The 71,429-nt window shown below is 40.1% G+C and overlaps 1 protein-coding gene across 1 annotated transcript; it reads right to left on the bottom strand.

Annotated features, from left to right (window-relative positions):
- Positions 1 to 34,236: 34,236 nt before the first annotated feature.
- Positions 34,237 to 44,013, bottom strand: LOC147624119 (small ribosomal subunit protein bS20c-like). The gene is made up of 3 exons (XM_086820781.1): positions 43,784 to 44,013; positions 43,520 to 43,701; positions 34,237 to 34,789 (listed from the first exon to the last, which is right to left on the bottom strand). Exons 1-3 carry the CDS (start codon positions 43,923 to 43,925, stop codon positions 34,559 to 34,561), a joined length of 555 nt encoding a protein of 184 aa, XP_086676907.1. The 5' UTR covers positions 43,926 to 44,013; the 3' UTR covers positions 34,237 to 34,558.
- Between the last annotated feature and the right edge of the window lie 27,416 nt (positions 44,014 to 71,429).

The raw sequence follows: 71,429 nt of genomic DNA, 5'->3' as shown, positions 1-71,429 counted from the left end.
CCCAAAACAAGTATCACTTGTTGGTACTTCTCCATAGTGTAATAAATGCAACTTCCCTTGTGGGTGTGCTAGCCCATTGTTAGCATACTCTCCTTATTGTCACACCAAGGATATTCCATGACCATGGGAGTGAAGGTAGAGCTCTCTTTTGCCTGGATGGAGGCCAAAAGAGAATAGTATTCACAATGGTTTTCTCTCACAAGAGGGTAAAGAAGAAGCTCAAGAGATATACCAAAAAGTAGATTGAAAAGAAAATTCCCAGAGTAATGCGATTTTTCCAAATTCCCTAATATGGTCTTATTTGGAATAGGTATGAGGATGCATTAGATTATTTTGGGAAATGAATTTGAGAAACACTTATATATGTTCTGATAAATCTTCAATGTAGTTTTGGGAATGTATAGAAGCGTCAAAGCTACCCTTGATGTAATTTTGCTATTTTGATATTGGGTACCGGTCTAATAAGAACCCTTGCTTCTAAATGTGTATGCTTTTCTTTATATTCAATAAAATCATGTGGACTTTTGGAATTTACATTAATGAATGGAAAATAACTATATTTGAAACATAAATGACTTAAGGATAATGAATTGATTTGTACATATAAGGAGACTCTATTGCCATGGGAGTGAAGGTAGAACGTGTGGGAGTGGAGCCACACATTCAAAAATCCAGGAGAAAAAGAAGACATGGTTATGTGAATTTTGTACACACCCTTGGATGTGATAGAAGATCAAGGGCAAGGAAAGAAAGAAGGTGAAAAACCAAGGAAAGAAAGAAGGTAAAAAACCACAAGTGGATTTGTAGGAAACCACCCTCTTCAAGCAAATGTAGTTTTCATCGATTCTCAACCTCTTCTTGATCCGTCAGTATGGATGAATTCTACAATTGAAGGGAGCTTACCTTTTGGATTGCTAAACCACTGAGGAGCATGGCAGATTTCTATAATGGAAGGTTCATAATTTTTTCTTACCCTTTCTCCAAATTTTAAAAAAAAAGCCCTGCAGAGTTGGTGGTTTTTTTTTTTGAAGAGCTAAGAAATTTTTTTCCACTATATATATTTCCAATTAAATTTTTTTTTCTTCTCCTCACCTCTCCTCTCCAATTCGGCAAGTGCAAGCGATGGTCTTTGTTTCCTCTTCATTCGCTATGTCGTGTTGAATTTGCTTTTGAGTTGGCCGTTGAGCGCAGATGGGCAGTGAATTTTTTTAACAATCTTTAATAAGCTTAAAACAAGCTTAATATAATTGAAGCTTATATATATATATATATATATATATATATATATATATATATATATATATTTTACAGACAACAACTTTTGCTGCCGCCTTAGTAGCCGCTTATCCAATTTCTTCTCTCTTCTCCGCGACGTCAGTGAGAAACAGCCGGAATTCTCCCTCGTGCATGATGGTCTGCCGAGCTATCCTTCATGCGTACTCTATAGGCCATCGACCGGCTTGGTGAAGCTTTTGCAAAGCTTAGTATTAAAAGCTTGAATCGTTATTTTTTAATAAAGCTTAATGGAGAAGCTTATATACAAGCTTAATTTCAAAAGCCCTTTGAGGGTTTCAAAGAAGAAAAGGGGGTACAATTCAAAGGAAAAAAAGAATCAGAATTTTCATCATATTCGTTTGGAAGCCTCTTGCAACAAGGATTTTGGGCATTATCTATCTCTCAGCAAATTTTTTGAGAAGATTTTTCGAAGCGGTTTTGAACAGGCTTCTTTTTGAATTGTCGACATCACGACATTATTGAGTTATATTTAGACACATTATTGAGTTATATTTAGACAGAGCAAATGCAAACCAAAGTTATGGAAAGAATTCTAGAAGCTAATCAAGAAGAATTTCTTACCTTTATCATATAAGAGTAAAGCCAGACAGCAATGGGATATTTTAGACAACTCGAAAAGGAGAATATATCAACATATGTTGATAGATTTTGGCAAACCTTATTACAACTTCAAGCTATAGAGAAGGTGCGTGAAAAAGAGAAAAGGAGTCAGTTTATAGCAGGTTTAAAGCCAGTTATTAGAGGAGAAGTGAACATGTTTCATCCTTGTTCTCTTAGCAATGTCATCTCTCTAGCAACAAACTGCAAGAAGAAAAATGGATTTCCGAGGGACACTACAATGATAGATTCTCATATTCCTCAGTTTTCTCGATCTAAACATTTTGAGAAGTTTTAGCACAAAGATAAAGCAAAGAAGCACAATGGTTCACAAGTGAATGGGCATAAAACTGAAGCTGCAAAGAAGACCAACAATGGAGATCGAAAACCTCGTGCGACTACATGCTACAAGTGCGCATATGAGTGTCCAAAGAAGACAAAGAATCAAGTTGCAGTTGTGAACGTGGTTGAAGACGAAGACAAAGGCAAACACCCTAACAAGAGGGTACTCCCAATCATGATTTTTACCACTAGAGAGGTAAGCCTAAAACTCATACTCATGCATTATTTAATTATTAAACAAAAAAGAGTCTTTAGGTGACTTTCTTGCCAAGCAAGAGGGAAAAAACTATAGTTAAAATTCAATATATATTGGTCAAGATAGTTTAATTATTGATATGTACTTTCTATATGTGGAAGAAAATACATATGAGACCGTTCACTATCAGGACTTGAGTGAACTAACAATGATGCACATATGTTTTTCGACTGATCATTGAACAATGATGCACATATGTTTTTCGACTGATCATTGAACAATATATGTAACTTATTGTTATTTCACATTCAACCTCTAAACTTTAACACCTCCTTCAAAACACTTTCTTCAAATTATTTTCTTTTATATTTCAAATAAGGTTAACCAGGTGTCTGTGAAAGATACTTGTGTTGATGTATGTGAAAGATACTTATAATAGTGTATGTAAAGGATACTCTTTTGATATCCGTGTGACGGATAATCTAAGTGATACTTATCTGTGAGACGGATAAAACAATCTACTGTTAAGAGGGATTCTATCTGTGAACAGATATTATATCCTGACTCTCTTCACTTGCTAATTAAATATGCAATTGAGGTTACTTGCAAACCCAAGTGAGAAGGATGTCATAGTAATTATTTTATTATTGGGTGACCTAATAAGTGAAAAGAATATCTTAGGTGACCCAAGTGTGATCAAAGAATTAATTAGTTGTGAGTGAACCCAACCAACGGTGACGTGTGATGCATGTAAGAAATGTGTGAGTTTGATTATGAGTGAATCCGATCAACTCTTTTGAATTAATTTTTGATGATGGTGACCCTAGTTAGTTGTGAGTGAATCCAACCAGTTGTTGTGACACGTGTGAAATGCGTGGTATACTTTATGAATATGTGTGACGCGTATGAAAACATTGTGAGTGAATCCAATGTAGGAGTTTGATTGTGAGTGAATCCGATCAACCCTAAGATACGTGTGATGCGTATAAAGGTTCTCTAAGTTTGATTGTGAGTGAATTCGATCAACTCTAAGGCACGTGCGATGCGTGAGAAGACATTGGGAGTGAATCCAATGCGTTTGATCACTCGTGTGCGTTGATAGTTACAATCGAGGACAGTTGTTTTCTCAAACAGAAGAACTATCATGGGAGTGAGATTTTTTAGAATATTTTATCATGGGAGTAAATCCAAATAATTATGTGTAATGCATGGCAATTTGTTAGAATTATTTTTGTGAGCGATTCCAAAGTAATTATGATCTAACATTGTGGACTATGTTGAGTATAAATCATGAGTTCGAAACAACCAAGGTGGAGATTGGACGAGATTATCTAGCCGAGCATATGTGTGCTAAATATTTGATTTTGTATGATTTGGCCCATTGTACATATGTTGGGCAAGGTTTATTTTTTATGAGATACTTTAAAAGCATTTGACTATGGTTCAATTTTGTAAAAGCCCAATTTTGAAAAGCTATACTATTTATGGCTCTAAGGGTTAAATTTATGATAATATGATTTAAGTGCCGCGTGTGGGAGTGGAGCCACACACATTGGGGGGGAGATTGCACCCAATCTTGTGTTCTTTAATTTTTATGCTTTTGTTTTATGCTATGGTGATGATGGTTTATTTCTTCTATTATTCAATTTACGAAATATTTAATCTCCACGTACCATGGTGCTGTAATAGATTCTCTCTCACAAGAGGGTAAAGAAGAAGCTCAAGCAAAGCAGAGACCTACATTCAATGCTATCTAAGCAAGCAAACCATCAAGCTATACAAAGATTTAACCAAACACTAGCAAGCAAGAGAGAGTCATGAAGAGGGAGAACTCATTTATTTTTTTATATAGAATGAATGTGTTAATGATTTGTATTCTATTTGAGAATAAAGTGTTAATCATTATCGAAAATGACAAATGACTAGCTTTCACACTAGGCCACATAAAACTTAAAGAACTTAAAAAAGTTCCATGACCATTAGTTCTAGTAGTCGTTAAGCAAGTACACGAAGTTTGTGACTTCCGTATTTGGCACAAGCTTGGTAAGGCTACTTCATAGATTCCAACACCACCTTACAAGTAATGGGCTTCCATTAATATATATGGGTTATACACACGAGGAGTAGAGATGGCAAAGCACCTTACAAAAGGACAGGCACGCAAAACCATATTAACCGGCAAGGTGGTTAACATACCCCCCTTCCTAATGGTGACCATATCCTCATGTCACCAAGCTCGAATGGTGAAATGCTACTGGTTCCGGAGAGATGTGGATGGTCAAAGATGTAGTTAGTGAAGAGAAAAAACCATGTGCTTTGGGGCCTATTATAGCGATAGAGTTTGGTTGGCCCTTGAGTTATGAAACATCTTGAAGTTGAATGTGGTGTAATAATGCTTGATGTGAGGCCTCGTCTCTGAGAGTTATGCTATATTTAGATCCAAAGAGTAGGCTTGCGTCCATGTAAAAATTGTGTTGTTTTTCAAAGGTTGAGGCCCCTAAATCTTTTGGGCACTACTATGAAAGGTGTGCATGTTAACTAGAGACTTGACCTAAGGTGATTAGTTAGCTATGAAGAGTGTGTAGCTTTATGGGGTGGGCTACCATACCTCAAAAATGCTAGATGGTGTTGGCAATAAGGTGGTTTCCATCTAATGTGGGCCTACAAGTATTAGCTATAGTCTATGGAATGTGTCATGTGTACCATTTGGAACCCACTTTGCATACATGATCAATTGCAATTGAAGTAGCTAAAGCAATTAGCTCCCACATGGCTATGCAAAGCATGGAGAACTGAGAAGGGGGTTTCACAATCGAAACTCACCAAATTGAGCATATTTGTAAGAGGTGTACCCTCCTCATATAAAAATAATAATTTCGAAGAAATGAAACAAGCAGCTCTTAAGCATCTCTATGAGTACAAGTTTTTATTTTGTAACCTAATTATGCTTGAGTCAAGCTTGATTAAGTCATTACTATTATGTTGTTAATTAGGCTACACCTACCATGGATTAGTGTTCTTAATTAAGGTTAAGCACACCATAGCTATGCATGCTTTGAGGATTCATGTTCAATCTTTTGTCATCGTATCAGAGCCACTCCTCTCCTCATGATCTTCTCCACTAGCTTAGTTTTAGTCCTCTCTAATCTTTTTTAGGTTTTTAGTGTAAATCAAGCTCATTAAGCTAATCATCCCCAAGCTTATCCACACACCCCTTTATGGACCAAATTTGAAGAGCCCCATTCTCCCTATCCTTACAACCATTGCCCAAACCACTCGAGGGGAATATAAATCACTTCAAGGCATCGCACTTCACCAGAGGGATCAAAGAACTTTGCTGCCCCGTTCAGCCAAATTTGGTGCATTTTTGCAACCTGGTTATTCGAGCCATTTGTCATGTGTGTGTCGAATTGAGGCAAGCCCCTTTAGGGTTGCCTTAGCAATGTCATGACCTACTCCTAGCCAAAGTTTCAACACATTTCATCGCCCGATCGTGGCATGAGGAGACAAAACATAGTTGCCTAATCATTCCCTAATTGGCTACGTTTTGAGCAAATTGAGCTGGAGTCTTTGCTTGTGCTACTAGTTCTCATTAAGGGCAACACCCTCATGCAAAAAGCTACATCCATGTTCTCTCCCCATGCTCAATATAATCCTTTAAAATTAGTTGGTACTAATAATCACTATTTATAACACTAATCATTGTAAATAAGAGGGTCAGTAGTAGAAATTTGTTTAATTGAAGGTCAAAATTAAACTTCTTGGGTTGCATTAGTCCTAATTGAGCATAAAATCACGTCATTTGTCACTTGGGCTAGCACTCGACAATTTGAGCACTTAAAAAAATATCAAATTTGTAAGCAATTAGACACTGTCGAGAGTCAAACTCCAATAAGACCTTTGTAATGGTATCGAGCACTATCACGAATGTTGAGAAGTTCAATGGGGAAGGCTCCACACTTGGGCTACATAGATGAAGTACCTTCTAATGCATAAGAAATTGTGGAAAATCATTAAGGAAAATGTGACGGATCAACCAATTGAAGGGTGGGTTGAAAAAGATGAGCAATCATTATCACTTATTGGTTTACACCTAGGCCCTAGTCTTATTCATCACATTTACTCTAAGGAACACGAAAAGGATGCATGGGATACATTGAATCTCGTGTTTGGAGCTAAGGCAAAGAACCAGGAAATTCAGATAAAGATTGAATTCTATGGTTCACAAATGAACTTTAATGAGACTTTGGCTCAATTTGTCAGTAAAATGAAAAGCATCATGACTCATTTAGACGGCATAGATGCTAAGATTGGAGATAAAGATGCAGTTGTAATACTCATAAAAATCATGCCAGAAGAATATGCTGCACTAGTTACCACTCTAAAGAATTTACCTGAACCAACATTCGAGGTGTATTTCATCATTACTTGAAGAAGAGAAGCGGTTAAAGAATGGCATACAAAGGACATCAAGGGAACAAGATTTCTACACCAATAAGTTTATAAAAGAATGCTACCACTGCAAAAGGAAAGGGCACTTTAAAAGTGAATGTAGGCTCAAACACAATCCTAAATGTGGACACTGCAACAAGTGAATGTAGGCTCAAACACAATCCTAAATGTGGACACTGCAACAAGCTCGGCACAAGGAAGAAGAATGCAGATTGAAGAACTAGGAGACAAACTACATGGAGGCTTCATCAAGCAAAGAGAAGATCTCTAACAAGCATCTCTTCTAAACCAAAGCTATATTGACAAGCCTCACCACCTTAAACCATGATATTAAAAAGTCACTGATGAGTAGACCTAGTCCTTTGTATTGTGTTTTCTTATCACAACTGACCACCTGAGAGTAGCAATTTATGCACCTAGGGGGATAATTACATCGTATATTACCACACTTGACCACCTTAAGTAGCATGTTGCACTAAGGGGAAGTGATGGATATTTTGTAATTTACATCCAACCACCTTGCAATAGCCTATACATCATGGCACCAAGGGGGGGTGTTAAAATTTGCGTCGAGGATAAGGTATGAGTAGAGGACTAGGATCAGGAGCATGCAACCACATCGCACTTGGACATTATCCCACATGAGCATATTTGTAAGGGTTGTACCCTCCTCATATAAAAAGGGTTATTTCCAAGCAATGAAACAAGAATCTCTCAAGCCTTATGAGTTTCCATCTTGTAAGCTAATTGTGATTGAGTTGAGCTTGATTAAGTTATTATTGAGTCGAGCTTGATTAAGTTATTAGGATCATCATTATGTTATTAATTAGGCTACATCCACCATAAGATTAGGGTTCTTTCATAATAATTAGGGTTAAGCACACCATGGCTATGCATGCTTGAGGATTCATGTTCAATCTTTTGTCACAAACAAGTTGTAAAGTACACGTTGCATGTTGTTCACCAAAATGAGAATATTCTTATGCCTTGTAGGAAGAGAAGTTGCAATGGTTGACCTTGGGGCTTGCCTCTAGCAATCATGGTGACAAACCCCTCTTGTGGTAAAGCTAGGAATATCACCTTACACACCAATGGTGCCTTTCCAAAGTGGGTGAAGAGCTAGGAAGGAAGGATCTATGGAAGAGCTCACCTTAACCTCAATGAAAAAAGCTTAGGTGCCTACAAGATGGTAGAGATGAAGGAGAAGCTATCTAATGGGAGTGTGTGAGAGAGGGGGAGAGAGCATACAACAAGTAATACATCAAGCAAATACCATACAATCCAGTTGCATAACTAAACAAAGAGAAAGAAAACTATCAACATAAGAGCTTTAACTAGACTCAAATTTGAAAATGGAATTGCATCCTTTTCTCACTAATGAAAATTTGTTACATACAAGTTCCATATTTACAATGGCCTGCCCATAAAACGTCTAGGTGGGCCAAAAAGCTATTGAAGCTAATATCCAGGCTATGTATATAGCCAAAAAAAGTAAGTTAGCCAACATATTACACATGTGTAAGCTCATGAAGCACTTAGTATGGTTACAAAGGATGATTACCAAAATGGCACAACCATACGTATCCAATGTGGTTAACATGCCCCCCTCTCTAGGATAGATTCCATCCTCAAAATCAGAGAGAGCTAAAGTTGGATGTCATAGTGGACTCATTGGGCGATAAACTTGTATTTTTTGTGGTTCCCATCAATAGAAGATTGTCTAATGGAGCCTAGAGCCACATCTCGAACATATCTTCAAAGTTGATGATGCGATGAGCAGGAACCACCGAACTCTTTAGTAGTACCCTATTCAAGGCAATTGATTACCTTAGCCTATCCCAAAACAAGTATCATTTGGTAATTCTCCATAGAGCAATAAATGCAAATTCCCTTGTGGGTGCGCTAGCCCATTGGTAGCATACTCTCATTGTTGTCACATCGAGGAGACTCCATGGCCATGGGAGTGAAGGTAGAGCTCTCTTTTCCTGGATGGAGGTCAAAAGAGAATAGTATTCACAATGGTTTTCTCTCACAAGAGGGTAAAGAGAAGAAGCCCACGTAACAGAGGAGACTCTATGGCCATGGGAGTGAAGGTAGAACTCTCCTATGCCTAGATGAGGCCAAAAGAGAATAGCCTTTGTAGTGATTCTCTCTCACAAGAGGATAAAGGAGAAGCTTAAGCAAGGGAGAGACCTACATTCAATGCTATCTAAGCAAGAAAACCATCAAGCTATACAAAGATTTAACCAAACAAATGACTTATATACAAATGACTAGCTTTTACACTAGGCCAAATAAAAATTAAAGAACTTAAAAGGTCCATGACCAAACAAATGACTTATATACAAATGACTAGCTTTTACACTAGGCCAAATAAAAATTAAAGAACTTAAAAAAGGTCCATGACCACATATATGTAAACAAAGTTTGTGACTTCCCTTTTTGGCACTACCACTTCATAGATTCCAACACCACCTTACAAGGAATGGGCTTCCATTAATATATACAGGTTAAACACGTGAGGAGTAAGATGGCAAAGCACCTTATAGAAGGACAGGTAGGCGACACAATCTTAATTGGCCGAGTAGGTTGTATGTGGTGTAAAGTGAGTGTATAAAATGCTTGATGTGAGGCCCCAAAGGGATTGTGAGTTGTTCAGGCCCATACAAAGAAAGAGGGCCCTGTAGCTTTGCTTTGAAATTTCATGCGCCAAGACCACCTTCATTTTATTGACAATGATGACCAATGGTGGTCCATATTGTTTGGTGTGGAAAGGTATGATTCCCATATCTCATGGTGGTAGTAAAGATTGGGTTGATTTGTTTGCATGTTACACCTTTGGTAGTGAGGTTTTTGTTGTGATGGTGAAGATAGTCTCACCAATTGTTCCAATTTTTAATTGCCACAAAATTTGCCCAACTATATGGTCCAATCATTTGATTGTCTTCCTGTAGATGTAAGAACACTTATGCTAGGTCATCTATTGCATATAAATACCCTAGCCCATAATTGCACAATCATTTATAATCGGAGTGACTCAAATAACTTAGAATTGTGCCATCACTGACTCAGAGTTATGCCATCATCGTTTTTTGACCTAACGCCATCTCACCGACCTCCTAACCCTTCTACTTTTCCCAACTCAGGTATTTCATAGCTCTTCTTAATTAGAAGTCTACATAGCACTCCTTGCAGTCGATTGTCTGCTTGTCAAAAGTGGTGTCGCATGACTCGTGTCCAGCGGTGCAGTAGGCTTCTTATAGGTTATAGATGCGTAGAGAGGCAACTTGCCCTCTGATGTAGGACTATGTGGTTCAGTTTATGCCTAGTAAGGGGAGGAGCTTGCACGATTTTTTGTTGGCCTTATAGAATTGCCTAGTTATTGTGCATAGTGCAATAAAGGGATTGCTGGAAAGCAAGTGCAATTGCATTAGAGAGAAAGGGGAACATTACATTACATTATGTGGATTGAATGCTTGGTAGTGATTGAGTACTTGCAAGTAAATTTTTTGTCTATACAACAAAGGTTTGGATGGATTTAGCCAGTAGGGTGGTTTGCCAATTGCATGCCTTGGCAAATTATGCAGTCATTGCTTTGTAGGTGTATCAAACAAGATTGCATTGTATCGTGATTAAGGGTTACAAACCCCCTGGAAGCTAAAATTGCTTCATAGACACTATGGCCTTAGGATCCAACCCACACCCCAACAAAGAGAAAAAGAAGGCCGAGGAACCCAATTCAAAACCCTATACCATCATGGATATCAGTGAGACCAAAGAAAGCTTACAAAAGGCCATGGGGGCAGCATCCTTAGATTGCACGAAACACTCACCTCCATTGCGCTAGCTTGATTATGGTCATGCTCATGGTCCCCCAATCTATGCTCAATCATGTCTATCCCCTTCCAACTATCATCTCTTTTGCCATTGTACCTACATGTATAACATAAAACCTACCTTTCACATGGGGTAAGAATTGATGTGGAACTTGAGCTTTAACGTCCCTTTACATTCATTTTTATAAAGGACCGAGACTGTTTGTACTAGAGCTTGAGTTGGATCAAGGTCAGGTTTTCCTAATGAGATCCAAGTCTCATTAATGACATTAAGTTTCTTCTTGCTCCTATATATAATAAAGGAAGTTTGGCTATGTTTTGTTTGTTCACAAGAAAGTCCAGGCAAAGCCTTGCAAGTTTGACCTCTTCATCCTTGTGATCATTCTAGATTTCAACCATGGATAGGTATAATACCTCTCCTTTGCTTTTCTTTTTTTGCCTGAGCTTTAGCTTCCCTTTGGGCTTGTCTTTTCATCTCTGCCTCCTATTTTCTCTTTTCTTTAGCCTTGTAAATGACTTGAAGTTGTTCATAGGATAGTATTTTCTAAGTTTACCCCCATTGAGGAATCCTTCCATCTAGACTCCATATCAAGGGTTTCTAGGCATGTTACCCCACAACGGATGAGTCCATGGCTCTTTTATATGGATCTGCTAGTTGATCTTGATGATCTTCAACGGAGATTCCATCTTGATTTTTATAAGTGATTATATTTGCCGGGTACTATGAGCTAGAAACTATTGAAAAGGCCCCTGAGTGGACAGGTGGTGAGCGTTCTGGTTGCCAATGCCATAGATAGTCCGATGAAGGAATGATTGGAAATTAAGATTCAACCGGATATTTTGGAAGATTGTGATCAGTGATACAATGGTTTCATTAAAGGATTGTTTTAAGAAAGGCAATTTCGTATTGGGTGTGTAAGTGGTGTGACTAGTTTTATGTTTGCATGAACATCCAGCTAGGGGACCTGGGAACTCTTTTCCCTGGTACTCGGGACAAAACCTAACCAAATTCCTAATTGGATCCCATCACTAAAGTGGTTGGGCGGTTGGCTAACCCATGGGACTGGATGGGGTTAGGTTGGACTGATGGATCCGTAATTCGAGACTCAATTTCTGTTTAGTTCGATAGATGAAGTAAATCCCAGACAAAAATTGTTCTATGGAAAAGAATCAAGCGTTGGTCTCTATGATCCAAGTACAGTCTTTTTTCCTAATCTGACTATGGGACTTACGGGTTCGGTCAGATGAGCTCAGTTAGTTAAGGCTTTTGACTACATTAGGAAAAAGTTATCCTAGTGGAATCGCCCGTGCTTTCCGGGCAAAGAAAATTTTTCCGGGTTCGGTTTCGGAAAAACCGATGGATTAGTCTCTTGTCTGGATATCCGTGGTGGGCGAGGCCCCGAGTGTGGGACCCTACCCCGCACAACACAAGAAGTGCTACTTCCGCTGCTAGCACCCCTGAAATTGTTGCGCGGTGGGGATAGGAATCTCACACACCATGTGATGTCAAAGCACACCACTATCAATGTGATTAGCTTTCTAATTTCCATGTATTATTAGTATCTACCAATTCAGTATTAAGGCTATCAAGAGTGACAAACTGTTAAAATCCTAAGATCTCTCTAGATAATTGTTATGCATAAACATTCATAAATCAAGCATAAACTCAACCACCCGACCACTCCTGAGCCCAAGGAATGCACATATGAAATATAATGAAATACATCATACCTGTACCTTGATGTCCCATAACATCAAGAGGTATAACTCCAATCCAATAGCATGTAGCTATAGTGTGAAATGGTAGGTGAGTTGATATGGACCTCTACACAAGAGACCATAGCCTAAGCCTCCAAGTCCCCAAGCCTCTAAGCCTCCCTTGAGTGTGCCCCATGCCCCTATTATATAGGAGGGCCCTCAAGTGACTCTTGACTTTTCATTTACCATGTGTGACCCTTGAATGCCTGACCCTAACCTTAACCCTTAAGGTTAGTCCTAACCCATGCTCCACTAGAGCTTGTTCCCATGCTCCCATGCTCACAAGCCTAATGTGGATTAGCCTCCTAGTATATGAATACATAATGTGCATATAACATAGCACACATAATGTACATATAACATACTTTTCCTCTCTCAAACATTGCACTCTTGCAATAAAAGGAAGAAGAACTACGCTGAACAATCTCAACCGACTCCCAAGTCGAATCCTCTATTTCTCTATGATTCCACCTAATTTTAACCTTAGGGATTAGTCAGCTACAAAGTTTTCTTTCCCTGAATTCAAGTACCTTATTAAGATCATGTGGAACATAATTCTTCAACTTTAACGAGTTCTTGAGGAGTCACTGTGTTATTCTCACCTCCGAGTTTTCCTTTCAATCTATTGATATGAAAGATTGGATGAACTCTAACATGTGGAGATAGTTTCAGTTCATACGCAACCGTGCCAATCCGATGTATAAATCGAAATTGACCACAATATCTAGGAGATAAATTCGAGCATTTTTTTTGACAAAATCTTTAGGAACTTTTAAATAAACCAACGCTCCTGGTTCAAAAGACCGAGATGAGCGTCCCCTATCAGTATAAAATCGTGCCCTATCTTGAGCACTCCTGATAGAATCCCGAGCTTCGGTCAACATTTCCTGCATATCACGCAAGAAATCCCTCGATGCATCAAGCTCGATGTTCTTAAGACCGACATCAATAGGTGCCTTGGGTTGATACCCATACATAAATATGCACGGACTAAAACCAATAGCTGTATATTTTAAACTGTTATAGGCAAATTCCATCAGTGGAAGATATTTGTTTCAAATTGATGATTTTCTAGAGACATATGCATAATTTCTATACTCTACGATCTGATTCATACCCTCTGTTTGCCCATCAGACTGCGGATGATCAGAGCAATTCACATTTCTTTTGATCTTTTGGATAATATCATGTGCTTTGAAGGTAGCATCTACCTTCGTTTTTTGCACATGATTTTGGAGTATATTGTTTGTACTCTTGTACATATTCCAACTCGGATACCTAGTTGCTTATGTATCTAGGTGAGTTATTTTTTTACCCTAACTTTATTGTTTATTGGATAGTTATCATTAGAAAGACGCTAATAATTCAAAATTCTTTTCTAATGATGTACTCAGAAAGAGTTATTCCTTGATGTAGTCTCAGGAATATAGAGACAGATTTTAGTATGTGAAAGTCTAGGATAAGGCCATGTTATTCCTTTTATACATGATTTTATTCATTTTTCCTAGACGGCATACTAGGGAGTTTTCAAATTGTTAAGGTATGTATGGGTGGTATCATGGTGGTATGGGACGCTAGTGATCCTTTACATATATTATCTAATAGGGCTCAAGATTTTTGCTTTGCTTACATCACTTAGCATGTTGACCTCAACATTCAAAGACAATCTCATTTTCTAAATTCACTAGAAGTTATAGTGTGGGCATTCTCTAGATAAACTTCTTTTATCTATAGCCTGCATGGTTTGATGAGGAAAATCTTGTCGGCATATTCACTTGTTGAAATCTCTTTCTTTAGAGTTCAAACAAGTTTATCTTGTTGTGTTCAGATAAGAAAATTTGGATTCTTCCTTTGTTGACATTTCTTTCTCTAGTTCCATACTTTAGGTGATTTATATAGTCAACCTGATTGTTTAAGGATGGACATATGTGACTCATCGAGATACTGACGACTCTCTATATTGATATGGGTAACTTGGGACGTCGATTATTCCATATGCAGATGTAAGACAAATTTAGGAATTTTGAGAATTATTCGAGTCCCATTTCTTATAGGATTGGTTGGAAACTCGGTATTTTTGTGTAGTTTGAGCTAACATCTATTTGTTGGTGCACTCTTTGTGCCATTAGATTATTTCTTGACACAACTATTTGGCGTATTTGTTTGTAGTTGTATAGATACATACGTCAATGCAACAATATTGGAAGGACAAGGGAAACATGACACTAAACTTAATTGAGATTATACAACACCTGTTAAATACTATCTCCACTTTGAGACATTGAAGTAAAAACGTGGGCTTTATTTAATTTGCCAAAAGAATTCTAAATATCACTTAAAAAAAACCTTAGAAGTGAGAGATCTCTAAAGGGTGTGGTGTTAGAAACAACAAAACAAAAAGTAAATCTCAATGACAGTACAATGTGCTAAGTTTATGATTGATCCACAGATAAAAACCCATCTTAGACACTATATCAAGATTATAAATTATGATATATATGCTCAAATTTGAGGGACATTGAAGTAAAAACATGGGATAATAATGCCAAAGAACACTTGGAAAAGGAACCTTAGAATTGAGGGATCTCCAAAGAGTGTGGTGTTTAAAAACACCAGAAGCAATCAAATTTCAATGAGATTGTTACATTCAAGTTTACATCTTAAGTAAAGCACCATTGAGTTCAAGTATCAATACTCTTCTTTGTTTCCTTATTGTATCTGGGGGTGGTGGAACTCTTTTGCTTCTAGGTACATGAGTCACCAATGATTGGTGCCACCTCAATAGTAAGTTTTCTGTACACTTAAAATCAAAGCTATAAAATGTATGGTTAATGGACATTCAAAATTTTAAATAAATATATTATGTGCCAACAACAACATAAATTCATCCATGATATGGATGGTCTTAAACCTTCATAGACAAATGCTCCAATACCTCAGAAGTTCAACCAAAACAATAAAAGAGCGAGTATATTGTCAATGCTAAATTTCATCAAATTTATTGATTTTCACTGTTGAGATAATTGAGTCTATCCAAATTAAATTATAATATTCATAGCCTTACACCTTGACAAGGCAATATCTTCAATAAAAAACAAACACATCCTCATTGCAATATTCATTGCAAATATTGACAAAAGAGATAATTAAATGATAGTAAGTTTGGAGGGGGCCTAGATCCAAGTTGTGCACTCATATGACAGGGATACACCAGCATATAGAGACAAGGCTCAAGCTCAAGTTCAAGCCTTTAGGCCAAGTTTTATGTATATAGGAGAGGCTCGAACTTAAGCTGAAGCCTAGATCCAAGTTGTACCGTCATATGCTAGGGATATGCTAGCATAGATAGGGAACGCTCCAACTCAAGTTGGAGCCTTAAGGCCAAGTTCCATGTAAAGTTAAGCATGGAGAATGAGCCTTAACACATAAGTTCCATGTAGGGGAGATTCAATCTGAAGTTCAAGCCTTAAGGCTGGTGTACACTAGCATCGAGAGCAAAGGCTCCAACTTAAGTTCGAGCCTTAAGGTCGGGGTACACTAGCATGGAGAACGAAGGCTCAATTTGAAGTTCGAGCCTTAAGGCCGAGGTGCACTAGCATGGACAGCAAAGGCTTAAACTCAATTTCGAGCCTTAAGACCGGGGTGCACTAGCATGAAGAGCAAAGGCTCAAACTCAAGTTCGAGCCTTAAGGCCGGGGTGCACTAGCATGGACAGCAAAGGCTCAAACTCAAGATTGAGCCTTAAGGCCGGGGTGCACTAGCATGGAGAGCAAAGGCTCAATCTGAAGTTCGAGCATTAAGGCCGGGGTGCACTAGCATGGAGAGCAAAGGCTCAATTTGAAGTTCGAGCATTAAGGCCGGGGTGCACTAGCATGGTGGGGAGCAAAGGAGCAAAGGCTCAAACTCAAGTTCGAGTCTTAAGGCCGGGGTGCACTAGCATGGAGAGCAAAGGCTCAAACTCAAGTTCGAGCCTTAAGGCCGGGGTGCACTAACATGGAGAACAAAGACTTAATCTAGGTCGAGCCTTAAGGCCGGGGTACACTAGCATGGAGAACGAAGGCTCAATGTGAAGTTCGAGCCTTAAGGCCGGGGTGCACTAGCATGGAGAGCAAAGGCTCAAACTCAAGTTCGAGCCTTAAGGCCGGGGTGCACTAGCATGGAGAACGAAGGCTCAATCTGAAGTTCGAGCATGAAGGCCGGGGTGCACTAGCATGGAGAGCAAAGGCTCAAAATGAAGTTCGAGCCTTAAGGCCGCGGTGCACTAGCATGGAGAGCAAAGGCTCAAACTCAAGTTCGAGCCTTAAGGCCAGGGTGCACTAACATGGAGAACAAAGACTCAATCTAGGTCGAGCCTTAAGGCCGGGGTACACTAGCATGGAGCACGAAGGCCCAATCTGAAGTTCAAGCCTTAAGACTGGGGTGCACTAGCATGGAGAGCAAAGGAGCAAAGGCTCAAACTCAAGTTCGAGCCTTAATGCCGGGGTAGCATGGAGAGAAAAGGCTCAAACTCAAGTTCGAGCCTTAAGGCCGGGGTGCACTAACATGGAGAGCAAAGGCTCAAACTCAAGTTCGAGCCTTAAGGCCGGGGTGCACTAACATGGAGAACAAAGAATCAATCTAGGTCGAGCCTTAAGGCCGGGGTACACTAGCATGGAGAACGAAGGCTCAATCTGAAGTTCGAGCCTTAAGGCCGGGGTGCACTAGCATGGAGAGTAAAGGCTCAAACTCAAGTTCGAGCCTTAAGGCCGGGGTGCACTAACATGGAGAACAAAGACTCAATCTAGGTCGAGCCTTAAGGCCGGGGTACACTAGCATGGAGAACGAAGACTCAATCTGAAGTTTAAGCCTTAAGATTGGGGTGTACTAGCATGGAGAGCAAAGGCTCAAACTCAATTTCGAGCCTTAAGACCGGGGTGCACTAGCATGGAGAGCAAAGGCTCAAACTCAAGTTCGAGCCTTAAGGCCGGGGTGCACTAGCATGGAGAGCAAAGGCCCAAACTCAAGTTTGAGCCTTAAGGTCAGGGTGCACTAGCATGGAGAACGAAGGCTCAATCTGAAATTCAAGCCTTAAGGCCGGGGTGCACTAGCATGGAGAGCAAAGCAGCAAAGGCTCAAACTCAAGTTCGAGCCTTAACGTCGGGGTGCACTAGCATGGAGAGCAAAGGCTCAAACTCAAGTTCGAGCCTTAAGACCAGGGTGCACTAACATGGAGAGCAAAGGCTCAAACTCAAGTTCGAGCCTTAAGGCCGGGGTGCACTAACATGGAGAACAAAGACTCAATCTAGGTCGAGCCTTAAGGCCGGGGTACACTAGCATGGAGAACGAAGGCTCAATGTGAAGTTCGAGCCTTAAGGCCGGGGTGCACTAGCATGGAGAGCAAAGGCTCAAACTCAAGTTTGAGCCTTAAGGCCGGGGTGCACTAACATGGAGAACAAAGACTCAATCTAGGTCGAGCCTTAAGGCCGGGGTACAGTAGCATGGAGAACGAAGGCTCAATCTGAAGTTCGAGCCTTATGATGACTGGGGTGCACTAGCATGGAGAGCAAAGGCTCAAACTCAATTTCGAGCCTTAAGACCGGGGTGCACTAGCATGGAGAGCAAAGGCTCAAACTCAAGTTCGAGCCTTAAGGCCGGGGTGCACTAGCATGGAGAGCAAAGGCTCAAACTCAAGTTTGAGGCTTAAGGCCGGGGTGCACTAGCATGGAGAACGAAGGCTCAATCTGAAGTTCAAGCCTTAAGGCCGGGGTGCACTAGCATGGAGAGCAAAGGAGCAAAGGCTCAAACTAAATTTCGAGCCTTAACGCCGGGGTGCACTAGCATGGAGAGCAAAGGCTCAAACTAAAGTTCGAGCCTTAAGGCCGGGGTGCACTAACATGGAGAACAAAGACTCAATCTAGGTCGAGCCTTAAGGCCGGGGTACACTAGCATGGAGAACGAAGGCTCAATGTGAAGTTCGAGCCTTAAGGCCGGGGTGCACTAGCATGGAGAGCAAAGGCTCAAACTCAAGTTCGAGCCTTAAGGCCGGGGTGCACTAACATGGAGAACAAAGACTCAATCTAGGTCGAGCCTTAAGGCCGGGGTACACTAGCATGGAGAAGGAAGGCTCAATCTGAAGTTCGAGCCTTAAGACTGGGGTGCACTAGCATGGAGAGCAAAGGCTCAAACTCAATTTCGAGCCTTAAGACCGGGGTGCACTAGCATGGAGAGCAAAGGCTCAAACTCAAGTTCGAGCCTTAAGGCCGGGGTGCACAAGCATGGAGAACGAAGGCTCAATCTGAAGTTCGAGCCTTAAGACCGGGGTGCACTAGCATGGAGAGCAAAGGAGCAAAGGCTCAAACTCAAGTTCGAGCCTTAACGCCGGGGTGCACTAGCATGGAGAGCAAAGGCTCAAACTCAAGTTCGAGCCTTAAGACCGGGGTGCACTAACATGGAGAACAAAGACTCAATCTAGGTCGAGCCTTAAGGCCGGGGTACACTAGCATGGAGAATGAAGGCTCAATCTGAAGTTCGAGCCTTAAGGCCGAGGTGCACTAGCATGGAGTGCAAACAATCTACGATGAGCAACGATTGACAAATGGCACACTTAGCGTACAATCAAGTAAGCGTTTATATTGATATAGACAATCAATTAAAGAAGGACTTACTTGTTGCGTAAAGTATTCAATTAGATAAGGGAACACACGAAACGTAGATAGGTGCACGAAAGTCTCCGATGTCGCACAGATGTGACGGATGCTTGAAGTCTCCGATGGCATGTGGGCATGATGGTTTTGTAGGAAACAGAGGTCGAAACCAACGCAGGGCTGAGCGAGTACTTCAGAGATAGGAAACACAGATGATTACGCGGGCGCCGAGTGGGGGGGAATTTGAAATCCAAATTTGAATTTGGTGAAAATTTGAAATTCAAATTTCAAATGGAGAGGGGCAAAATTGGGGCACGAGCGCCGAGCAGGGAAAATTTTGAAATTCAAATTTGAATTTAGTGGAACAAATGGAGAGGGGGAAAATTTGAAATTCAAATTGCAAATGGGGGGGCAGGGCACTGGTGATGGCGAGAGGAAGGGGGGCGGTTTGCGAGAGGGGGGCTGGCATGGCGATTTGCAAGGGGGGGGGCTGGCATGGGAGACGAGAGGGAGAGGGGAAAATTTGAAATTCAAATTTCAAATGGGGGGGGCGGGGCGCTGGTGATGGCAAGCAGAGCATTAAGGATGCAGATGCAGAGACACATGTAGAAACAAATGTGGATACAGAGGGAAATTGTTCTTCACATATGCAGTCAGTCTTTCATATGGAAGCGCTAAAGGAGAGAAACGCATATTGCAAGCAGAGCATTAAGAATGCAGATGCAGAGACATGTAGAAACAAATGTGGATACAGAGGGAAATTGTTCTTCACGTATGCAGTCAGTCTTTCATACTAACACACATGTGCAGGATAGGGGCAATGTCAATGCCTCAAGTTTAATGCCATCAAATTCAAGGACATTTTTCAAGAGATTGCCAAGGATGTTGTTGTTGCAACTTGACAATTGTGGTTCTGAAAATAAGAATCGTTATGTATTTGCCACCCTTTAAGTATGTTAAGGAAAATGAGAAGGTTGTGGAGGGCTTAAAAAACATGTCAATTGGTGGAAAGAGCACTTGCAAGAGAAAGGAGACCAAAGTGATTATGCTAAGTGGATCAATCCAGCCCTTGCTTATTGGGAGAGTCTTATGCTAAACATGCAGACCCCTAGTGCAAGGGAAGACATTGGATTTCATGACTTTTGGCCAAGGAGTGTATGCAAAAAAGCTGAGCCTCTTAACCTTCAAGTGGAGGATGATGTAGATGAAAGGTTTGATGTAAATGAGGACCATTATTGTGGTCCAATGCGCAACAGACCTGTTGAAGAGTTCAACTCGACTCTTGATGTGTCTAAAGGAGATTTTGTGCTTGTACAACCTTGTGATGCAAATTACCCAATATGGTTGGGAGTGACAACAAGTGATGTTGATCAAAACAACAACTCGATAAACTACCTACAAGTTCAGATACAATATTGGGCACCAATTTCAAAGAAGAAGAATGCAAGTGATGTGGAGATTTATAAGGATTGCTGGAACAAGTATTGGCGAGAGAACAGAAATGATCCTCAGCGCTGGGAAGACACTAGCTGCATCATTTGGGCATGGAAGCCCAAGGGTGGACGACTTCCAGAGAAAATCAAGATTCCAAAGGCTATAATACTCAAGGCCAAACAGAATCAATTGAATCAACATGAAAGTGAGGCACCATCACACGTCAGTGCAGTTGAGCAAGAATGATTTGTTAGCACATGGGCAACTAGCTTCGTAATCTTTTAGCAATGTTGTATGAAGCTACCAAACTCATAGTTCAATCATTATTCAGATTGTAAGGCTTTCTTAAGCTTTTAAATTTATAGTTCACCCATTGTTCAAGAATTCTGATTCAATATAGATGGTGATCTTTTTAATTCTATCACCTAGTCTTTCTTACAACTTAAAGTTACATTGAATATCCTTTCTTTGTTAAAGTTTCTGTGTTTGATGGTCAACTGGAGGCTATGTGATATAAATAAACTTAATTCTTGGTGTGCATGTGTGTGTGTGTGTGTGTGTGCAGGCAAATTTACATCCCACCAACATTCATATATACTTGTTACAAATGTACAATAGTACATAACTCATATCGCATTATTCAAATGCTTGTTGAGAACATCCAATAATAAATCTTGCATATCGCACAGTAAACATTGTATTGGATCTAACAAAGAATTGTCCCAAAATTGTGCATATTTCCCAAAATTCCTAAATTTGAGTTATGTGGATATGTCGGGGCGCCGATGAATCCTCGGTTTCTGCTGTTATAATGCCATGTTTTCCTACTTTATTCTGAATGGTTTACAACTAACGAGGAAGTTAACATACCATCTAATGGGGTCAGTAATCATGCCAAAAGAAGCATTAAAATTGGTGGCCAACTTCATCAATCCGGAGTATATGAACGTAGTGTCATTCAAACAAAACTCCAAAGTAAGTAAGTGAAACACATGTGTGTAACTCTTGTTAAAAAATCCCTAGATACAAGTGATCTAGGCAAAACCTAATGAGTCCATATATAAAACTTCGAAAACATCCAATAAAATCCACCAAAACAAATAGATCAACTAACCCATGATAGAACTTGTCGTCTTAGGCTTAAGAGCACATACCACACTTAAATAACTGCAAAATAAATTATCATGGAAAAGTATCAAAGGTGAAACACACTTTGAATGCAAATTATAGCCATCAAAAGAAATTAAGGAACATGTCCAAAAAAATGGCTAAACAATGATAAAAAATCATGAAAACATCGTTTAGAATTAATCCAAACAAAAATAACTACTAATTCGAGATACAATCGTATTAATAATATGCGAATAACTCGCATCTATCTAATGTCAGCACGAGAAAATGCACTTCAACATTAAATAACCCTTAAAAATATTGAATTCTCGAGAAAAAAAATTATCATGATTTTTTTCTAATTTTTTCTAATTTTCTAGGACCTCAAAATATAATAATTTTGAATTCCACCAAACCTATCTTATGGCATTCCAAACCTATAATTTTCTAGAAAATTTTCAACAAATAAATTTACTAAAATATCATTGATATTTTAAGAAATATCAATTTCTAGGATTTCTAAAAATAAGTTCTAAAAAATTCCTAATTTTTTCTAAGAATCCCATCGTTCACGAAATTTTCAATTTCGCCCGACAATTCTCAAATCCAATGAAAATTTATAATTTTAATGGATTTTTAAAATTTTTGGGTTAAAAAATAAAATTTAAAGGAATTTGAATGGTCACGGGTGCCCGAATGGACACACCACATGCCAAACACCAATCCCACATTTTTTCGAAATTTAAAATAATCTTTGTTTAATTTTCTACTAATTTTTAGGAATTTTTTAAAATTTTTAATTTACCCCCAACGCATTTGGAATACGAACGGTCAAAAAATTTCAGAATCCCAACAGTTTTCCCGGAATACAGAAAGCCAAACGTTTCGAAAAAATAAAAAGACAAAAAAAATCAGAACGTGAAAGGTCAAAAGTTTCCGGAATACGGAAGGTCAAAAGATTTTCCAGAATTCGGAAAGCCAAAAGGTTTCGGAGGAAACAGAAAGCCAAAGGTTTTCCACAAGATGAAAAGCCAAAAAATTTTAAGAAAAAAAATTCAAAAATTTCCAGAGATTTTTTCCTCAAATCCCATAATTTCTCATAATTTTCATGCTTTTTTCAAGCTTTTTTTAAATATTTTCAAAAGTTTTTTAAAATAAAAAACTCATTTAAAAAATAAAAAAATTATATTAATAAGCTTTACTATAAAGCTTATATAAAAATTTTATGGGGGGTGGCAATTTTTTTCACCGCCTGCTGCTGCAGCGAAACCCCCCCCTCGGTCTGCGCACAAAGAATGAGAGAGAGAGAGAGTTAGAAACTCCCTCTCTTTTCTCCTCTCTTTCCTCTCCTTCTTCTCCCTTCCATTCTCTCTCCTCCCATCTCTTCTCTCTCTATTAACAGAGAGGTTAACCTTAATTACTCCTTTGATTAAGGTTTTTAATTAAACTTTTATTTAATCATGATTAATATTAATCATAATTAATATTAATTATGATTAATATTTAATATTAAAAAAATCCCTTTTAAGATACATTTACACGAGAAAATCAGAATTGAGAAGCGGAGAGGATCCCACACACATGGGAGAGCATTTCATGTAGCAACATGCTGTCCCCTACTACTGCATTTGAGCAGAAAATTGACAAAAATTTGATCGCATACCCACCCGCAAAAATGTTAAAAAAAATACATTTTAATCATAAAAATGCTCAAAAAATTCCTAAAATTTTAGAAAAAAATTCCTAAAAATTCTAGAAATTTAGGGAATCCATTCTACCAAAAATATCCACAATAAACTATGTGGTATTTTGGTTTAAAAAAATCTATTAATGCTTATTTTAAACCATAAAAAATAGAAAAAAATAGCATTAAACTCACGAAATTCTCCCACAAAGTCGATTCGTCCATTGAATAGTAGTAACACGCGTTCCATATCGACGATCCACGTGCAAATCATCAACACAAATCAACAAAATAATATTTTTATTAGTAAATATTAAAATTTACTTCAAAAAAAATCAACAACAATTAACTAGAGATTGCTCTGATATCACTGTTAAAACCCTAAGATCTCTCTAGATAATTGTTATGCATAAACTTGCATAAATCAAGCATAAACTCAACCACCCGGCCACCCCTGAGCCCCCAAGGGATACACACATGAAGTATAATGAAATACATCATACCTCTACCTTGATGTCCCATACCATCAAGAGGTATAACTCCAATCCAATAGCATGCAGCTATAGTGTGAAATGGTAGGTGAGTAGATATGGACCTCTACACAAGAGACCATAGCCTAAGCCTCCAAGCCCCCAAGCCTCCAAGCCTCCCTTGAGTGTGTCCCATGTCCCTATTATATAGGAGGGCCCTCAAGTGACTCTTGACTTTCCATTTCCCATGTGTGACCCTTGAATGCCTAACCCTAATCTTAACCCTTAAGGTTAGTCCTAACCCATGCTCTACTAGAGCTTGTTCCCATGCTCCCATGCTCACAAGCCTAATGTGGGTTAGCCTCCTAGTATATGCACACATAATATGCATATAACATAGCACACATAATGTACATATAACACAAACGTAACAGCTTTGTTCTCCATACTCTCATATTGTGAACGATTTCCATTCTACATATCACACGCTTTGCAATCTTTGGACTAATAACCCATTTTATGATAAATAATGGCATTTAAAATTACCTCTTTGTATATAGCATCTTCCATGTGAGCCTTCTCTTTGGCTGTGGACTCCTCTCACCGGGCTGATTTCTCCACGATTGTCCTCCATTGCTTCCATAGGATGAAGATGGATTGTTGGTGCTCAACTATTGGGCTTGATTTTTTGAAGGATAAGAAGAGTTCTACCTCTCCATCTATTTGTGACATGAATGCTTGCTCTCATTTTGCCTTCCTCTCTTGGATTTTATGCATTAGGTTCTATGCTCTTCTAATAATAAGATAGTTTGAAGCTCATCAACTATGCTTTTTGAACAACCTTTCAAGACTATTGACACACAAGTTCTCTTAAGTTAATTGTTTTGTATATGGCTACAAAAGAAGTTGATTATGCAAGACTCTCCATCTCAATATGTATACATGACCATTTGCACTCACCAACCTAGAGCTTTGTTGAATTATGCAAGACTCTCGATCGCAATATGTATACATGACCATTTGCATTGACCAACCTAGTGCTTTGTTGAATTTGTTTTCAGATAAAGAGTATCTTAGATGTGTTTCTTGATTCATATGTGCTTCAGAAGTACTCCCAAACATATGTGCTTCTTGATCCATATTTGCTTCCTGATAGAGATTATCTTAGATGTGCTTTTGATTCAGATGTGCTTCTTAAGTAATCCCAAACATCTCTTAGTGTATTCAAGTCACCCAATTGGCTCAAAATTATATTCACCCTAGTGAGATGCAATGAATATTTTTGCTTCCTTTCCCACTTACCTGAATTCAGTCACATGCCTTCTTTCTCTACCTTGTGACCATGATTTCTTCCATTTCACCTGCCATAGTTTCTCACATGCCATAGTTGCTTCCATTTATTTTGGAACTAGATTCAAGTTGTATGTTTGGAAGATAAATTTTTTTTGCACATTGTATCCAAAGTCTTGATTTCATTGGTAGTAGAGGGTCTCTGCAAGAAAGAAAGTAGATAGTGAAGGGGATACGAATGTGTTTCAGGACCACCAATCTGCCAGCTAGATTTTGTTGACATCCTTTCCATCTGTCAAACTTTTGTTGAACCTTTCTGAGCACCCATTGTCATCTTTGGTGGATTGAGACTCCAAATCCCATCGGGATTCCAAGAATTCTGAAGATAGAACCTTATGGGATAATATTGCATCCATGTTCTAGCAGCCAAGTAGGGGGCTCTTTGAGAAGAGTTTTGATACTAGTCTTGCTGTGGTTAGTGGTGGTAGATCTGGACACAAGGTAGAAGGTGGAGAGGCAAATCCAAAAAGGATAAATTTTTAAGGAGTTAATTTCTTTTTATTTTTGGGGGTAGGCTTACCTTTGACCAGGGGTTGCTTTTCTAAATCCAATGGGGTGTCACTGCTTACACCCACCTTCTTGGATAGCCTCCTCTTGGTAGGGTGCAAGGGTTCCCCTTTTGATGTGGGGGTGATTTGACTAGGAGCAAGGTCCTTAGGAGGTGGAAGGGCTTCTCCTAGCAAAGATTCCTCTACTCCTTGAGTGGGGATTTTATCTCCTCTGTCATCTCTCTGGGAGTCCATTTCATCTACTTCTCTTTCTAGATCTAAATCACCACCGGATTTATTGGAGAATTGTGTGCCTTGAACAAAATCTCCATCTTGGGATTCCTCTTTGTCAACCTTCCTCTAGTTGAGTAGGGCTAGAGATTTCTTCAAGGAGGGGGGGAAATCTATCAAGGTTCGAAATGATTTGGTTGAACAGTGGGGGCTTTCCTGTTGCATCTTCTTCTATGGGCTTGTTGAAAACCATCCTTCTCGAGATACTAGGGGATCTCAGTAGATTCATTTTTAAGGGTTTATCCATTTCTTATCGAACAATTTCTAATGAAGTGCCCCTGGAAGCATGCATTGGGTAGGTTCTTATAGATAATAGGTTGTTGGATAGACATGTTGAAGCCCAAGTAAATCTCCATGACCGTGGGAAGTTCCTTGCTGATGTCAAATTCAAGAAGAAACTGGGGATTTCATCTAGGATTTACGTCAATTTTGGGTCTTTAGCGGAGGAGCTTCCCTAGGGGTTCCACTATAAGTTTAATTAGCGGGATAGAGATGGAGGGGAAGGTCAGGGATTTCGACCCATAAAGGGCTCTTTGAGGGCTTTGGCCCATGTGGAGAAAAATCTAAGGACCACCCAAAGATTGAAAGGGGGGAGTTCTTGATCATCCATTGTCGAGCTCCTAGAGCATTGAGGGCCATGCCTTCGTCATGAAAGAAAAAACAGGAGAAGTTATACAAAGATGTGAGAACATGTGAATATGAAGCGAGAGCAAATAGATATCACACAAGAGAGAGTAGACAGCCAAGAGAGATCCAACACTTGAGCCAGAAACTGAAAGTATTGAATAAATATGAAGGCACAATGGCCATGTTTATATACATCTCATGGGTGGAGAGCAGTCGGCCACCACAGTAGCAAAAGGCACACGACTGTATCAAAAGTGATAAATGCCTAAAAATAAGCTATAAAATAGTGAAAAAATATGGGAAAATTTCCTAATGACATCAGATAATAATCTCACCAACATGCTAGTGACATAAGTACCAAAGATATCACTCAGGCGGGTCATCAATGTTCACAACACTAGTTTGGATAAAGGGGGCATAAGATGGAGTAAAAGAGAGCTAGAGATGACATGTCCAACACCTCCTCTTGGCTCCAGCACGGGGTCCAACTCCCATACGGATAAGAAGCTGATCAATAGTATCTCGAGGAAGAGGTTTGGTGAAGACATCACCAAGGTTGTCCTGTGAAGGACAATAGTCTAGTGTAATGATGTCATCGCGGTGACCAACTCACAAACAAAGTGAAAGAGGACCTTAATATGTTTAGTCCTGCCATGGAAGAATGAAGTTCGAGCCAACGCTAAGGCACTCTGGCTGTCCATAACAATACGGATCGGAGAATCTGAGAGTACATCAAGATTGCTTAACATCTAGAATGACCATAACAGCTCACAACAAGTATCCAAATACGCACGGTACGTAGCCTCAGTATAGAAGATAATCAAACTGTACTTGCTTCTTGGATCACCAGGAAATAAGACCAGAACCAAGAGTGAAGCAATAACGAGAAGTGGATCGTCGAGTGTCTTGATCACCTGCCTAATTAGGATCAGAGTATCCAACAAGCTCAGTGCATCCTCTAAAAGAGAGACCATAGTCCAAGGTACTGGATAAGTATTGGAGAACCCTTAGAGCGACCTGCCAATGAGAATGTCAAGGAGCAGAACAAAATTCACTAAGAACACTAACACTGTAAGAAATGTCGGGCCTAGTGTAAGTTAAATAAATAAGAGAACCAACAAGTCTTCGATATTGTGTACTGTCCTTGAAGAGGGGAGAGGGATCATCAATGGAGAGCTTGGAGTTAGGATCCATTGGAGCTGTTGTTGCAAATATATGTACTAGCTAAGAAACACTCCATTAGATGCATGCCACTCAGGAAGAGCAAGAGCCTCTTTAGCTGTCGTCTCGTAGGCTCATGAATGTATCACTATACTCATCAGCACAAGGTTACAAGAATGACGAAGCTGTTGTAATCTCTGTGTGCCTGTTTCAAAAATTGTTCTCAAGAATCAACAAGTTGATAAAGTTCCATATCGGAGAGATGAGAATTGCGAACAGTGGTTTCTAGCCATCATGGAAGCTTGGGGGAAATCCTTCGTTGGAGCAGGAGGAGAAGCCGAGGGGAAGGAGGGAGTGGGGGTGGAGAGGCAAGGGGTAAAGAAGTTGATGGTGGAGAAGCTGGTGGTGGAGTTGGGGTGGCTGAGGAAGGAGGAGGGACCTTGATGGTAAGCTCGGGATGAGAGCGAGAATCATATGATGAGGGTTCAACAAAGTGAATATCGCGAGAAATCATCAAGGATCGTGACTCTAGATCCCATAATCTATAAGCTTTGGAATGAGAGCTATATCCACCGAATTTGCAATTCCTGGACTTGGGATCAAATTTGGATCTGGAGAGTACATAGGCATCACAACCAAAAACCTTGAAATAAGAGACAAAAGGTTTCTGTCCAATAAAAGCCTCCTATGGAGTCATATGAGAAACCGCCTTTGTAGGAGAATGGTTGATGATGTAAACAATAGTGCTCACAGCTTCTCCCCAAAAAGATGGAGAAAGATCAAAAGAAGAAAGCATGGTACGGACCATCTTCTGAACAATCATGTTCTTACGTTCAACCACACCATTCTGCTGAGGAGTGTGAGGTGTGGAAAATTGACGGCTTATACCTTTCTATGAGCAAAAATTATGGAAAGCTTTGGAGATGAATTCTCCTCCATTATTGAAGTGGACTTGTCGAACCTTCTGTCTCGACCAAAGTCACCCACTCTTGGAAGCGGGAGAAAGCTTAAGATTTTTTTGCCAAGAGATAAACCCAAACTTTGTATGAGTAAACATCAATAAGAAGCATAAATTACTAGGCTCCTCCTTGGATAGTAGTCCGCATGGGGCCACACATGTCCATATGAATGATAGTACCCTCGTGAGGAAAGGCATCTCGGTGTTGCTTGCCATGAAGACAAGCCACACAGGTGGAGTGGGAGGGTTTCAGTGGTGGACAACAGCTCCAGAGAAGTATAATTTAGATGCTCATAGAGCGAGCATGCCACAAATTTGTATCCACATGAGCTACCAAGGCATGATAGCTATGAACAACTTGCTACAGATCAGATTGGGACTCATTCAAAGAGCCACCAAAGTCCTTCAACCGATAAAGACCACCTTCTTGGATACCTATGCAACAATCTACAAGGTGCTGGTGTCGATGATCTCAAGGATGCAACTGTCGAAGCAGACACCAAATCATTTCTCCGCAATCTGAAAAACTGAGAGGAGATTGTTGGAGAGCTTGGAAACATGAAGCACATCCCGAATGGTAGAAGGCTTGCCTCGGGAAGAGTTAAGTCGCACACTACCAACTGAAGCGGCCTCCAAGTTGGAAACATCACTAATGGACACCATCGAAGAGCTGGACAAATGTCATGAAGAATGGTCCTGTCAAGAGTCATGTGAGAAGTATTCCCGCATCAACCACCCAATCCGTAATACCTGAGGTGGAAGGAACATGAAAGTCAAGGGGAAGCTCCTCAATACCGATGAAGACACTCTCCTTGATGGAAGAGGATTTTTGAGTTTGGTTGGTGGTGGATGAAGAGGTTTGACTGGAGGGTTTCTTAGCAGCAGCACCTTCTCTTTTCTGCTTGCGACAATTAGGCTGAATGTGACCTTTGAGATCACAATAATGACAAGTAAGCTCCTTATGAGCGGGATTGTTGGCACGTTTGTGGTCACCTTTGTTGCTCGTGGAAACCTTGTACTGCCATTTGCTTTTTCCATCCTCGGGTACCTACTTGCTGCTTTTCCGCTATAAATTCAAGAGGAGGATTCCATTGCTTCTACACGGATTGTCATCTCTTCATCCATTCGTCAACTTCCCAAGGAATCCATCTTAGATGGAACCAATTACCTTGATTGGACACTACAGACAAAGATTTTCCTTCAATATCATTGGCTATGGGGTATTGTTTCTGGTACTAATGCCTCTCCCGATGCTACTTCTCCTCAGGCTGAGATTGATGCTTGGGTTGACAAGGATGCAAGGGCTCATGCCTTTATCTTCTTCAACATAAAGCCCTCTTTTGCTCGTCAATTCGATAACAATGATGGGGAAACTGCAAAAAATTTGTGGGATACCATCCAAAGGAGGTGTCACTGTTGAGAACTCTGCTCAAAAGGTAACCTTGCGCCGAATCAGCTCTCCAACCTAAAGATTGCCGATATTGCTAACATCATGGATTCTGTTACAGAGTTCATAACCAGTTAGAAGCAGTTGGCCTCTTTTGTGAGCAAAGCTACCGACGAGGACTTTGTCAATTCGCTCCTCACCAAATTGTCCGAGACTTTCTCTGCTTTTTGTGATATTACATCACTTCTTCCTTCTACTCTTGATCTACATACCATTGTTGGTATGTTTCTCTGATCGAATCGTAGAAGTATCACAATAGGGCCATGAGAAAGAAGACCAGCCAAGGTACTTCCGAGACCCTTCTTCAAGCGACTGTACTCCTATTGGAGTTCAAGGCACACGAGTGAAGACGTGAACCAACTCGATGCACGATGAAGTAAAGGAGGGAGAGGCCGATGGAGCAAGTGCACGGTGATGCCACTGGTCTGGGGTAGGGAATCTCCACAACACGGCCACCAAGAGAGTAGAGGAGAAAAAAAACGTAGGCTGAAAACTCTTCTTGCATATTTGTGGAAGCACAAGATCTCTGATACCATGTGAGAATATGTGAATATGAAACGAAAGCAAATAGAGATCACACGAGAGAGTAGACAACCAAGAGAGATCCAACACTTGAGCCAAAAATTGAAAGTATTGAATAAATATGAAGGCACAATGGCCATGCTCATATACATCTCATGGAAAGCGGTCGGTCAATAGCAAAAGGCACACGATTGTAGCAAAAGTGATAAATGCATTAAAACAAGCTATAAAATAGTGGAAAATATGGGGAAATCCCTAATGACATCAGATAAATATCTGAATAAAAGGGGCATAAAATGGAGTAAAAGAGAGCTGGAGATGACATGTCCAACAGAAGAAGTCTGTCAATTAGCCCTAATCCAAGACTTTAGGGTTTCAATTAGAGCTTGGGTTTGGTAAGCATGCGACCACTTCTTCATCAACCCACGCAGGAGACAGACGGAAAGCTTACCTATAGGGCTTCATTGTTCAGCAGCTTTAGGGCCTCCTTTCTCTTAAGATGTATTCGCAGTTCGTCCTTCTTGTAGATCTTTGGGCAGCTGTGCAGGGCTTCCATAACCGCCGCTATTTCTGCCCTCCAACAGGGGTACTTGCTTCCTTCTCAACAGGCTTCAATCGTGGCCTTTTGTCTATGAGGAGGAGACTAGGGACGAAGCCTATTGTCTGTGAGGGACAAAGCCTCTAGTTCGATTGTCAAAGAGCTTCAATCATGGCCTATTGTCTGTGAGGAAACTAGGGACAAAGCCTCTAGTTCGATTGTCGAAGGTCTCTAGCATGCTATTAAGGAAGCAAGGTTCTGGTCTCAGCTGCGGGCAGAAAAGAGGGTTGAGCCCCGCTTGCCGCGATAACAAGGTTGAAGTGCTTGGTGCATGGTGCAAGGGTAGCGGAGCTAAGAAATGGCCTTGAGTGAGGGTAGGGGCAAAGAGGAGGTCGCCAAATTCCACCTGACATTGCATGTTGAAGGGGGGTGGCATGCTCGCCACGTGCTAGCATAGTTCGGTTGATTTTCCATTGATGGGAGGAATGAGCGCCTGTAGGTGGTGTATGGCCGATACAGTAGTCGAGAAGCCATGAGGGGGAGGTCGACGAGCCGTCCCCTTCGCCTCTAGACTGTGCATCAAAGAAACAACCGTCCGCCCATAAGGTGAAAGCCTAGGGGGCTCCCCTTGGAGAAGTAATGCTTGTGCGCCAAAGGAAGATGCAGGGCAGCAGCAAGAAGAAGAGAAGGAAGGTTTGGAAAACCCTAGCTTGCCGTACGTCTTGGTCATCCTCTCCCTCTACAAGACCCCGACCATCTGGGTGAATGCATGCAACTAGGGTCATCATTTTTTTTTGGGACTTTTTCAAGCATTAATCATTACCATTAAACAGAATGGGCAAGGAGGGCCACCATTTCTTCTACTTTTTTTAAAGAATGCACCATGGATATTGACACATCAACAGTGGGAATTTTACTCAAATGAGTGAGTTGACGACACATAAGCAGTGAGAATGTTTACAAAATAGAAGGCCAAAAAAACTTTGACACAATGTTAAAAAATAGAAAGCCAATAAAACTTTGACACAATGTTAAAAAATAGAGCGCTAATAAAAATTTGCCACATCAATAAGGAGAATTTAAAAAAATTGTCCACTCCCAAAGACCATGATGGTTGGGAAAGGCCATGAGCTGCTCATGGCCTTTCCCTAAGAATATGGGTCACTGCTAGGCCAGCTCCCCATTTTCCTCTACGGAAAGGCCTCTCCATAGCCTTTCCCTACACCTTGCCCCTTCTGCATACACCGTGCCCAGTCCCGATTCATCTCTTTGTTGAATGCCCATTCAAAGAAGACAGCAGCCACAATTTATTTATTAAAAAAAATAATCTCGCAGCTTACAAGCGATTAACTCCATCTTTAATAGTATTAAGGTTCAGTCCTTTGGCTTGCATGCCAATAACTCACCAGCATTTTGGTCATACAGAGTGTTGTGTGTGTATCATAAGCTTCGTTTCTTTGAGAAGCCCTAGTTTGTAGCCATTGTTATTAATCCGATCCACCATACTGGCTTCTTTAAAGCCTCCTACAAGCACTAACTTTCATAAATAGTTAAGTCTTATGATGATTTATGCAATATACTTCAACCAAAATATACTGAAGTAAGGGTAGACATCATCATGATGCTTGTCATCATCTTGTCCACAACCTCTGCTTTGGGCATGCTTTTTACTAGCCATCATTGCAAAGGCCAAGTCTGAGATCTAGGGTAACGGGGCTTGAGTACATGACTCGCTATCGTTATAGACCACTGCTCGAGATTCATGCAATGAAGACCGCATCTTCAAAGATATGCCCATGTAGCTGCAGTCACAGTACTCTTTTCTAGTCTTTGTTGTGTTTAATGCATCAAGGGTGGTAGCAATTCCGACTGCTTAGCAGGATCTCAACTTGATAATCCAATTGGCAGTAATGAAGTTGAAGTTGTAAGCACTCAAGCGTTCAACAAGAATGCCTATTTGTAGGCCCCTCATCTAATTGAAGATAATGGGGTGAAGGAAATCTAAACTTATATATATATATATATACCTAGATGAATCCAGGAACATGCCCAAATTCACCTTATAAGAAAGTGCAAGCCCCTACTTTGAAGGGTTAGGGGTAGTTCACAGTCCTACACCAGCCCATTGGTGGAATACAACACACGTGAGGGCATGTCCATCGGCTGCAGCAAGCTTACATTGAACCTGAATCCTCTACATACCGTCAACTTGTCCCATGTTCAAAAGGAACCTTCACAATGCACCCTAGATGACGCTCCACTGTATGCTGCAAAATAGAAAAAATATCTTCCCTGACCTTTTCAACAGTGACCCAAAACAAACAAAGAACTTTTTAGCCCACAGTGACTGTCAACCTTGGCCTGATCATCCCAACAATTGATCACTAAATTGTCACCACTTATGCACATTGCTAATAGCAATCATCTCTTCAAAACATGTAAACGTTTCAAACTATGCACTAAGCATTAAAAAAACCATGACAAGCATTAGATTTTCCACTTGACCTCACATGAGCATCCCTACTTTTCACTCCTCCATACTGATGGCCTAAATTAATGATTTGTAAGATATTCTCTTTGCATTGACTAGATGTTAGAATGCGCATAGGGCACCCTCATCTAAAATCACGTACTTGCTTGCATTGCATAGATTTTCCACCAAGGGTAAACAAAAATAAAGGTTTACATCCAGCCAGCCCAAGCTTAGGCTTCCCCACATGGTGCTGAATGCAAACCTTGGAAGTTGCAGAATCAAAAGCTGAAAGCAGCATGTCCTTCAAAAGGCTAATTGGTTCAAAATGACCAATATGTCATCTCCAAAGGTGATCTCAACAATTAGTATGACTTGGCACTACATTAAAGTTGCTATAGCTGAAGAATTTGCAGATCCAAAATTGCACCATGCCCAAGAGACCTTCGACGGACTACCAGGAACAGCTTTGATTGCTCCTCAGGTCATTAAAAAACACTTCATTTCAAAGATAATGCAAGCATGGATGCGCTCAGATCTTAAGTGCAAATGATCAGAGTAGGACCATAAATTTCACATCAGAAAGTTTGTGGGTAATAAAGGTCACTATCGGAATTAGGAACAAGATTTCTACAACAGTCAATCGAGACATTTTGAACCACAGAAGTAATAATCACGGAAGGTACAAAACAAATTTACGAGATGCTAGCATCAGAATCTTCTACACTGGACCATATATTCTTGTGGGATACATGCACCAGACCTAGCCTTGAAGCATCAAATAAGAATTACTCCAAGAAAGCTTCAAGATTGAAATTTAAAAACACTCGTCATCCAGTTTCACTGGGAAAATGATCCCATTTCAGGAGTTCACTTTAGTCAGCAGAACAGTAAGCTGGCATCCACAATTATGCCGCTGGACTTGGGTTTGGGCTATACCACCCCAACTGCACTTCCACAGTTTTCTTTGCCCTTGATAGACGAGACTTCCTGTGTGCTCCTGTGTTCCTGTGAATGGTCCCAACTTTCACAGCCTTATCAATTGTTGAAAATGCTTCTGAAATTAGAGTTTCGATGGACAAAAGCATGTCTTGTGAAGGTGCTGTCTGCTTTTTCAATTCTTCAAGTGCAACGAAAACCTGTGGTAAATTTCCGCAACTGTTATGTCAGACGTCTTTGCATTCAAGCTAAATGAACCATTGATCTATCATCTGGCTGAACAAAATATGTGAAAATGCCACCTAGTCAAAGGTTCCTAGGGGGAAAACAAAACTAGTCATGGAGAAAACAACTTTTTTCTTGCAAAACAAGAGCGACATACATGAGCAAAGGCGTCTAAAACAGTTCCCATCACTGATTGACATACTTGTCTTGCTCTTGATCAGAAATGATCGTTCAGATCCATTGACCTGCCCAAGCCTATCAATAGTTCGACCTAGCCTACCACCTCTGGCTAGCCTTAGCCCCAGTTGTATGTAGCTGATCCTCAGTTGTCACCTTGACAAGCCTAGCCTTGAAGCACTTCGACCTTATGAACTGTCCTTTCGGCTCAAAGTCGACTGCTTCCACCTGGCTACAAAGCCTTACAAACCCCCACGGCATAAAGTCCTGAGTAATCTAACTCATCAACATGTGGCTGCCCGTACCAGCATTAGGCTCCAAAATTTAATAAAAGGTGTCTCAAGGCTAACACCTCTCTTTCATCCCTTGGGTTTGGCAAATCCAAATGCCAACCACAGCCTAATCCACCCTCACGCTTGAGAGTTTCTAAGCAAACAGGGTCTGTAATGGTGCTCTGTCACAGCTGGGCACATGAATACAGAAACTTTTTACCAAGACACAACATACATTCAGCATCCATCAAATCACAGACATGTTCCAATACATCTGTCACAAATATCCAGAACATATACATCATGTAAACACCAAAAGAACTGTGCTGGCCACAACAGATATTGAGCTGGGTCGACTGGGCTTCTACTGGTCCGACAGGGCTGCATGGTGTCCACGATGCTGTCCCGAGGGCCTAGGTGTCTCTTGGACAGCCCTTACATGGCAGTCCCTGAGACAGACCCCTACAGGGTCCATCTCTTGACCCTACATTGGTGCATGTGCATCCGGTTGGGAGCCTAACAAAAGCCCGGTACACCTCTACATTGTTCGAGAGGGCGACAGACGTGTAAGACATGCACGCGGGACACGCTGTCACATGCGGAAGCCTCTGTGGCCAGATCATCACTCATAAGAAAACACAGCACTCCCACTGGATGCTTGATGCACAAACAACTGGATAAAAACGCAAGAGAGGAAGCAGTAACCTAACCTACTCAAAATCTTATTCATATACTTGTCTGTTACAATGCCATGTTGGAAGCTGAGCTTCCCTTGAAAAGGTTCTTGCACTTCTAACTAATGACCCAAGTCCCAAGTGGGAACTTGAATGAATGACTAAGAGACCTGGCCCTCTTTATATAGGCCCTTGCAAAACTGGCCGACTGGACCAAATCTGGCCGACAAGCATTTAATGCTGCCAACCAGCACAATCCTGGCGTTTTCCTCCTGTGGGGCTGCTGCTGGCTGCCTACCGACTGCTGGGTGCACTAATGAAAGCTCCACAATTCCCTTCACAGCCTTGTGAGGCTGCCGCCTGGTCCACGCCTTCTCATCCTCTGTTGCTGGTCATTGGCTACAGCCCTCTTGGTCCCACTCAGCCCTAAGAAGGTGTCTGACTCTGTCCTACGGCCTGTCCAGATCAGGGCGGAAGCATGTCCATGTGGCATGCACGTGACATCCCCCCCCCTCCGAAACTTGATGACGGGGATCCAACCTACCTCTTTGGATGACTGTCATCATCCCTCATTCCCTGTCGTGTCTCCTCACTCTGTCATCCTTGGACATCTGGCAACTTGACTTATCCTTGAAAACATTGCTATCCTCCGCGACGGCTCCGCTTGAAGAACTTGCATCCTGATCCACTGAGTCCCCCTGCCTTCATGCCCTGTCCCTTGAACACGGGGTCTTGGTGTCCTTCCCTGAGGCTCATCATTGGCATCTTCGCTCCCCCCTTGGATGACTACCATCCCTTGGAACCAGTATTCCTATGGGCTCACTGGTATGCCCTTTGACAACCACCCATGGACTGCCTTTTCCCTATGGCTTTGCTGAACACCGACTATCCTCCTTGGAGATCTACCCTTAGCTGTGTTCCTTGCCTCGGACTGTGCACCTTCTCTTGGGACTGCTCTTGGAGCACCGGAAATCATGCTGAGTGCTCGCGCTCTGATACCAATGTCACATGCGGAAGCCTCTGTGGCCAGATCATCACTCATAAGAAAACGCAGCACTTCCACTGGATGCTTGATGCACAAACAACTGGATAAAACGCAAGAGAGGAAGCAGTAACCTAACCTACTCAAAATCTTATTCATATACTTGTCTGTTACAATGCCATGTTGGAAGCTGAGCTTCCCTTGAAAAGGTTCTTGCACTTCTAACTAATGACCCGAGTCCCAAGTGGGAACTTGAATGAATGACTAAGAGACCTGGCCCTCTTTATATAGGCCCTTGCAAAACTGGCCGACTGGGCCAAATCTGGCTGACCAGCATTTAATGCTGCCAACCAGCACAATCCTGGCGTTTTCCTCCTGTCGGGCTGCTGCTAGCTGCCTACCGACTGCTAGCTGTACTAATGAAAGCTCCACGCTGCCCTTCACAGCCTTGTGAGGCTGCCGCCTGGTCCACACCTTCTCATCCTCTGTTGCTGGTCACTAGCTACAGCCCTCTTGGTCCCACTCAGCCCTAAAAAGGTGTTTGACTCTGTCCTACAGCCTGTCCAGATCAGGGCGGAAGCATGTACACGTGGCATGCACGTGACACACGCACACATGATCATGACCCTCTACAGTGGATCCTACCTAACTCATCCCAGACAGGGAGTTACCACTCTAAGACGTGCACCTGCTATACAAATATGGCCACCAAGTGTGGGATGCACGTGACATACCCTTTTGCTTAACTTGACGGAAGCTCCATAGCCTCCAAATAGTCCGTCAACAATGCTGAATAATCTTCAAAGAAGTTCTTGTCAAGCCAAACTTCTTCATGCGTCCCTCGGTCTCGGAGTCTGCAGTTGATGAAGATGAAAGAGTGCACACGGGCAGTGACACGATCCCACAACTGTGCCTGGGCCTCCCACTCTTTCTTGACTGACAGTGAAGTGTCCTCCTCCTCCGAATTTGGCCTTGAAGCTCCAACCGTGACGAAGTCAGCCAAATCATAAGATTCCAAAACAGACTCCATCATCACCTCCCAAATGCCATAGTTGTTCCCGTCCAACTATCAATCCACTAGGAACGTCAAGAGGGTGGGGATCTTCAAAGGTTTATCCGCCATCTCAAGCAAATTTGCCATCTCGAGGGTTCACGTGGTCTTGTGAAGGGAGGGAGGGTGGGTGGGAAAAAATTGAAGAAGAGGCTGCACTTTCTTGCAAGGTGGCTGTCCAGCAACGACGCCTGCCTTCTACCAACTTCTCCATGTCTCGTACGGCCCGATCACTCTCCAATTAGCACCAAACACAGCGGCCCTGCAAGCTCTCACCGTCTCCAAAGCTTCAAGCAACCTTGAGCTCTGAAACCGTGTCGGAATGTGTAGCGAAAATGAGACTGAAAACAGACAGCAGAAAATGCAGAAATGCTGGAGAAGAGATGTGGTGTGAAACTCTGGTATATACATGCTAGATCTGGTACAATAACGTGGGGGGGCAAGGTGCCCATATATATATATATGACAAGGGGCAGCCAGTTGGCCCTGTCTAAACAGGCCGACAGCCCCCTATAGGGCCCCACGACCATGCATAAGCTGGTCAGCTAGCCCACGACCAAGGATGGCCTGGTCGGCCCGGCCCTAGTCGGGCCCCTCTTGGCCAGTCGCCTCCTACAGACCAACCGGAGAGAGAAAAAACAGCCCCCACAACTACACTCCTACCAAAACTGGGAAAAGAAAAATGGACATGATCACGGACTCCTCCCGCAGGCAGGCACACCCACATCACAGGCCCTCACTCCCTACAGCATAGTATGGTACAAATAGGAGATGAATGCTAACACATGGAGGGTTCTTGAAGCATAATTCACATGCATCACCGTCTTTAATATCACAATTGCAAGGGAGGTAAGAAAGAGCCAATTCTCTTTGCCTGATACTAATCTCCCTCGCAATAGAATCAAAAGTAGTCAACCATAGATTTGACCTTCTTGGCCTCCACATACTTCTTGATGTGCGGAATTTCGTGCAAAAATTTCAGCTCATCTTCCTTGGCTTTGAGAAGCCTTTTCACATGTCTGTAGTGCATTAGGCTTGTCATCTACTGCAATACCCTATGGAATTGGGCACTTCATCATCCCTTGCGCAATTGCTCATAGTGGTAAGTGCACTATTTATGGAGTGTCCAAGCCCACAAGTTTGTTTCCCCACTGAGAAGAGGGAAACAACTGTGCTCTGATACCAATGTAACTCACCTCGACAAGTGTAAGCACTTCTTGGGCATCGTCTCGTAAATAGATTAACACTTAATGGAAAATGAATAGCAAAAGACAATTGACTTTGTTGAAAATAGACCATTGAAAATAGACCCGCGGTGCAAATATGATGTATATTATTGGAGTATTTTATTTTGTACAAGATACCACAGGCTTTTAAGCTAGAGTTTCCATGAGAAAATTGAATGAAAACATGTTACCAAACAAGAATGTCAGAGTTCAAATTCAACGTAATAGATGATCACAGCCAATCCCTCACCTCCCTGTGGTAGAGAGAACACTAATCTGTCGTTCCAAGTTTACGCATGCACATGCACTCTCGTACTAGAGCTTGGTTCTCTCTGTCTCTCGCATCCACGGTAACAAGGATGTTGATTCTCCAAGAACAATTGCCAGTGGTCACTTCCAAGCACAACCACAAGCAACAACAGAGTAGATATAAAGTTTGGAGGGTGTCAGCAACAAACTCAAGTGCCCATGGGCACTAGTGAGGCACGCTAACCAATGATCAACCTTGGAATAGGTCAGCCAGCAATAGAAGGTGCAAAATTAGCAGATATGGCACCACCGGTATCAGGTAGTAGGTACAACAGACCGTACATCTGTACAGAATTCCTTACAATGTACAGACAGGTCAGTCTCAGTCAAACAGGGGACCAGCAGCAATGAAGTGTCGACGAGCAGCTGTCCACCCAAATGATGGTAGTGATGGCTGTACGGCAGCTCGTACGGTTGAATAGCCGCTTGTGTGAGAGGAAAGCGATGGAATTCTTGCCTGCATAGAGTTGGTCAATGGCTTCCTAGGGTAGAGAGAGTCATGGGCTGGTGGTAGGTCACGTGCATCCCACAATTGGGATGCCACATGGCCATATATGTACAGCAAGTGCAAGTCTTAAGACTGGTAACTGGCCTATTTGTGAGCCCTTGTCCAGGACAAGTTAGCTAGGGATCCACTCTAGAGGGTCATGGTCATGGTAAGATGTACATGTCCCGCACATGAGGTCAGTGCATGCCCTACATTTCTGTCACCCTGTGGAATGATGTAGAGGTGAACCGGGCATTTATTAGGCTCCCATCGGGATGCACTGGCACCAAGCTAGGGTCAAGAGATGGACCCTGTAGGGGTCTGTTTCAAGGACAGCCATGTAAGGGCTGTCCAAGACACACCTAGGCCCTTGGCACAGCATTGGTGGACACCATGCAGCCTTGTCAAACCGGCAAAAGCACAGTCGGCCACACAATACATGTTGGCCAGTACAGTTAATCACCCGTGTGAAAGGCACCACATTCAATGCTGAAATATGCAAGTCGTGGGCTGCTGAAACTGGCCGCCGAAGTCTCATAAGCAAACCGATTAACATGTCTTGGTACTTTTTAAGGGATGGGCAACAAGAGGCGTAAATCATCTCATAATATGAAAGTGCTGAAAGTCCAGGGGCTGCAGAAAAGCCAAGTGAAGGGCTAAAGCAAGGTGGAAAGGTGTAGATCAAGGGATTAGTCGTCCGGCTGAAAGATATCTCAGCCAAGGGAGCTACCCAAGTAGAGTCAGTTCAGTACAGGCTATTTACAGCCAGAACTGTCATTCTACTCATTCAATAAAGCAAATACACCATACATGGGGGGAGCCCTTTAGAGGGTATTTAGGACCCAATACCGTGTATTTATCTCTTCTCTCTCTCTTCACTCTTATGTTTTCTAGATTGTGCTATTTATCATCAAGAACCAAGGGCTGAAAATATTTATCAAAGTATAATCCTCGTTTGTAAGCTTTTGCATGTTACAGTGGTAGATTATCATGCTTTGAGAACAAGCTTGATAGTCAAGAGCAAGTTCTCGATGACTCGGATTGATTATATCCTAGAAAAGCCGAATGGAACCAAGATGTTTTTGAAGCTTGACCTAAAAAGCGGATACTTAGGTATGGATTGTCGAAGGGGACATCCCCAAGACAGCCTTCCGCACTGAACGGGCCCACTATGAATTTGTGGTCATGGCCTTCAACCTAACAAACGTCCCGGCAACATTTACCTGCATGATGATGAATATGTTTAGGGGCTTGATCGGAAAGTGTGTCTTCATGATCTTGGATAACGTACTAGTCTTTTCAACTTTAGTTGAGCAACATGACGTTGACGTCAAAAAAGTGATAAAGTTGCAGAAAAGCAACGAGCTTTATGTCAATGAAAAGAAACCAGAGTTTTATTTGTTCAAGGTTCATTACCTTATATATATTGTTAGTGTCGAAGGCATCCAATTAGATCCCGCCAAAGTGGCAAAAATTTTTAATTGGGAGATTCTAGAAACAAACAACATGCGATGCACGGTCATTTGTGGGGATTGCAAGGCATATTCCACCCATTCCACCCACATTGACAAGTTTTCGATCTCTCAACAATTCTCCCTGATCTACTCAAGGGTGTCAAGACCCATAGGTAGTGCATTCGTGTGATCCCCGCGAACTGCAGGCTTTCAAAGACCTCAAGATTGCTTTATCAGAGGTCCCTTGTTTTATACTTGCGTCATGGAATGATCCATTCTAAGTAATCACCGATGTGAGTAACATCGGTATTGGAGCTATATTACACAAGAATGGTCATCGAGTAGTTTACATGTCTCGTAAGTTAATTACTTGTTGAGAAATTACTCGGTCTATGATCAGGAAATCCTAGCCGTGAATCAAGCCCTAAAGAATTGCAAACAATTTCTATATGGGCGTGATTTTGAGGTTTGCACGGATCATCAAGCTTTGTGCTAGCTTCAGACAATGGCAAGTACGCAATGGAGTGACGAGAACACCGCTGGAGCTAGAGCATCCAACAATTTAGTGGCATGATTTGAGTATCTTCTAAGAAAGGCCAATCCAGTGGCCAATGCAGTAAGCAAGAAAGGAATAGTTTCCTTCATTCAATCCACACGGATGGAGCTCGCTGGTGCAAGACTAAATGAAATGAAGCACAAGTACATGAATTCTGATGAATTCGGAACTTAGTGGAAAAAGGCATTGATTGCCATGAGACCATAATATTTCTTGATACGGAACGGTTGGCTTTTCTACAAAAGTTGACTTTGTGTCTTGCAGCAGTTTAGGGCAACGATTCTCCATGACGCTCTCATTGGTGGCCATAGGGGCATGAACTTAACGTTGGAGAAAATCAAGAGGCAATTCTATTGGCCCAGAATGAGACGAGACGATATTCGCGTATATGCAACATTGTTCTCACTGTCAAAAGGTGAAAGCATCGCATGGAAAGAAAGCACATTCATTACAACCATTGCCTATTCTCCATGGCTCTTTCCTAGATATCTCTATGGATTTTGTGACAAATATGCCTCCTAGTTCAAGCGTGAGTAGCACACAGTGTTTGACGGTTGTTGATCATTTTAGCAAACTTGTTATGCTTATTCCTTCTGGGGCTAACGTGACTGTTAAAGATGCTGCAAAACTGTTTATCCGACATCGGTACCCAATTGATGACATACCTAAGAGAATTGTATTAGATCACGATGCCAATTTTACCAGCCATTTTTGGAGGATATTCTTTGATAATTTTGGTACTACGTTAAATTTTTCCAGTGCATTCATGGACCTACAAGAGCAACAACAATAATGCATTGATGGGAGAGAATCTATTTCTTCAAAGCATTGTTAAACATTATATATGCATCACCTATGATTGGTGCAGCTTCGCTGAAAAACCAAAGATAAGGTATGTTTAGCATGTTCTTGAAGGGCGCGGCTGCCCATTGGTGGATTTCGAAAAACTTTGTTTCCCCTTTTGGGATGATCCGTGAAGAAGATAATCAATAAGTGGGACAAGATAGAGCAAAAGAACAAAACTGTGCATGCCTATGTCACAAAGATTCTCTAGGAGGTCTCGCCTTTCATGCATATATAAGTGACAAGAGAAGAAGAGAGTTTGAATCTGTCCACTTCTAGTTGTCGTGCTTCCAGACTGCACACGAGGAAACTCTTCTATTACTCAAACCTCCTTAAACCCATGTGGACATAACTCACTGCAATCTCAAGCCTTTTAACTTTGCTTTCATTTTCTAAGAATGGGCCAGCAAAACCCTGCCATCATTGCTTTCAGCTAAAATTAGTAGTTCCTATGGAGGTTAAGAGCTGTGGCCGCCCAAGCAGCCGGATAGCGTTTCTAGCCAAATGCATTCACCTTGCAAAGCCTTAGCCTAGTCATTAACACTATCGAGAAAAGATACAACAATCAGCTCCTGTCATCTTCTAAGCCTTACTTAAAGAAATGTCCAGCTTATGCTATTTAGATGTTGGTAGCGGAATGGGAGCATGTCCGTGACAAAGAGGCCAAGGCATACCGTCTTCATGCGCGTGGTGATTTCTGACTTGCGCGCTCTGTTATAGATGCGACGTTTCTCTGCCTGGCGGGCTCTCTTGGCAGCGGAGTCCACCTTCTTCGTCGTAGTGGCAGCGGCAACAACACTTATCAAAGGGCGCCTTTTGACGTCTGAGAAGAAGAAACCCCTACGAGCCAGTGATTCTGCACACCAATGTGAGCAATTAGATGCGCCGAAGAAAGAGAAAGAGGGTAGCAATCTGGAGGGATTATTTTGGGCTGTCACCATGAGCGAGTGGGCTAATGGCAAAGCTCCACGACGAAGCCAGACGCAAGGTCCGGGACTGATAGCAGGAGGGCGCAGGTGGAGAAGGAGGCGAAGAGTGAAGAAGCGAGAGGCGAGAGAAAGGGAGGGAAGCCACTGCCATCGCTAAATGCCCCCTCTCTCTCTCTCTCACGGAGTTGTGCCTTATCCCCTTGCCCAGACGTTCTGTCGACTCTACCTATTCTTAATGCTGAGTTTCATTAATTTGTGAATATGTAAAATTGTGATGTGCAACACGTATTTAACTCTTCGGTGGACCTTCTTGAAGAGCAGATAGAATGGAGTTTGTGAAGCGATGGCACTTGTCTCTTGGTGATAACAAGATGGAAAAAAAAAAAATTGTAGCTCCTTTTATGAAACCTTCTTCCCTAAATTCATAGCTCATCTAGTAGGAGTCTTATTCCTATGAAGTCTATTAAAACAATGAGAAATTCCAAATCTTACAATACAAAAGAGGAGGAGGATACGAGTTAAACAAACAAGAGGGGGAGAGGGAAAAGAAAGAAAAATCATGGCTCCATGTCCACGAGAGAAAGAGAGGGAGAGAAAGAGATTAGTTGGTCTTCTCAAAGATGAAACAAGAACCCCATTTAGGAACGAGAGAGACAGACAGAGAATTCTACTAATATTCAGAACTTTTATTCGTGTTGCTATTAGTAAGGCCGACTTCGTCGCCCTTATTAATAGGAATACTTTATGATTGTAAGGTTGAGAAAAAAACAATCATAAAGTGGCCTGATGGGCTATGGTGCCTCATTGGGTGAGATCAAGTTGGCCAGAACGAAGAGAGGCTCCCCTTTCCACACCGCTTCCCTGCTGTCCTTCCGTTGATCATTCCAACTTCTCTCCCAAAGCTCCTGCCTCTTTGCCATGCACCGCTTCTACCTTGCCACGACTTGACGTTCTATGCGGGATCCTTTTGCACCGCTGCAAAGGCCATTATGAGCTGCTTTGCATGTATCGATCAAGTAAGAGGCAGCACCTAAGAAAACTTCTTTCTTGCCGTGCCACCACCACCTCTATGACTACAGAAACCTTTCTTGCCGTTGCCACCACCACCTCTACCACTGCAGTCACGACGAGAGAGAAGAATCTCTCAAAGGTGAATGCCATGGCTCTCTCATATGGAATCTCTGATACTTGTTACTTTCTTGCCGTGCCACCACCACCTCTATGACTACAGAAACCTTTCTTGCCGTTGCCACCACCACCTCTACCACTGCAGTCACGACGAGAGAGAAGAATCTCTCAAAGGTGAATGCCATGGCTCTCTCATATGGAATCTCTGATACTTGTTAGTTAGCAAAAAAGTATGTAAGAGGATGGCTCTAATACCATTGTAGGATTCATTAAGGTTAGGGTTATCTCAGTATGGAGGCTCGAAGGTTAATGCCATGGCTACTGTGTGTAGGAGTTGGCAGGAAGAGTTAGGGAGAGGAGAGAGATAACACAATACTAGGATAATTCCATGACTCAAATGATGTGATGTATTTGTTGATCTTTCAATGAAATACATGTACCTTTTATGATTCTTTCATTGTGTATGTCATCACACACACAAATATCTAGCTTTAGAGATTGTTCACACACATAAACACAACTACACACACTTAAGGGGTGGTTCACACACATAAACAGTACACACATACATGGATACACAAACAAGGGTATACACACACACACACACACGAAGCTCCGATTTCCTAACAACCACCCAACTCCCCACACTTCCCTTTATAAGTTTCTTTTCCTCTAAAGCCATTTCCTTACCCTATGAATCACACGCCATAAGACGCTTCACTTGGTCCCAACCAAACCAGTGAGCCAATGCACCATCAAGTCGCTTCTTCAAGGCTCCACGCAAGCATACCCAAAAGCCAACCTGCAACTCTAACATGGATGGGCCCTTAGCCATCGTAAACTTGGGGTCTAGTCGATGAGGGATCACTTTCGCTGTTCAAGGCTCTAAATATCCAATGAATCGTATTTCTCAAGGGAATAATATCCATTTTCATAACATGGGTGGGTCAGGCCCTTGGTCTCTCAAGGGAATAATATCCATTTACATAACATGGGTGGGTCAGGCCCCTAGTCTCGTCGCATAAACTTGGGGTCTACCGAGAATACGCTAAGAAAACAACACAAGTTTTCAATGGTTCAGTCTCATCATTGTAGTTTTAGAAGAAGAACTAATTAATATTACAATTAAGATGCATATAGTCACTTGCTATGTAATGAGTTATGTTTATCTCACCGCATGTATTAATCGTAAGTTGTGTGAATGTCTATGTTAGCTTAGGAAATAACTCCCCTTAGTTTTATTATTACGTCGCCTTAGCTTAGGGGTAGTTAGGAGGAATAAGATCTCAAAAGGCATGTCGGATCGAAGATGATGCTTTGTTTCTCGATCCATATGATTATTTATGCATTAAGCACTGATGTATATATACATAAGATATATGCTGAAGAAGATATATATATATCTTATGTATATATACATAAGATATATGCTGAAGAAGATATACACAGAGCCAATTATGCATCGTTGTTTCGCATGTGTACTATATATAATGTTCTATAATTTGAATGCATCATTTGAATGTTCAGTAATGTCATAATTATGTTTAATGTTAAATTTGTAAACTCTCCTCGCCAGCATTTTTGTTTCTGTATAAAAAAATTCACTATTTTAATTAAAAATCCCCTTATATATATAAATTTTATGTAACTCCACAAGAGAAAAAACCCCCTTTTGTTGAACTCACCTGCTAAATTACATATTTTTGAGTGACCCCCCAAGGTTCTACATCAATTGGATAATCCCACACTTTGGATCCTAATGGCTCCCCGTTATATCTGGTCTAGACAAAAAATTTGCATTGTGTCTGTTCGTTTTCAGGGGCATGAACCAATTGTTAAGAATCCTACTATGGGATTGATCATGGTGATTAGCATAGAGATTAAGCATAACTAAGGTGGGTTATACCATAGCAAAAACTCCATGACTAGAGAGAGAGAGAGAGAGAGAGAGAGTAGCACACTCAACACAAGATATCTATTACATATGCTTGTAAACCATACAATGAGACTACTAATATAGATAGCCCTCATCTCAATTTACATGTGTGCATCTATGTGGCACACTCTTTTGGTCAACACTCACACACCATACAATATCATATGTGGCATTCTTATCTTACCACAATATCTTGCCCTCTAGGGTGCGTTCACATACTCAATCCCAAGATTCACTCTCACACATTTTACATTGCACATTTCAACACCCCTCCTTAATGTAAACTTAGGTGTGTGCATACAATCTCTCCAATCAATTTGATCAACTCACCTCTCACCCCCATCAATTTGGCATTGCCAATCTCAACACACCCCCTCAATGCAAATTGGAGTGTTCAACAAGCCCAAGATTCACTCTCACACATTTTACATTGTACATTGCAACACCCCTCCTTAATGTAAACTTGGGTGTGTGCATACAATCTCTCCAATCAATTTGATCAACTCACCTCTCACCCCCATCAATTTGGCATTGCCAATCTCAACACACCCCCTCAATGCAAATTGGAGTGTTCAACAAGTGTGTGTGCATGTGTCTAGTCAACCTAGACACCTCAAGTTCGTTTCGAGCACCATTTTGCTCTGGCGGAATCACACCAAGTGCTTTTTAGACACCCATGTGCCTGGGAGAAGGAACCAACCCATAATGTGTGACGCCTATGCATGCACAACTCAACGCACACCACATTTACAAACAATTTTGAGCACCCATGGACTCAAGCAAGGGACCCTCATAAATCTGGGTGAGACAAAATACAACCATTTTATGTGTGCAAGCAATGGCAAGGCACCCGTCAAATCTAATTGGTAAAAAAACAATTTCCATGGCTATATTTTTACAAGCTGATATTTGCTCGTTACTTCAGGGGACCTGGAGAGAAAACGTTACGAGCATTTTTTAGGCATGGTTACAATCACTACTTTACACATGTGAACAAGTGTTAAGGCTTTGACCAAAACAACGGTGTGTGAATGCACCTTTAAAACCTCTAAGGGTTAAATTCTCCAAAAAATCAAAGCTTCTCTGCAAAATCTAGCTTACATAGTGTTTCGCTCCCAAAAATTATGTACCTGAGGTGGGATCCATTTTGCGAACACCTCATCATCTTCTTCATGCACTACTGGCACGCTAATGATTCTTGAGTTCCTTGCCATCGCCATCTCTCCAGAGTAATTAGCCGATTAATGACCCTCTGTTTCACTAATCACTATAGATAGCCTGTTTAATCAGCTCATAATCAGCTCCATAATGCATAATTGTTCCAACCAACCACATAGCAACCTTCTCAAGTGTGTGTACCACAAAAATGCTAAGAAAATTTTAGGTTTAATCAATCACAAAACTAGAATTTGGCCTCCACTTTGCAAGAGGATGAGTTTTTAGCTCTGTTTTTTTTCTTCAGTCTGCGTCGCCTGCTGTAGGGGAGGATTGAGTGGATGTTACTACCTAACATGCTAGCACATAGTGCAACTGGCAGCACAAGCTGACATCGAGCTTGAATCTCAACAAGAAAGCACATGATGAATTCGATAATTCCCTTATAAGATTAGAACAATCTCTCAAAACCTCATTCGGAGGAATGCTCTTCTCTCATGATAAAGCCAGCATCACATCAGCACTTGCACCTTTAATGGCTCAACCTGAGTTATACAAGGACATAAGGAACTCCATAAGATATGACTGTGAGGATTCGCTCCAAACAGCCCTCATTAAGAATTGTCAGAGGGCCAAGTGTGCCAGTGTACGCATTGGGTACTCTTGAAAAAGCTGAGACCCAAATAGAGGATGAAAGTGAATGGGAATATGAAATAGACACAGGATCTGAAGCTGAAACAATAACCAAAACACCCATGGTTCCTTTGGAAGATTCTATCATGGTATGGTTGGATTTCCCTACAGGAAATGATGTTCAGTGCAAACGCGCATTGATTAGCCCTTGTGCAAGTCATAACATCATGACAATAGACACTTGGGTGTCATTGGGACAACCTAAATTCATCCCTACAAGCAATAGTCTTGCAAAAGGAACCAATGAACAAAACATTGAAGTTCCAGGTTACTTTAGATACACTACTCAAACAATCGATGAGCGATATGTAATTTACATTTCATGTTATCCTAGATTCCCTTGAGTATGATGTCATCTTTGGTGGACCTTGGATAAGTGAATCGTTATTTTCACTAGATGAATCCATGCAAACAGTCACCTTGAACACTCCTGCATGCAATGTATAATTGCTATTACGGGAGGAAGAAACCTTGCAAGAGCTCGAACTTCCAACATATCTTACTGAAAAGATCCCTAGGATTTTTGTTGGATTGGAAATTTCAAATAAAATCACCACATCTCAAACACACCTTTATCCAACTCGAGAACACAATCTCATGACCCTAGAGCTATGGGATTTGTTAGGTCAACAACACTCATGGCCCATGATGCTGAAAGAATAAACTTTACACAAGACTTGAACATGCCATGTTTGGGGTACTTTAATGTATATTGAAACTAACCCCCTTACTTGCAAGTTTTTGGTGGTTGAGTATGTGTTGGAAGCATAAATGGAAGCATAAATGGTGGTTGAGTATGTGTTGGAAGCATATTTAATCTTGGGGCATAAATGGACTGTTGTTGCCCAAGCACCACTATGCTTTGCTAGCGATAGAGTCATCACATGATGGTCAACAACAAAAGCTGGCAATACCATATTGCCAGAAAGAGGATCCAACTTTAATGGATTTCTATGATGTTGAACACAAAAGGATACAAGTCTCTTCCATAAAAGCCCCTCTACACAATGATCTACCATCTACGTCAACAACCAACTGCGATAAAGCCTCTACTCCTTCAACCCCATCCTCACCTATGAAGTTCAATGCCAAAACCTTGCAATCAGCAGCTATTCCTGAAGAAGTTCCCAAATCCAAACCATCTATCTCTAACAAGGAACTCAAAGGAAAGGCCCCAGATCCTATGCATCTTCATCGACAGACCTCATCAAACAATGGAGACAACCACATGCTCAAAGGCCTCATCATCGACAGCCACTCTACAAGAGACTCTAACCGCATCACATCAAACAATGACCATGAGTCTCAAACCTATAGCCTCAGCACCAGCCAAAGTCAAGGAGGGCCCCAAACCTTCCACATCAACCCTAAAGAAAACTCCACCAAGACTCCCACAATCACGATATCTTAATAGTATCAAAATGTGGGTGGAGAAGCAACTACTTGTAGTACAAGGCTACTATGAAGGTGCCAATCAAATTTAGGTGCCTCGATAGTCAAAACTTCTTCCTCAATGCAGCACTCGAAAGCCAAGGAAGAAGAAGAGTACTCCACAACACCGTCCACAAAAGCCTATGCGAGTTCCTCAAAGAACTCCACCAATGCAACAAGTGTGGGTAGCAAAAACACTGCTACAAGCACAAGGGTACTACTAAAGAAATACCAAAGCTTGGGTCCCCTAAGCGCATCACAAAGTCCCCTAAGCTTACACAAAGAAAGCCTCAACACTAAGCACATCGGTAACCGAATTACAGTGTTCATCAAAGATGGGTAACTGTGCATGTACTTCAACAACAAGGATACTATGATGGTAATTCTATCATATAGTTGCCAAAATCAAACAATGTGAAGAAAACCTCACAACCGACTTCAACCCCAACAACTTCACCTATAGTTTGACAAGATTGGAGGCCCAAGAAATAGCAAGCAAATCACTCAACCACTCTCGTACATTCAGCACCAACACAAGAGCTTGTCTGTTCAAGCAAACAATCAGCAGTCTTCCCTACTGCCTCGACATCATTTCAGCAACAAATTCAAGATCAAATACGGAGACTTAGGAGCACATCAAGAACAAAATAACAATGCTCTTGTCACCCCTCTGGAAGTGAGAAATGAGCGCATTGAAGCTGTTGCTTGGCAAATCATGACCTAGATGATCCATTTAAAAAGAAAAAAGAAAAAAAAGAGAGTCAAAATCTATAAATTCACAGAATTTCATCTCACGGAATTACAATTCACAGAGTTCCATCTCACGTCTTAAAAACCAGCACTGTCATGATTTAAGCCATATCACGCAATAGCCACTATATATTTGTTAATCTTATTGCTTATTATTATTTTGGCTAAATTAATGTAGCAGCTACTCCATGAGTACATATCCATACTCATGCACTAGAGAACATTTGTACCAAAGCCTCACCATCGACAACTTCCAAGTACATCTCTGGATGGGGGGGCCATGGTGGGAAAGCCTAGTCAATGTTACAACCCATCGCCTGGAATTTTCCTTCAAATTACAAACCTCTCCAAACGATGTCACGATCTTCACAAATCAACGATCTTCAATCCTTAATGAAGATATCTATATTAGCCTCGCAAGTTGATGTAATTCTTTCAATCCTCACCAACAAGTGGCTAATTCAACACGGAGCAGTTCAATAAGAGTCTATATCACTCAATTCTTGTACTTCATGTAAATCTGCTTCATAAGAGCACTTAATTATACATAAAAACATAAAAAGCACATGGGCAAAAGAAGACAGGAACAGGTCCTTCTCAACAACATTTGACAAGAATCCTGCCACACAAAGGGATATCATCACAAGCCAATTACTTCAAATGATGAATGTCACTTCAATGAATGAAATGAGGAACTAAAAATCACCATCTCCTGATGATTAAGTCTATGTTCCTCCGAATTCTTCTCTCTTCTCTCCCATTATTAACATCTCTTAGTGTCCCTACTAACAAAAATCACATGTAATCTTGCCGATGATTGCCAAAAACAAATTGAGCCCCAAAAAAAAAAGAAAAAAAAAGAAAAGGGGCTCACACAAATATAAAAATGCAATCATTCACAAAAAAATCCCCCACCACATTAGGAATTCCCAAAACACCACTAACCTCTTCATTCATTAACTATATTTTCTTATTCCTTGCGGAGGAATAAAGACCATTGAATGTCATTTACCATCAAAGCCATCAGAACACCACTAACCTCTTCATTCATTAACTATATTTTCTTATTCCTTGCGGACGTGATCGCCATTAGGAAGGGGAGGATGTTAAAGCTTGTTCATTCTCCCCATACAAAGGTCTTCAACGCGATCACGCGGACGCGATCGCCGTTAGGAAGGGGAGGATGTTCATCCAATTCTAGGATTAACAAGAGCTACCGCCATTATCTTACATCAAGGAGTCAACGATAGATACACCAAAGGGTCATACATTCAAGATATGAAGTAATAGTGTCCAAAGCTACAACTTGGATGGGCACCCATAATGGTGTGACGGAGTATTTATGGCGATTTTTGCTTGAAGAGTGTGTGGTAGCAAGATAGGATAAAGTCCTAAGTGATGTACTTCACAGATATATTATGAGAGTAGTCATTGTAATAGCACTAGGCCTCTTATGAGCCTAAAGTGCCCAATCAGCCATAGTTTAAGTGAGTGTGAACACTTATGGCCATGTATAAAAGTGAATTTCTCTCATAATACAACATACTCTCCCATTGTGCAATTGAGTCTTGCTCTTGCTAATCCTCTTGCTAATATCTCTCCCTAATGCTAGTGAGTGTGTGTGAGTGAAGTGAGGTGAGAGGAGGGACAAGGACCCATAGTACAATGCGGGCGGTGTGACAATGCTCGCAGGGAAGACGCGGTGGAATTACTTCTCAAGGAGTTATAGAGCTTGGAGACCTCAAGGGTTACGAGCGCGGCCATTGGAAAGATCCTTACAACAGTTGCGGTTCACCAGGTAATCTCTTTTTGGATGTGTTTCAAGGAGGGTTAGGGTGAGACATAACAAGTTCGAGGTTCGCGAAGTATTCTATTCTCTTCATCATCATCAAAGCCTTATGACATGTTGAATGTTTCAAAATGAACTGGCCTTTGAGCAGGTTTTACTGATCACCTTGCATCAGAAAGATCAACATGAACTTTTTGCTTTCTCTTTTTGATGGTGATTCTGTTTCTACCCTAGTCGTGTTTACCTTGCCATGTCTCAACTAGGGCCTTCCTAATAACACCTGGTAAGATCTGGTGTGGTTTTTTGTGATAATAACCACTAAGTTGACCTTGAAGTCAACTTGTTTGATTTTCATTGGGACATTTTCAATGATTTCTGTGATAATAACCACTAAGTTGACCTTGAAGTCAACTTGTTTGATTTTCATTAGGACATTTTCATTGGGACATTTTCAATGATTTCTTTAGGCACTATCACCCTATTATCTGCCATTCTTATGTTGAACGAAATGGGCTCCCACTTGAGGCCCAATCCCAATGCAGTTTCCTTAGTGATGACATTCACTTCGGATCCTCCATTCATCACTGCATCATTGATGAGTACGTTGTTGAGTTAAATTGTGACTTTGGCCACTTTATCATCTTTAGATGCTGGGGTTTCTTTGGCTTGCATATTACTGCATTCTGGGGTTTCTTCTTCTACTGATGAGTGCTTCAGTTCCTTGCTCAGTCCTTCAATGCCTGCCATCAGGATTGTGGCCTTGAATCTTGGACATAAGTCTAGCACTTATCTCAGTGAGACATGTCTATCTAGCACCATTGACAACCAATTAGCATTCCTTTGGCTTTCTTCCATGAATTCCTCATTGAGGTGCTCTGCACGCTCGCTTCTGCGCGTTTCCAGAAGATCTGTAATGATTTCACATGAGACATCCTCTTTTTGCTTACCTTGCCTTCTCTCTATTTCCTTAGTGGTTTGGATCCTCACCTTTTCCTGCTATTCCCAGTCCACATCTGCTTTCTTGTAGGCTTTGGGTGAGTCTTGATTATCTAGCGGAGTTATTACTATAATAGATTCATTAGCTCTAGCCCTTGTGATTGCCAAGATGTCATGAGCCTCCATTTGCATGTCATATGCCTGCATTATGTTGGCACTTGGCGGATTTTCTTTGAGTTACATCAATTCTACTTGTCGTTCTTCGTTATGCTTTTTTTTTTTCATGGCACATTCTGCTTTGGTGTGTCCAGGTTATTTACAATAGTAGCATGTGAAGGTTGTAGAACCACCGGCACGTCCTTGTCCTCTTCTTCCTAAATAATTTTTACGGCCTCTATTCCCATACCTTTCCATTCCTGGGGTTCTTCTTTCTGCTCCTTCCATGCTGTTCACCATGGGAGCTCTATTTTTCTTGTTGTACATGCAGTTCCATGTACTATGATTGTACATGTTACAAATGGTATAAGTTGGTTGCACAGTGCATTCCTCCTTGAAGTGACCTTCCTGTTTACATTGGGAACAGAACACATTTTTGCAAAAATGTGACCTTTTGCCCTTTTTCATTTCTTGTATCAGCTGCGTTACCTGCAGCATCAATTCTCCAGGGCTTGCTTGTGCTGTCCTAGTTTTCTTCTTTTTATGTTTCTTTCTCTTTACCGCTATTGGAGTGTCTTGTGAGAGGGGTTGCTTGAATCGTCCTCTTCAGTGGTGACACTCTTCTTGGGCTTCCTGTTTTGTCTTCTTTCTCAACTTCTTTTTTCTGCCATTTTGGCCAGCTCAACCAGTTCCTCGAATTCCTCTTTAGTTTCTGCTTGCTTTATCTGACTGATGCATGAATGTCCGGCTTAAGCCCTTGGGACAAACCAATCAGCAACAATTTGCATTGAGGGGTCAGGTTTGTTCTGCCACTCTTTGCCTCAAGCTTAATAGCTTTGTTGCATAGGCTTCTACATCCATGTCCTCTTGTCAGAGCTCACTCATTTGATAACAGAGTTGAGGTGTAGACTTTATCTTATGGAATCTTCCAAGAAAAGAAGTCATGACCTCTTCATAGGCCTAGAAATGGTTGTTTTGATATCTTGACACCCATTCCATGGCTCTGTCTTTGAAGGTATTCATGAAAGCATCTCTGTGGATTTGGCTCACCAATGACTCTTCCACATCTCGAGGTCTGGCCACTTTTCAATATTGCTCAAACCTCCTCACATGCAGATCTGCATCTTTCCCTTTCTCTCCTGAGAACACTAGGAAATTTTTGGCTAATGATGCCATTGCTACCTTGAACCTTTTCCAAGGGTTTTGTTGTGGTTGTTATTCCTAGTTTTGTTGGTCCACCCTTTTTGGGCTTTTCGGACCTAGACTGTGCACGACTTCTTGCTCTTAGCTCCTGCTTCACCGCAATTTCCTCAACTTGAGAGATTTCCAGCCAAGATGCTGTAGAGTTTTTTCCGCGAGAAGTTTCCTAACAGAGTTGCAATAGCGGTCTAGTAGAGTTACAATAAGGGTTTTCCTCAGCACAGTTCCTAGTAGGAATTTCGTTCCCCAGTAGGATTGCCATGTGTTTCTCGTCCGCCGCTGATTTTCCTCTCAATGGAATGGTAAGACATCAATCTAGTGTGACAGACCAGTTAAGCAATGCCGTCGGAGACATGTAGTCACCGACCAGAGTTTCTGGGTACAAACACCAACCTTTAAGTGGTCATGGGGCCACTCAGAACACCACTCTGCTGTGCAGACCTTCACTCACACTCTCTCAGCTCTCACTCTGCAACTCACCACTACATATCTCACTCACTCTCTCAAACATACATGACATGTTTATTAAAATAGAGACACATCATGCTTAATCAACACAGTGCAGAGAGTAATGTAGAGACATGACGGAATGGCAACATTGCTCTTGATTACTTTCTAAAAGTATTACAGACTTTTACAAAGAAATTGCCTGACACAAAGCTATGACTTCCTGAGGACTATCTCTAACTGTTAACCAAGTACTAGTCGAGAGCATACAATGACTGCACCCTTCATACATCTATTCTATATGTGTGTGTCTCTCTCTCTATATATCTCTCAGTAGTGATCAGTTGCCCTTTTAAGCCAAGATTTCTTGTTCTTGGCAACGGCTTTATGGTAGTTACAGTCGGCCACCTTCACACGTGTGATACTGAGGTGGTGCTCAATGACATGTGGAGTGGGTTGACTTTGCCTCCTTCTGCCCCACTGAGTCTTCTACCACCAACAACTGAGCCTTTTGCCACCACTGAGCTGCTCGATGCAACAAGCTCCCATGGCCATTTGAGATTGTATGGACCCTAAAAATTATCCCTGTAGCCTAAGAACAATGTATCCTTGGTTTGTTATCCACCACCAACACTCATTCATGCAGTCATATATCCCAGACAAGCATGCCTCCAACTTGGCATAGTGCCAAGTCTACATAAGTCATCTCCTAACCATGTGGCCATACTACCATGGGTGTGTCGGTTGCCTGGGTGCTTACCACAATGGCTACTCCAACATAAAGGGGGCCTTACCATGTGACCATACCACCATGGGTGTCGGTTGCCTAGGTGCTTACCACAATGGCTACTCACATAAAGGGGGCCTCACCATCTGGCCACATCACCATCCACCATCCAATGAATAAATTGGCAACTATTGGGTGTCGAGGTGCTCAACACAATGGCTACTCCCTCATAAAGGAAGCCTTACAAAATATAGCACATCTATCACCCCTCACAGAAACAATACAAGGGTGGAGCACATCTACCACCCCTTGCAGAAGAAATACAAGCCAATAGATGGTAATTACACTAAACTCTCTTGAAAGCCTAGATTAAAAGATAAGTAATCATGTTGACACCACTTTCACTCCATTTTGTTATAAGGGATATGTGCATGAAAGCATTTGTAGGATGTTTGTGTGATGTGTGATGGCCCCCTAGAGGAACCAATGACACAGTTCACTAGAAAGCATCTTTAATATACACATGTTATGTAAAGACCCCTTATTGTACATGGAAAGTATGAGGTCCTCGCTCACCCACTCCGGGGATCCTGCCGTGGCGGCGGCGGCAGCTGAAGCGACGTCGGCCTTCCGCACACGGGGCAGAGGTCTTACACACTCGGGGCCTCGCCTGCGAATGTCCGGGATGAGAGGCTAGCCCGGGGGGCGGTCCCTCGGGCCCGGAAGACTCCCCTCGTGCCGGAAGGCACAGGCGATTCCGCCAGGAAGGGGGAAAAGTCTTTTAACTAGGAGATTACTCTAACGAGTCAAGTCTTTTAACTAGGAGATTACTCTAACGAGTCAAGTCTTGACTAAATTAAACTGATCTGACCGAACGTGAAGTCACATGGTCAGATCAAGAAGAGACTTGCACTTGGTCCATGGAATCACCGCTTTTTTCCTCATTTTCGAGGCACAGCCGATAATCCCCTCCCACAGAACAAGATCTTCTCAGGATTTAAACTGATTAACGTAATTAATCGTATCTAGTTGTTTCTCAGGAATCCTCCAATCCAGCCTAACCCCCAGTCGATGGGTTAGTAGCTAACCACCTGACCACTGAATTGGTGGGATTCCTTTATGAAGATTTGATTGGGTTTTTACCCGGGTACCGAGGAAAAGAGTTCCCAGGTCCCCTAGCTGGCGATTCATGCAAAAATCAAATAGGCATACCACGTACACACCCAATATGAAATTGCCATTTATAACAGATTCAATTGGTTTTAAGATTCGACTGGTTTTAAGACAATCCTTGAATAAAATCATAATATTTTCGATCATCATTGTCCAAAATTCCAAGTCCATTGTATTACAAAATTCCAAGTCCATTGTATTACAAAAATGCATCCTCTAAACTCTCCGTTGAAGACCAGCTGGCCAACCAACGAGATCCAGTATCAAATTTTTGTTCCCAAAAACCTTTCCTTTTTGTCCACCATTAGATATCTTTCTCGACGTACACCTCGGTGTCCTAGCAACTACAAGCGTGTGCATCGCCTGGTCAGAACCCTCTAGGATCCTCCTTAGGTGTCCTAGCACTTCACTCAGGGACGGCTTTGTTGGTCCTCACCCATCATATCAGAAGCGCACCATTTTAACCGTACCGAGGCTGGTCTCTCAAGACCTCGGCAGGCTTTGCCAACGGGCGACGTCCCTTGACGACTCCCCGCCTACTGTTCCAATGAACCTCCTCTTAGAAAAACATAAGCCAAATGCTTCCTCCAGCATTCTGCATAAAACAATCCTTTGAATGAAAAACAGAGTTTCCAATACAAGTGAGATTCCAGTTTGAGATTGGTTTCCAAAGACCCTTTTTCCAATAATTCCCAGTTTCATAATGAGGATTCTTGATCTCTCATGAGGGTAATCTACCCGTCGTTTTATGCATTTATCCAACTAGATTCTTGGTGAGATTGGTCAGGGAAAAACTAGATTAGTTCCGGTAGTCTATTCTTTGGATTTAGTAACTGGACAAAGTTTTTGTTTGATTCAGTTCGAGAGAAGGACAATTAGGTTTACTGTCCGACCTCACGTAGTCTAACTAAATTCATTCAGTTTAGTTTTACTAGGATTCCTTTCAATTGAACATCTAGTTTTTGGGTAAATATCCATTTAGTGATTTTACCAATTCAAATATCCAAGATATTCTTTTTCCCACATAAATTCTCAACCTTAATTCATTAGGTAGAATTATGATGGAAATTCATCTTTTAACTAAAAATATCAATACCTATTTTTTGAATAAACTTGAAATCCTTCTTTTTCTCATTTCAATGAGTGCAATCCAATTATCATGGGAATTCCTATTTTCTCGAAATTAAATCTATTAAAATTCTTCTTAAAATTTTATAAAAATAACCATTAATTTCTTTAAGCTAAAAATTCCACTTTTCTCATCTAAACATTTGAATTCTAATATAATGGGAATTCCTCTTTTATCATTTAAACTTATCTATGCAAAAAGATAAATTTAACTAAATTTTTCTCTTAAAATTTAAATAAAAATCTCCATTAATTCCTTTGCACTAGGAATTACACTTTCATTTAATTAATTGGATTCCAATATGGTGGGAATTCCTCTTTCATCATAAAAATTTATCTATACAAAAAGATAAATTTAACTAAAATCTTTCATAAAATATACATTATTTTAGCATTCCAATTTTTTTTTTCTAAATCATTGGAATACATGGATTTCCAATGTCATGGGGATTACTCTTTTAACATAAAAATAAATTACCAAAAATTTCTCTTTTTTCTAATTTACTAATTATGCATAAACATAAAAATTAATTTCTCCATGATTACAATGAGAATCATTCAATTAATCTAGGATGATAATTCCTAGAATGTGGTAGGAAGTCCTCTTTTCATATTATGAATGAAAATATTTTATGTGTTTATTTTACAAAAATTTTACCATAACTCCGCTACTATTACTGATAATTCTCAATTTAATTGAAAGAATGAAGTTTAATATTATTCATATGATTAGAATGACCACTAATTGGATCATTATCCAATTATGGATTGATTCATAATTTCTCTATGAAATAAATATCATAAAAGCATTAAAAAGCCATTATTTTGGCCTCCAATCAGACAAGCATAGAAATTACTTTTGGATTAGAGAAATGCTTTATGAGAAGCTTCATTTGGATTGAGAATAGGTCATAGGAATGACCTTTCTTTGGGGGGGGAGAGAGAGAGAGAGAGAGAAATGTTTAAAAACCATTAAAATTAAGTATAAATGAAAATTTATGTGTTTCTTATAAAAGAACTTCAATAGTAATCAAAAGCCATTCAAATTAAAGCTTCTCAAGCTTGAGAAGAGAAGCATTTGGAGTTTTAATAAGAAAAAGATAATAATCCACACTTTACCTTTTAATTTACTTGATTCTTTGATCACAGTAGAGGCCCCCAACCAATCAGTTGGTTTGGTATGTTGTCGGAGTCACTAAGGAAGATTGAAGAGAGAGAGAAGCTCCAATCTCTTCAATTTCATAGAGGTTTTTAGAGGATAATAGAAATTAAGCTTAGTTTAGAGTAATACCAGCATGGTTTTGTTTAGAGATAATAATACAAAGGAATGAGAGTCTATTTATAGGAGAGGGAGGCCACTAACTGAGTCCAACTGAGTTCTAGAATTTTCTAGCTTCAGTTTGGCTGAATTTGGATAAGATTTAGACCAATTTGGCTCCCTTTTTGATTTGGTTTGATCCAGGAGAGAGGAGAGATAAAAATGTCCTATTATTTTTGAGTTTTAAACTCATCCAAGCATGTGAAGTAGGCGCCTCCTTAAAGGTCTCCCTTTTCCTTACACATGTGTCAAAAATGAATGATTACTCTAAAATATCTCATTTTTTTTAATAAATACTTCATAATTTTTAACTAATAAATCTAGGACTTGGTCAACTCTTTATCTTATGTGAGCATTTACTCATTTTTGGGTATTTTCTTTTATTTTTTTGGATTTATCTTGTCCCAACACTTGGATTAATCTTATTGGTCCATAGGAACCTTAATTAGACCATAATAAAAAACACTTGGATTAATCTTATTGGTTCATAGGAACCTTAATTAGACCATAATAAAAAAAATTCAAAAATCTAGACCCTTAGGCTAAGGTCTTCTGAATCAATTTTAATTAATTCCAATTGCACCTTGGAAAATCTATTTTGATTTTTTGTTTCAAGAAATTTTTTTGATATTTAAAGAATTTATTTATCTAAAAATATCCCAGCATTGTGAAACTCCAATCTCACTAGTTCAAATTATCAATTTGACTTACTGATGTTGTTCCATATTTCAGATCGTTACATATCTGGATTGCTTCTCTTTTGAGATCGTTACCTTTTTGATCAAGTGATCCATTATAGTCTATTCTTGAAATGGTCGATCCTAAATTCTGATGCCAATCCAATTCTTGGATTAGCTAATCAATTTGAGATCGTTCAGGATTCCACTTCTTAGATTGTCAAGATTTTCAGATCATTTTATTCTCAGATCATAGGCTAGTTTGAGATCATTTTATACTTCAATCATCCATGATCCAAATTGTCGATTAGAGATCTAAATCCTCGACTCAAAAATCCTGAATTCAGATTGCCAATTTGACTTAATTTCTAGAAAGCAAAAAACCAAGAAAAGATTTAAAAATACATCTGCATTCATTTTCTTCTCAATTTACCATATCATTGTTAAAAAACCTTTAAAAATATAAAAACATTATAAAAACCATAAAATAGCTCCAAAAATTAATAAAATAATCATAAATAGAACTTCAACAAGCAATTCAAGTGCATTGGATCAGGTTCTTATGCATTTATGATCAGGTCGATCTTATTCTAACCCGACCTTCAAATAGGAGACTTTGTCTCACACACTGACAATAGGGAGTGGTACTAGACCACGTCAAGTTGACTTCCCTAATTGTGTCAGACATAACTTGGAAGTAGAACAAGTGTCCTTCACAACAAAAGAGACTAGATCAGTATTATGGGTATAAACCCTATAGAGATTTTAAGTGAGAATGGAGCCTATTGAGTGCCAAGTATTCATAGGTAAATCATCAAGAAGGGTTGAAAGGGCTCATGTCATCACGAAGGGTTGAAAGGGCTCATGTCATCTAGAAAGAGATGAGTCATTAGTGAGAATGCAGGGGAATGAGCTCAAACTCAAACATCTAGTGAAACCTATGTGCTACACTGCTATGATTACAGAAACTGGAAATGTTCCAATCTACATTGACCATAACAGGGTGCTCTTAGAGTGATGGTCACTCCTAGCATTTCCAGAGCATAAACTAGAGGTCCTTGGATAACCCAACAATTATTGTCGCCTCACATAATGGACATGAATTTTATGTAGATGGTGAGGGAAATATGTATATCCCCATGCAAAACTCCTCCAATGTTCAATCGTTTGTTGTACCAACTGGAGCACAAGGACCCCATAAAGTCCAATAGAGTCTGAAAAACTTCAAGAGCTTGCACGAAGTCGGTTGAGACTCAACCTCCAAATGTAATAGAGTAGAGTTTGAGCAAATAAAGGTGATATAGGTCAGTATAAGGATGACCGAGGCAACCTCTTTAACATTACATTGAGGTCTGTTTAGAAACTTGTGAATCCTCATAGTCCTATTCTATGGATTTCTTTATATCTTGGTATAACTCAGGTTGAGCCCTTAAAGGTGCAAGTGTTGATGTTATGCTGGTTTTACCATGAGATACGAGCATTTCTCCAAATGAGGTTTTGATAGACTGATTTAATTTTGTAAGGGAATTATCAAATTCCTCACGTGCTTTCTCAAGCGTATAGTTCGTGCAATCTATCTCAAATGACTCTTCCTGTAGAAAGTATGTCTTCCTCTTGAAAGGGGAAGCGCTACTCCTCTGGGCTTTACATTTTGGTTGCTTTTTTTGGATTGGCATTATGAGGCTCAATCACAACTAGTGACCCTACAAGACATTCAACCAAGCTAAGCATGCTCTCTTGAGCTTGCTTTTTTGCATTCCGTATATGTCATGTAATCATTATTATCAATTTGGGGTGGTTGGGTGGGTTCTAGTTTCTTGATTGGTCTATGAGGTGCACTGAGTAAAGAGTCAAAACTTTTTTCATCCTCACTCAATGACGTACTAGAACTTGTTTCATTTTTTACTTTCTTTGGATTGTCAGTTTGCCCGTGCAACGAGATTGAATTTTCTTTTGGGCTTTTGTACTCTATGTCGCACTTATGGGTTTTGAGGTTTGTGTGGTGGTCTTTGATGTAGATGCTCCTACATCATGTGTAGCTTTTGGCTCTATTGGGTTTATGTCCCCTCTTGGGTTTATGTCCACTGACTCCTTTTCCTTATCCTTTACTTCAACCCTAATTTTGATAGTTTGTTGTCCCTTATTTATCTTGGGTTTAGAAGGTTTTACTTTTTCTTTTGGGTTCTATGTTAAAGCATGTTCTTCTACCCATCTTGAGATACTATCTTTTGCGTTCTTTTTTACTGTTTCTCGTGCCTTGGCTTGTAAGCGTGTAAGCACATTCAAGGGTACCATGGACAATTGCCCGTTTTGTACACTTAAGATGTTAAGAGTTGTATTTTGTGAGGCAAGTTGCATTGAAGCAACTCTTCTTCTTGGGAAATCTTGGAACATGTGATCAATGCCACATTGTTCACATATGGGTCGCAAACATGGGTCGCAAAGTGTCAGTGACTATGCGCATGGAAGTATTCCAAACTGTGCAGTCTACCACCTTGTGAGGTCCACGATAATAGAAATACTGGAGTGTTCGATTAATTGCTTCCTGAGCAATTTCTACCCTTTGGATTGTTTCTGTTTGTTATGGGTGCAAAATGTTCATTGGTTATTGTGAACAAAGAAAAAGGCATATAATGGATGGCTCGGCTACAACAAAGGAGCTAATTATTTCTAGAAATGTTGTTTTTGATGAGGATGGTGAATGAAAATGGACCTACAACTCTAAAATTCTCAATACATGGAGGCTTGGCAAACCTTCAATAGTCTCTTTCACAAGGGACTTTAAACACATTCTTATATAGTAAAGTTGAGTCTATCTAAAAAATTGGGATAAATTCAAACACATTCCTATATAGTAAAGTTGAGTCTATCTACAAATGTGGATAAATTTGTAGATCTCAACACACATTTTTCTTATTCAATCTAATAAACATGATTCTCTATTGATCTAGCAAATAAGTGGTTCCTATATAGAAAATGGCAACATCTATATAGGAAAATGAATTTACATCTAGTAAAGAAGTGATTTCTATGTAGCAAACATGAATATCTATACAAAAAATTAATGTAACAACTAGTACATAAGTTTTTCCTATACAACAAATAGCACTTCCTATATAGCATTGTAAGTTTTATATAGTAAATGATAATGAAATGTTATTTTTGATAGGATGGTGAATGGAAGCTGAATGGAAATGGACCTACAACATGAAAACAAATCTTCTTCTTCTTCTTCTTCCTCTATGTAGATGATTTGATGATGATGACTAGTAACTCTCATGAGAGATGAAATTAAATAAATGGTTGAGATTAAAGAACTTGGTCCAATTCAATACATATTTTGAATTGGGGTGAGCAAAGATGCAAATTTGACTTTCTTATGTCAATCAAAGTATGTAGAATCAATCTTGAAGGCATTCAAAACATGCAAACCTGCTATGACATCCATGAATGGATGGAAATGGCAAACTATGGAATGATCCAAAGGGTACAAATATTGATGCCATATGACATCCATGAATGGATGCAAATGGCAAACTATGGAATGATCCAAAGGGTACAAATATTGATGCCACCTTTTTATGTAAAAAGCTGGTAGGTTCTTTGATCTTCTTAACCATTACTAGGTCAAACATTACATGTGTTGTAAATCAACTATTTCAGTTCATGGCAAAGCTGTAAATAGCTCATTAGAATCTAGACAAGAGAGTGTTCATGGAACAAAGGATTTTGGGATTTGAAATGGAGGAGAGTAAGTGAACCTCCATTTTACTTAAGAAATAGGTTGCCACCAACAGAAAGAGGTTGAACACCTTATGAAACATTCACACATCTTAAACCCAAAATTAATTTCATATTTGTTATGTTCATGTTGTTAATGAGTTGAGACAAGTGAACAAAGTAAAGGCATAGAATGGATGACTCGGCTACTGAAAAGGAGCTAATTATTTCTAGAAATGTTTCTTTTGATAAGGAAGAAGCCAAATGGAAATGGACCGGCGACATGAAAACAAATATTCTTCTTCTTATTCTTGGACCTCTTCTATAGAAATGATTGTTAGAATTTGTGGTGCTCATGCTAGATCAAGTATGTGGAGGAGAGGGACTCATAAAATACAAGAAAAATATCTTGCTTATTATTAAGTTGTTTATGAATACAACTAGGCCTTGCTCAATACAAAATGCCTCCTAGCTTCATCTTTAAATAGGTGAGCTAGTGGACCATAAGTCCATTCATACACACACCCTTCTCCTACCCTTCTACATGACCTTAGTCTTTTAATACCCTCAACTATGAAAGAATTGGAATAGGTGGTATTGGACATAGGTTGCCTTTATAACATTAGGCGTACAAGGTTTTACTAGGAATATAGGTGTTGTTACATTGAGATTTAAAACAGGTGCTCAGAGGAGTTAGAGGTTGATACAAAGTTAGCCTCTATCTCTTTGTTAGGACATTTAGAAGTGATATGTCCCGTTTGTTTACACTTGTTACATTTCATTTTGTTGGGATATTTGATCCAACAATTATTTGCCAAATGACCCACCTTTTTGCAATGGGCATATTTTACTTTGACCACTTGATGTGACAAAACTTGTTCGATATTCGATGAAGTGGTTGCATTTGAAGATTCAGCTCCTCCCTTTGGCCTCTTTTCTTCATCAAGACAAGATTGAATGACTCCTTCGAGTGTGGGATTAGGTATGTTCTTCAGGGTGGTGACTAAGTTGGGGTACACCTTCTTGACTGCTTTTAGCAAAATAGTCGCTGCATCATCTTCATCCATTCTCGCATTCACTGATGCAAGTTGAGCCATAAGGCCCTTAAAGTGAGAGATGAAGGCTCAAATGCCATCTCCCTCTTTGAGTTCCAAGCTGAAAAATTCAATTTTAAGTGAGATCTTGGAATTCTTACCATGAGCTCCATAGAGCTTATCAAGCTCATCCCATTTCTCCTTTGCAGTCGGAAGCTGGTCCACATGGTGAATGAGAGCCTCATCAAGATGAAGCATGATGATGGCTTGGGCCCTCTCATCATCTTCAATATCTTCAGCCTTAGTTCGATCAATAACCTTAGTACCGGAGATGAATGGCCAAAAACCTTTGGACATCATCTTGTACTTGACAAGGACTTGCCAAGTGTGGAAGCCCTCTCCCGAGAACTTCTTGATTTGGGTGTTTTCCTTTGACATTAGGTATTGAAGGAGGTTATTAGAGAGTAATGGGCTGATTTATGAAGAAGAAAAAACTAAAAATTTATGATATTTAGGCTTAATTAGAAAGAGAAAGGCTTATGAGAGTGCAACAACCCTTAATTAAGCCAAGGATGTTGCATAAATAGGAGATTAAGATGGTTAAGCTTATGGTTTAGCACTTAGGGTTTGTGCCCAACCATGAATACTGATTTAGAGAGCTTAATTAGTGTTAAGGAACACTCTCTTTGGTGATTAAAATCACCATTCGTGTTTAGCAACACTATTAGTGCTTAAAAGCACATGATTAGTATCGAATGATACTTGTGTTGGTGATTAGATTCACCATTAGTGTTTAATAACACTCTTAGTGTTTAAAAACACTTTGGAATAATTTCCCTTTTCTAGATTAGAAGCTTCATTAATGTTTAATCAACACTATTAGTGCTCATAAGCACACTTTGAAAAGCTTTGAGAACTTGAAGGTGATGTTGATGATGGAGCTTGATGAGAATGAGGCTCATGAATACCTCATGTGATTGGCCACTGCTTCAAAATCAAGAATAGGATCAGAAACAAGCCCTCACAAGATCACTTAGGTGATTAGAGCAAAGTGGAGAGGATTAGAGCAAGAAAAAACACAATTATGAAGCTTTAATGGTGAGCTTCAATGAAGATGAAAGAGTGTAGCCTAGTTTTTTCACTGTAGAGTAGACGAATGGATGCACCATTTGACTTGAAACTTGAGCTGTAGACTCTTGAGAGTGTGGGCTTCAAAAGCCCTAAGGCTATGCAGCATATAGTGGCCCGAAACCGTGTACGGCCAGCTGTGCTGCAGAGAAGTGCGTGGACCTGCACAGGCAGCAATGCTGCATCGAGATGAGAAGGATTCAGCTCATTAGCAGTACAAACGTGTGCGCCTACACCTCTTCTTCACTTCCCTTGATGAAAGCTCGCCGAGTTAATGCCTCCATGAGTAGCTAGAGGTCCTCCACCAGCAAGCGGTTGAGCTCCACACATGAAAAGATAAGGATAAATGACCTATTCTACACCACAAATGTGACCTACTCAACCAAAGCTCTAGATACCATGTTAGAATTCGTGGTGCTCATGCTAGATCAAGTATGTGGAGGAGAGGGACTCACAAAATACAAGAAAAATATCTTGCTTATTAAGTTGTTTATGAATACAACTTGGCCTTGCTCCATACAAAATGCCTCCTAGCTTCACCTTTAAATAGGTGAGCTAGTGGACCATAAGTCCATTCACACACACACCCTTCTCCTACCCTTCTACATGACCTTAGTCTTTTAATAATGATTTGATCATTGGATTTTATGAATTTTCAGTGCAAGGGAGACCTCATATTGGCACCCATTGATACCATGTCTTCTGCCTTTTCCCCCTTTTGTCATTGGTAAAAGCATCAATATGGGACCATAAGTATAAGTGTCAAGATATGCATAAGGTTCATTAACATTGCTAATACTGACTATTGTAAATTACCAATGCCTATAAAAACGACTCTGCTAATTTAACCTGACATATACAAAGACCTTACTTGTTTTACAAGGGTGAGAGAAAAAGAGAATAAGGAGAAAGAGATTGAAGCATTTGAACTTGTAAAACTTGAAAAAGAAAACATAAAATAAAAAAACTATGTAAAATTTGTTAAAAAAGAAAAACCCTAAATATGCACAATAGCCTTATGTGAGGATAAAGGAGAGAATAAGGGAAAAGGAGAAAAGACATGCAAGGAGGAGACACGAGAGGGCTTGTGTGTGAGAAGAGGACCTTTTTTAGAAAGAAAATATTGAGAGGAAAAATAGAGGAGAACAATTCTCGGGTTTTCCTTTCTCCATTGGCTGGAAATATGTCAGTTTTAATTTTCCTAGAGTCGGAAAAGCATCCTGACGTAAAATTAGTATGTGGGTCGAAAAAGCATCCTGACGTAAAATTAGTATAGTTCATGGTTAGAAAATGTGACTTATTGTAACAAAGTTTGTGAAGCATGTTGTTTGGGAAAGCAATCAAGGGCAAAGGTTTAATCATACATTAAGAAGAGCATGAGGTACTTTGGATCTTGTTCATACACATGTATGGGGACCAACTCAAACCTAAATTATTCAAGGATTAGATATGTAATCATATTGATTTGGATCTTGTTCATACAGATGTTTGGGGATCCACTTAAACCCCATACTTTAAGGATGCAAATATGTGGTCACATTCATTTTTTGAAACAAAAATTAGATGTGTTTTTGGCACTTTCAAGAAGTTTAAGGAAATGGTTGAGAATCAAACCAATAAGAAGATTATATGTTTGAGAAGTGACAATGGTGATGAGTACGTTTCACATTAGTTTTTTGCGTGAGTTTCATGCATTTTGTGATGATCATGAAATTAGAAGGCTATTTACATGTTCCAACTTCCTACACTCCCCCCACCACCACCAACAAAATGGTGTATTTGAGAGAATGAATAGAACACGTGGATTAGGCTAGAAGGATATTAAAAGCATATTGTAGGAAAATCATGTGCCTAATGAATATTAGGCTAACAATACAACTTGTTACTTAGGAAACTTGTTCAGAAAGAGGTCAAACACCTTATGAAGCATTCACACATCTTAAACCCAACATTAATTTCAGGATCTTTGGAATTCTTTGCTATGTTCATGTTGCTAATGAGTTGAGACAAAAGCTTGATGTAAAATGTTTATTGGTTATTGTGAACAAAGAAAGGCACATAATGTATAACTTGACTACAACAAAGGCGCTAATTATTTCTAGAAATATTGCTTTTAATAAGAAGATTGAATGAGAACAGACCTACAATGTGAAAACAAATCTTCTTCTTCTTCTTCTTCTTCTTCTATGTAGATGATTTGATCATGACTGCTGGCAGCTCTCTCATGAGTGATGATGGAAATAAAGAAATGATCGAGATGATAGATCTTGGACCAATTCATTATATATATTAGTGATTAAGGTGAGAAATGTCACGAGACCCTTTTGTACTTCTTCAAGAAATAATTAAAAAACTCATAAAAAATACATTAAAAATTAAAACAAAGACTTGAATTAAATTGAAGCTAAATAACATAGCATAACACAAGGAAAGGAAAATAGAATAACATCACCTCATCAAGACAAAATTGGGTGCAATCTCCCCCCCATTCTGTGTAGCTCCACTTCCAAGACATGAGTATTTAGAGAATTTTTATTCATAAAAATAGCTCAAGGAGCTAATAATAGATGTGTGTACAAATTGGGCTTGCTTTTCCCACTTTTGGGTATTGCTTTATATATTATTAACCATATGAAGTCTCCTAAGGTTTGTACATATAAAAAGCTTTGCCCAAATATAATTGCTAATGGGATTTGTTACATAAAATAACTTTGTGCACATATAATAATCTTGTGCACATTATTCGGACATTCCATTAAGTTGAATCCTACACAAATTAAATTAAGCATATTTTTCTAAGATTATTAATTTATCAAAAATATGATAAAATATATATCTGTAACAGTCCTTCCATTTGAGGAAGCAATTGTCCTCAGTTGTGTAAGAAAAATGTTGAGAGAACAAGATTATGCTCATAGGTATTGATGTCATAACCTGCAAGGTAAACTCAAAGGTCTGAACATGGCTCAGAGGCACAAAGGCATGGCTCAGAGGCACAAAGGCATGGCTCAGAGGTTCTTATGGACATGGAATACCAACAAGAAAACTCGTGTGACACCTCAATTGGTGATCGTCACATTGATTATCAAATAAAAAATAATATGTACAAAAAGTCTAATACATGATTCACAAAAGAAAAATGATCATCATCTTCACACCATCGCTCAATCCACCAGCCGTACAATCCTTCATCGGTACCCTCGTATAGTGCGATACCTCAATCGGTACCCTCGCACATCTCATTCAGTGCAACACCTCAATCAATACCCTTGCACTTTTCATTGGCTATACTCATAGACACTATCCACGTTAGTTAAAAAATTAATTGAACACATCAATTAATCCCAACGTCTTCTTGAGATATAGACAAATCACAAGGATTTAAATAATAGCCACACACATGTTTGCCAAGCATAAGTAACCTGGGAATCACCCCTCCATACAAACCAACTCAAACAAATAGTGGAGGCCCACAAGCATGCCATATACAGGCATCCCCGATATACAATTGCATAAATGCATGAGAGGATGGATTCATGATTGGTGTGGAAGACAAGATCTACACATAATGCATATGCAATGAACCAATCAAATGAATATATTGAAGACGAGTCTAAGTGTCCCATACCACATAGGCAAGTTGCACATACACACATAGGATGGTTAAAGATAGAAAACATAAATGTGTCTGGAGTAAGAATATGAAACCAATTTGATGTCTCATACCACCAGATTAATTCCATAGATCACTTTCTTCAGAATAGAAGTTTGAGGCGGAGTGGTCAGTTCCCTCAGAAACTTAAATTTTGACACAAATTTTCTCTATCTTAAAATTTTATTTAAATTACTAAGTTTTAACTAATCTTAATGCTGAATCTATAGTTTATTAATTAGGTTCTTAGGTTATAAAAATATTATAAAAACTCTTATGAAAAGTTGTATAAAAGAAAGTGAATATATACATATACATACCTCCATCGTTGTGGTGTAATTGAAATAATCTGTCAAAAACAATATTAACACTCAAAAGAGATGTGAATCGTTATTACTTCTATGGTTAGGGTATATAAAGTTATTAAACATAATCTCATGAGAAACTTAACATCATTAGAATAAAAGTTAAAAATTCCCAAAGTGATTTCGGTCAAGGGAAAACTAGATTAATTCAACGGTAGTCTATTCTTTGTATTTAGGAACTGGAATTGGTCATCATGAAGTTTTCGCTGATTCAGATCGAGAGATAGACAAGAGGTTTACTGTCCGTCCCTCTTGTAGTCGAACCAAAATCATTCGGTTTAGTCCTTAAAAAAAAGATTGTCTTCAGATAAACATCTATTTTTGGTTAAATACCAATTTAGTGATTTAACCAAATAAAATATCTAAAGATATTCTTTCTATCACTTAATTTCTCAACCTTAATTCCCTAGGTAGAATTATGGTGAAATTTCATCTTTTGACACCAAAAATTAATTTCAATTCTTTCTTTATTAAATATCATAAAAATTTTCTTTTAACTAAATACCAATATCTATTTTTTTGAATAAGCTTGAATCCCTCTTTTTCTCATTTAATGAGTGCAATCCAAATGACATGGAAATTCCTCTTTTATCATAAATTAAATCTATCTAGAATTCCTCTTTAAATTAAGTAAAAATATTCAATATTTCAAATATACCAAGAATTTCTTTTTTTCCATTTAAATGATTGAATTCCAAATATGATGGGAATTTCTCTTTCATCATTTAAATTTATACATGCATAAAATAATTTTAACTAAAATTTATCTTAGAAGTTAAATAAAAATATCCATTAATCCTAATATGACAAGAATTTCACTTTTTCTATTTAAATGATTGAACTCCAAATATGATGGGAATTCCTCTTTTATCATTTAAATTTTTCTTATGCATAAAAATAAATTTAACTAAAATTTCTCTTAAAATTGAATAAAAATGTCCATTAATCCAAATATGAAAAGAATTCCACTTTTTTCATTTAAATGATTGAATTCCAAATATGATGGGAATTTCTCTTTTATCATTTAAAATTTTCTTATGCATGAAAATAAATTTAACTAAAATTCTTCTTTAATTTTAAATAACTAGACTTGAATTAGGAGAGAGGAGAGA

The sequence above is a fragment of the Cibotium barometz genome, chromosome 26 (genome assembly GCF_041138505.1).
Source record: "Cibotium barometz isolate CiBa-2024 chromosome 26, ASM4113850v1, whole genome shotgun sequence".
Lineage (NCBI taxonomy): Eukaryota > Viridiplantae > Streptophyta > Polypodiopsida > Cyatheales > Cibotiaceae > Cibotium > Cibotium barometz.
Note: the sequence above shows the minus strand (reverse complement) of the source record. Positions and strands in the feature narration are given on the sequence as shown.

Coding starts and splice junctions, on each gene's coding strand:
- LOC147624119 (XM_086820781.1), bottom strand. CDS start 43,925: ATGGCAGTGGCTTCCCTCCCTTTCTCTCGCCTCTCGCTTCTTCACTCT. Junction 43,702..43,783: donor CATTAGCCCACTCGCTCATG/GTGACAGCCCAA, acceptor ATTGGTGTGCAG/AATCACTGGCTCGTAGGGGT. Junction 34,790..43,519: donor TCACCACGCGCATGAAGACG/GTATGCCTTGGC, acceptor AATTTACCACAG/GTTTTCGTTGCACTTGAAGA.